We start from the raw sequence: 72,089 nt of genomic DNA on the forward strand, positions 1-72,089 counted from the left end.
AAATTCTTCTAACAATTCTGCATGTGAATCTATAGTTTGAATATAATAACATGTATCATCTGCAGATAGCGGTTGTTGCATTGCTCTATCAACTGAAAAGGTAACACTCTCGTCCTCTATACTTAGGGTCAATTTCTTACCAAACACGTCTATCATTGCTTTAGCCGTATTTAAGAATGGTCTTTCTAATATGAGAGGAACTTGAGAATCTTCTTCCATGTCCAGAACAACAAAATCTACTGGAAATACTAAAGTACCAACTTTAACTAGCATGTTCTCCATTATCCCTCTAGGATATTTTATTGATCGATCGGCTAGTTGTATACTTATTCTTGTTGGTTTCAATTCGCCAAGGTCTAGTATAGCGTATAGTGAATACGGCATTAAATTTATACTAGCACCTAAGTCTGCCAATGCTTCTATTGAACTAAGACTACCCAGAAAACATAGAATTGTGAAACTTCCTGGATCAGATAGTTTTTCTGGTATCTTATTCAACAACACTGCTGAACAATTAGCATTCATAGTAACAGCCGAGAGTTCTTCCATTTTCTTTCTATTTGTGATCAGATCTTTCAAGAATTTAGCATATCTAGGCATTCCTGAAATCACATCAATGAAAGGAAGATTGACATTTATTTGTTTAAACATATCCAAGAATTTGGATTGCTCGGCTTCAAGTTTCTCTTTTTTCATTTTACTTGGGTAAGGAAGTGGTGGTTGGTATGGTTTAACATAAGGTTTAGCCTTAACTATGTTATCTTCATTAACCTTTTCAACTACCGGTTCTTTTTCCTTGTCTTGTTTAGGTTGTGGTTCTTGTGGAGTAGGAATAGCTTCATCAGAATTTACAGGTATTTCAGGTGGTTTAAGTGTTGTACCACTTCTTGTGGTAATAGCTTTAGCTGTTTCATTCCGGGAGTTAGCATTTGTATCACTAGGTAAACTTCCCGGTTTTCTTTCACCTATTAACCTTGCTAGGTTACTTACTTCTTGTTCCAAATTTTGAATAGAAGCTTGTTGATTTCTAAATGCTTGAGCATTTTGTTCATTGGTTTGTTTCTGAGATGTGAAAAACTGCGTTTGAGTTTCAACTAGCTTCGTCATCATATCTTCTAAATTCGACTTTTTATCATCGGTTTGTGGTGGTTTGTTTTGAAAATTAGGTCTTTACTGATTGTAAGCATTATTGGATACTTGTTGATTACTAGGACCTTGTTGGTTGTTGTATGGAACATTTCGGTTATAATTATGGTTTTGATTGTAAATCGGTCTTGGCGGTTGATAATTATTCTGATAATTATTTTCAGGCCTTTGGTTTATGTATGAAATATTCTCTCTTTGTTCCATTGTTAGTTCAATACTGAGACAATCTTTTATCAAATGTGGTCCTCCACACTGCTCACAACTAATTCGTATTGAGTGTATATCTTTAGTCATCTTTTCCATTCGTCTCTCGACAGCATCTATCTTTGTGGAAATGGAATCTAAGTCATGGCTAGAATCGGCTCTAGCTGCTTTAGATGATCTAACGATATCTTTTTCTTGGTGCCACTCATGTGAGTGGGAAGCAATGTTATCAATAATTTTGTAAGCATCAGTTTCGATTTTCTTCATAATAGAACCACCAGCTGCTATATCTATGTCTTTTCTTGTAGTGATGTCGCATCCCTGGTAGAATATTTGTACTATTTGACAGGTGTCTAAACCATGTTGCGGACATCCTCTTAATAACTTTCCAAATCTTGTCCATGCCTCATATAGAGTTTCATTTGGTTTCTGTGTGAACGTAACAATTTCTCCTTGAAGTCTTACGGCTTTAGATGCCGGAAAGAATTGTTTAAGAAATTTTTCAACTAAAACGTCCCATGTATCAATCGCCCCTTCAGGTAACGATTCCAACCAATCTTTGGCTTCTCCCTTTAAAGTCCAGGGAAATAACATGAGATATATCTGTTCATCCTCAACTTCTCTGATTTTAAATAGTGTGCAGATCCTATTAAAGGTACGAAGATGTTCATTTGGATCTTCCTTCGGCGCACCACTAAATTGGCATTGATTAGTTACCATGTGTAGAATTTGTCCTTTGATTTCATAATCTAGCGCATTAATGTCTGGATGAGTAATTGCGTGACCTTGGCCAGTGCGTTTAGCTCTCATTCGGTCTTCCATACTTAAAGGTTCCAGATTTTCCATAATTGAATTTGTTGAATCTGAATCACTAGAGGATTCTGATTTAATGGTTCGTTCCTCAACAATCTCTGTTTGAATGATTGGTGGTTCCGGAGGAAAAATTAATGGTTCAGGATCTATGAATTGTCCCTGAATATTCTCTGGATTCTCAATTGTGAGGTCAGGTTCAAAAAATGGATTATCGGAAATTTGAATTGGAGTACTTGGTTGACTGGATGACGATTCTAAAGAAAAATCAACGGAGGTAATATTTGCTAGATGTCTTGATCTGGTTACAGGTGGTGAACGTACAAAAGGTGGTGAACGTCTTGCTCGGTGCATTCACTGAATATCCTATTAGTTTTTAAAAGGAAAGAAAAAATTATATAAGTTATCCAATTAATAGACTTTTCTGATTTTGCCCACGTTTCGAATAGCCAAAAGATGCAGCAGAGGGGCAGGATTCGTTTGGTCTCAATATAATTGAGTACTGTTTGGCTCCAATAACCCGGTCCACGTACAAATCCAACTATTACTACGAACTAGAAAATTTTGATGTCTATCAATTTAACCACTTAAAATAAATTTTCGTAATTTTCAGAAGTTTAGATAAGAAGTAGAATAAAAATCTATGTCCTAAAAACTAGAATGACGAGAAATAAGAAAGAAAAAGTGCGCGTCGAAAAAGGTCGAAAAAGGGAAGGGTTGAAAAATAAAAGGGGTCGAAAAATAAGAAAAAAAGAAAAATGACTATAAAACTTTAAAACACTCGACTAACACAACCTTATTACTATCACTAACTTAAAATTAAAATTGCAAATTGAGATTACTAATTGGAGTGATAATTGATACATAGGTAAAAGGTGTCGAAAAATAAAAATAAGAAAGTAGCGCGTTAAAACTTAAAAAGGAACTAAAAACTTAAAATTAAAAGTTGCGTCTAAAAATATTAAAGCTTACAAGTAAAACTATATCCCAAATGGCAATAACTTGAAAAGGTACAAAAACTTAAAAAGGCGTCGCAAAATTCTAAAGCACCTAAATCTTAGTCTAAAGAAAAAGCACTTAAGGGATTTTACGGCAAATCCTAAAATTCTAGAAATAAAAATAAGCTACGGCAAAAACTATGGATTAAAACTAAATATGAGCGAAAAAACACAAATATTATGCTAAAACAATTAAAAAGGTACAAAATATAAAAATATACTAAAAGTTGTAAAAAGTACAATTTTTATAAAAATATTATTTTTATATTATTTATTTAATAAAACTATTAATTTTATAAATTAATTAAACAAATTAAACTAAAAATACAAAATAATAATAAAACTAATAAATAATTAAATAAGAAAACCTAATTAGGGTTTTAAATTAAATAATAATTACTCCGTATTTAATGCTGTTTTAGGGCAACAGTGGCGTGTCAGGTGATCTCATGCGATCGCATGAGATATTGTCTTCGGGCTCATGCGATCGCATGAGCTGAGGATTTGGGCCAGGATACGGGCTGCTACAGTAGCAGGCCGAGAATTTTTATTATATTTTTTTTCTGTGTTTATTTTTTCTGTTTTAAAAATATATTTATATAAATTAAATAAAACTTATATTTTTATAAAATAAAGATAAAGAAATTTTTATAGAACTTAAATATTTAACAAATTCTTAAAAATATTTATATTTTTGTTTTTCTTTTTATATTTTTGGATATTTAAAACGTATTTTTACAAAAGCGTATTTTTTATAAAAGTAAACTTAAAAATAAAAATCATTTTTTTTTATATTAGCGTTGTGCTTCCGACGTTTAAGCTAGATTTTAAGTTCCCCGGCAGCGGCGCCAAAAATACTTGATGTTAAAGCTAAGGGGAATAAAATACTATTAAATTTTACAAGGAAATACTATTAAATACGATACAATTTTACACAAGATATTTATTTATTTATAGAATAGATATACCTAAACCTTGCTACAACACTTATAGGCAGTGTACCTAATCGTACAGTAGTGTAGTTTTTAGTAAGTCCGGTTCGTTCCACAGGGAAAAATCTTTAAACAAAGCTTAACGCTATATTAGTTTTATTTTATAAAAATACAAATATATATAAGTAATATTATTGTTATAAAGGGGAGTTTTTACCGTTTAATGACCGGTTTGTCGATTTTAAAAACTTTAGTCGCAGTTAAAATCTAATGTAAAATAATAAAAATAAATATAACTTAATTTAAAGCGTAAAGTAAATAACGATAAGAAAATTGCGATAAATAAAAGTGCGATAAAATAAAATTGCGATAATTAAAAAGTACGATAATTAAAAGTGCAATTAAATACAATGACAATAAATAAAAGTGCGATAATTAGAAGTGCAATTAAATGTAAAATAAAGGAAATTAAATATGAAATAAAAGAATTATGCTTATTTAAACTTCCGTAATCATGATGTTTGATGTGTTGATTTTAGTTTTATGCCCATGGGTTAATTGTCCTTTGTCCTGGATTATTTAATATGTCCGTCTGGTTTTTGTCCATAACAGTCCATCAGTCATAAATATAAAGTGCGAGTATCCTCGTCAAATTATCCTTATACCCGAAGTTAAATATTCCAACTAATTGGGGACTTAAACTGTAACAAGATTTTAATACTTTGTTTAATAATTACACCAGGTTATCGACTGCGTGTAACCCAAGGTTTTAATACTTTGTTAACAATTACACCAAGTGTTCTTGTATATAATTTCACCCCTTTTTTAATAATTCTAGTGGCTATTAATCCATTCCCGTGTCCGATTAAATGAACGATTATTCGTACATATAAATACCCCGCCCATCGTGTCCGATCCAGTGTATATGGTTATTTATAGGGACGCCCAATTGTAAATATTTATATTAAAATTAACAAACTATCATTTAGTTAAACAAATATAAAGCCCATTAATAGCCCATAGTCTAATTTCCATAAGTGTCGTTCTTTTGTCCAAACCCCAATTATGGTACAAAGCCCAATTACCCAATTTTAATATTTTTAGCCCAACATCATGATTACTTCGTTTTAAATAAGCATAATAATAACTTAGTTACGAGACATTAAATTAAAAAGGTTGAACATAACTTACAATGATTAAAAATAGCGTAGCGTTACACGGACAGAATTTCGACTTACACCCTTACAACATTCGCTAACATACCCTTATTATTAGAATTTAAAATTAAAATTAAAATTAAAATATAAATTATATATATATATATTTACGTATATTGAGAGAGAGAGATAGATTATATGTTGAATGATGCACCAAACACTCAATTTTATAGGACTTGTGAACTGGAAAAGATGCTCATGCAATCGCATGGAGTTTCTTCCTCCAGGCCATGCGATCGCATGGCCAGCTGGGGAGGCTCAAAAGTCTTTGTTTTTTTATGCCGACGGTTTTTAAATATAATATAATATATATATATTAATTTTAAGAATTAATTATATATTATATTATATTCATGTGCATAGTTGACTTGTAATTTTTAGTCCGTTGCGTCGAGCGTTGAGAGTTGACTCTGGTCCCGGTTCCGGATTTTCGAACGTCCTTGCGTACAATTTAATATCTTGTACTTTGCATTTTGAATCTTGTACTCTTGTAATTTTGAGACGTTTCTTATCAATAATTGGAACCTCTTTGATTGTATTTTGTACTTTTGAGCTTTTTGGTCGTTTGCGTCTTCAATTCGTCAAATCTGTCTTTTGTCTTTACCTTTTATTATTTAAACGAATATCACTTGTAAATAGGACAACTGCAACTAAAAGATTGTCTTTCTTGAGGGGTAATGCTATGAAATATATGTTCGTTTTTAGCATTATCAATAAACAATGGGTTAACAACATTAAATGAGATCGTTAACTTAAAGGTTTCAAAACAACACTTACATGAAACGACTAACGATGACTTAACGACTCAGTTAAAATGTATATACATGTAGTGTATTTAGATGTATTATTACACTTTTGAAAGACTTCAAGACACATATCAAAGTACTTCTACTTAAAAAATGCTTACAATTGCATTCTCATTCATTTTCATCAATAATTCTACTCGTATGCAACCGTATTCGTACTCGTACAATACCCAGCTCCTAGATGTATATACTATTGGTATATACACATAATAATTTAGCTCTTAGCAGCCCTAGATAGTTAACAAACATGTGGAACCAACAATTAGACAACTAGCATGACTTATGAGCAAGGAAACAAAAACAAGAACTCCTTTTAACCCCACTCACCTTCACCACTCACCACCTACTCCATTTCACTTCCAATTTTCTTCCCAATTCTCTCTCAAAACACACACACTCTTCCATGAACGTCTAAGTTACTATTTTTTTTAGCAAAAATCATCAAATACAAGCTTTGGTTATTACCTATAATCATCATAATAACAATTACTCAAGAACACATCAAGAACACTTCCAAGTTTACAAGTTTACTTCCAAGTTTCCTAATCCATTCCAAGCAATCATCTAAGATCAAGAAACCTTTGTTATTTACAGTAGGTTATCTTTCTAAATCAAGGTAATATTCATATTCAAGCTTTGATTTAATTTCTATAACTATAACTATCTTAATTCGAGTAATAATCTTACTTGAACTTGTTTTTGTGTCATGATTCTATTTCAAGAACTTCCAAGCCATCAAAGATCCTTTGAAGCTCAAGTTATTTTTTCATCATTTCCAGTAGGTTTACCTACTAAACTTGAGGTAGTAATGATGTTCATAACATCATTTGATTCATATATGTATAACTATCTTATTCAAAGATTTGAACATGTAATCACTAGAACATAGTTTACTTAATTCTAAACTTGTTTGCAAACAAAGTTAATCCTTCTAACTTAACTTTTAAAATCAACTAGACACATGTTCTATATCTATATGATATGCTAACTTAATGATTTAAAACCTGAAAACACGAAAAACACCGTAAAACCGGATATACGTCGTCGTAGTAACACCGCGGGCTGTTTTGGGTTAGATAATTAAAAACTATGATAAACTTTGATTTAAAAGTTGTTCTTCTGGGAAAATAATTTTTCTTATGAACATGAAACTATATCCAAAAATCATGGTTAAACTCAAAGTGAAAGTATGTTTTCCAAAATGGTCATCTAGACGTCGTTCTTTCGACTGAAATGACTACCTTTACAAATACGGCTTGTAACCTATATTTCCGAGTATAAACTTATACTTTTTCTATTTAGATTCATAAACTTAAGTTCAATATTAAACCATAGCAACTTGAATTACTCAAAATGGATTTGAAACGAAGAAGTTATGGGTAAAACAAGATTGGATAATTTTTGTTGTTGTAGCTATGTGAAAATTGGTAATAAATCTATATTAATCATATCCTAGCTAACTCATATTGTATTATACATGTATTCTAATATATTATGTAATCTTGGGATACCATAGACACGTATGCAAATGTTTTGACATATCATTTCGACCCATGTACATATATTATTTGGAACAACCATAGACACTCTATATGCAGTATTGTTGGAGTTAGCTATACAGGGTTGAGGTTGATTCCAAAAATATATATACTTTGAGTTGTGATCTAGCCTGAGATGTGTATACACTGGGTCGTGGATTGATTCAAGATATATATATCGATTTATTTCTGTACATCTAACTGTGGACAACTAGTTGTAGGTTACTAACGAGGACAGCTGACTTAATAAACTTAAAACATTAAAATGTATTAAAATGTTGTAATTTTATTTTGAACATACTTTAATATATATGTACATATTTGTTATAGGTTCGTGAATCGACCAGTGGCCAAGTCTTACTTCCCGACGAAGTAAAAATCTGTGAAAGTGAGTTATAGTCCCACTTTTAAAATCTAATATTTTTGGGATGAGAATACATGCAGCTTTATAAATGTTTTACAAAATAGATGCAAGTACATGAAACTACTTTCTATGGTTGAACGATCGAAGCCGAATATGCCCCTTTTTACTTGGTAACCTAAGAATTAGTAAACCAGTCTACTATTGACGCGAATCCTAAAGATAGATCTATTGGGCCCAACAAACCCCATCCGTTGTAGCAGATGCTTTAGTACTTCGATGTTGTTTTATCATGTCCGATGGATGTCCCTGAATGATAGGGGATATTCTTATATGCATCTTGTTAATGTCGGTTACCAGGTGTTCAAACCATATGAATGATTTTTATCTCTATGAATGGGATGTATATTGAAATATGAAATCTTGTGGTCTATTATTACGATTTGATAAATATATAGGTTAAACCTATAACTCACCAACATTTATGTTGACGTTTAAAGCATGTTTATTCTCAGGTGATTATTAAGAGCTTCCGCTGTTGCATGCTAAAATAAGGACAAGATTTGGTGTCAGCATGCTTGTATAATATTGTTTAAAACTGCATTCGAGATTTACTTTGTTGTAACATATTAATATTGTAAACCAATATGTATTGGTAGTGTGTAAGTGTGATATTTTTTAGATTATCATTTCTGGATAATCTAGGTGATGTCCTTTTAACCTTGTCGATAAAATAAAGGTTATGGTTTGTTTTTAAAAACGAATGCAGTCTTTGAAAAACGTCTCATATAGAGGTCAAAACCTCGCAACGAAATCAATTAATATGGAACGTTTATAATCAATATGAACGGGACATTTCAGTTGGTATCCAAGCGTTGGTCTTAGAGAACCAGAAATTTGCATTAGTGTGTCTTATCGAGTTTGTTAGGATACATTAGTGATCTGGACTTCGACCGTGTTTTTCATCAAAAACGATTGCTTAACAATTTTTTTTGTTGGAAACTATATATTATTAACATGTAAATATTATGTGATATATTAATCTCTTAACGTGTTTGATATTGTGTGATAGAAGTCTACCTCTAGTACAAATCACATCGACTCACCTAATAATAATGAAGAGTTGAATATATTTTGGGAAGATTCACAAATTCCCGAAGAAGTACCGGAAGAGGAGGAACCGGAAGAGGAGGAACCGAAAGAAGAAGAGGTTCCGGAGGAAGAAATATTGATACCTACAGTAAATCGATTAAATAAAAAAAAATCCTCAACCAGCGGACCAAAGTTAAAAATGGTCAATGGTGTTTCCGCCGAGGAAGCAAAATATTGGGAAGATTACCAATTTTCCGATGAATCGGATCCCGATGAGGATTCCGATGATGTTATAGAAATTACCTCGACCCAAATTAATAAAGCAAAAGAAAATAATAAGGACAAAGGTATAAAAAAGGAGAAACCTGATTCCAACCCCGATGAACTTTATATGTATCGGCAACATCCGTATTTCCTAAATTGTAACAATAACCCAGGAACCTCTAAACCACCAGGTTTTTCTAAACCATTGTGGAAAATGACGGCTCGTATTAGAGGAACACCATATATCCCTAGAAAATTAGGAAAACGAACCAAGTCCGAAGAAGAAGAAACCAGTGATATAGATTAGAGGGTTGTAATCATGTTGTGTATTATATGTATTGTAGTGTGCTTGTACTTTTATGTTCTATGTAAAAATTACTTGTATTGTTTGTTAATTATCTTTTACGAATCTAATCCTTGTCTATTTTACAGTATAAAAACAAAATGGACGTTAAGGGTAGACAATCGAATATTTTAGAAGACCTACCAGAGGATGTGATTGAGGAAATCTTATCTAGAGTCGGTCAGAATTCATCAGCACATTTAGTTATGGCAAAATTAACTTTTCAAACATTTGAAAGTCTTTCCAGAAATGCCTTAGTTTATAAAAGGCTTTCCTTTGATAGGTGGGGTATATCACATTGGGGAGACCATAAGTTACGCCGTGTTTTCTTTAAAGCGTTAAATGCGGGGAACCCAAATGCAATTTTACGCTACGGGTTGAGAACCTATTTTGACTCAACATATCGTAACATAGGATTTCGTAAGTTAGAAAGAGCTTCTAACATGCAACATAAAGAAGCATGTTATACTTACGGGTTAGTGATGTTCGCTTCTTACCAAAGTGAGAAAAATAACATCGGATTACAACTTTTAAATAAAATCTTCCCACAAGTGACGGATTCAGTAGTTGGGGTGAGAAACAAGGTTTTTAGATTATTACGGGGCTGTTGGACATTACAAAACCCTCATCTTTTTGACGACATTACAACATGCTGCCTAGCAAATGGTCATAACGGTTACTTTCCACAAGATCAAGGATGGGAAGTCGTCTTAGTAAAACCTGAATGCATGACTTGTTTCTGGACTTATGAATTTTAAGTTTAAACAACTTGCGTATTAACTAGAATTGCCTTTATAGCTGCCGAGTAACAAAGTTATTATGTGCTATATTTCATCCTATATATATAATAGCGGTATTGTAAGTTTGTAAAATATTGTATAAGTTTGAACGCGAAATATTATTGTAATAAGTTTTTCATATAGAATCGTAGTAGTTGAATTGTATAATAGCTGCTAAGTATGAACTTAATGGGTAGGTACTACCCGAATTAAAACTATAAAATGCTAATATGAAGAAAAAGCTTTTATAAATAAGTTCATATTATGCTACGAAATACTGTTGACTACTCTTAAATTCTATATGATTAACTCAATTCTTTTGGCTATTTTTGAAGGAAATGGCACCGACGACTCATCAGAACTTGAACATGAGTGAGGAAGTCTTCCGTGTTTTCCTTGCTGCGAACATAGCCGCAGTGCATGCCGCAGTGGAACAAATTCCACAAGAAATCGTGTAGGATGTTTCTACAAAGAATTCACTGCCTGCAAACCTTTGGAATTTGATAGAATCGAGGGTCCAATCGGATTGAAACGGTGGACCGAGAAGGTTGAATCGGTGTTTGCCATAAGTAAATGTACTGAAGAATACAAAGTAAAGTACGCTACGCATACCTTCACAGGTACGGCGTTAACATGGTGGAATACCTATCTCGAGCAGGTAGGACAAGATGTTGCTTACGCACTACCGTGGTCAGCATTCAAGCAATTGATGAACGAGCAGTGTAACGACCCTACTTTTTCCGTTATCTTTTGCCGTTAATTATTTAACGACTGTTAATTATTATTCGTGCCACGTCATTTCTATGACCTATATTATTATTTTTGTAATAATATATTTATTATTATGTGTTATATGAATATTTGTATTCATATTTTAAGTTGTACGTTTCTACGTGTCTCGGATTTCTATCCGGCGAATCTTTTCGGTTTTCAAACCAACGGTCGAGTTTTTGGGATTTTAAGTCCTAAATATTTTAAATATGACATTTTAATGTCATATGATTATATATAGTATTTATAATTATTTTTCGTCGCGTATTTGTTATCTCTCCGAATTTTCAATCGCGTAGTCGTGTTTTCGCGTTTCGGGTTTCGATCGAGCGTTCGGGCCATAAGAAAATTTTCATTTATCAAAGTTGGCCCACTTATGGGGCCCACCCTACCCTATTCGGCCGAAACTCCCTAAGGGGAGTGTTAGCTTTTGTTTTTCCATTTAATTTTTACAAGGTCATTTCCATTCTCTCATTTTAAACCTAATTTCTTTTTTTGTGAAAACTCCTCCTTCTTCCTCCCTTTGTAGCCGTCACCTACACCATCACTATCACCATCATCCTTCATCAATTGCTTCTTGGATCATAAATTAATATACATCAACGCGTTCTACACGATCTCCTATACGCGAATCAATTAATTGTTTCTCGATTAGGGTATAAACCCTAACCCTAGAACTTTTAATATTTCTTTATATTTCTGTTTTTGATGTTTATATTATTAGTATGATGATTACTTGTTGTTGTAAAGGTGTTTGTATGCATAGAATTACTCATAAACACTTGTTTTCGGTTTGATTTGATTGGGACAGCAGATAATTCGTTCAATTATGATATTGTGACTGTTATAAAAGTTAAAATAAAGTAGTTAGATGAGTTCCTCTCATCAAGACATTAATTTTAGACTCCGGATTCATGTCGTTTCGATTTCCGGAGCCCTAGTTATGATCAGATTACTATTTTGTTAAGATTGAAATGTGGAATTGGTATGAACCAGGTTTGGTCCGACTTTGTGACCTTCCTTGGTGTCTTTAGGGTGTGTTAGTGAGTTAGGACTGATGGTGGGATGAACTTTCATGTTCAGGTCACCTAAATCCGAGCCACGAATCACCCGTTGTAGCTAAAACACGTTTTTGATTGAATTGAAGTTCCAAGTGGTGTCATGGCTGATCACCATAACTTGTGGACTGTTCTTGGTGTGTTCTTGAGTGTACCAAAGTGTCGGGTGGTTTGATTAGGCGGAGATATATGTAAGGCTCGCCGAAAACCGACACCCGGGGCTCAAGATACGACCCGATGAACTTTTGATTTAAAATTTATGATTAACTATTAAACTTATGATAAAAATAATGGATTTCATTATCATTTAATTACTTATGATAAAAAAGGTAATTATTATTATTTAAGACTTATGATATATATTTATTATATCATTTAATTATTACTTATGATTTAATTAAAATTTTAATTAAACTTTTAATTAATAATATTTTTATTATTAATGGAAAATACTTATGGTAAGTATTAAACTTATATTATGAGATTATTATAATGAGACTTATAATAAGGATTAAATAATTATTTAATTATTATAAGGCTTAGTTATTAATTAATTATAATTTAATTATTAAATACTTATGATTTAATAATTATAATTAGAAACTTATGATATGATTAATAATTCATTATTAATTAATAATACTTATGATATGATTTAAAATTTATTATTAATTAATAATACTTATATTATGAATAATATTTAATTAATTAATTAAATACTTATGTTATATTAATTATATCATTTAAACTTATATTAACTTTAATAATTCATTTTAATTTAATTAAACTTATGTTATGACATAATTAGACATATTTAACTTTAATAAACATTATAACTTACATTATTATTACAACTTACACTTTTAAAATTAACGTTGACTAGGTTTGACCAAGGTTGACTTTTGAGTTGACTTCCGGTTGACTTTGACTTTCAGTTGACTTTTGTTGGCTTTCTAAATAAAGGAAACTTTCCTAAATTAAAACTTTCCTAAAATAGAAACTTTCCAAAAATAGAAACTTTCCAAAAATAGAAACTTTCCAAAAATGGAAACCTGCTAAAAATAGAAACTTTCTAAAAATAGAAAGTGTGTGTCCGTACGCTGTTCCGATCAAACCGATGCATGTTGAGTATTGTTCTATGACTACTTGCAACATGTACAATAGCTATCATACTAAGATTTGACCTAAGTTAGTTATTTATATCGACCTGCTTTATTTATAGGTCAGCGTTGTGATCATTCTTGATCACTTTACTTCATTTTTTGTTCGCATGTTTGTGTGGTTACTTTGTTTGCTATTAAGGTGAGTTATAGTCCCATCTTTCTATTTTAAATCTTTTGGGATGAGAATACATGCAATTTATTTTATATTTTGTACACATGTGGAAGTTGGTTTAAATTATTCATTGTGAGTTGAACAAAAATATTCCCTAGTCTGGTGACTGTAATCACTGGTTTCTACTGGTGAACGCGAATCCTACGGATAGATCTATCGGGTTTGACAACCCCATTTCGAGCTAGTCGCGCTAGCAATTTATAATCGGAATGTTTAGTACTTCGTATTTTGTTATAGATACACTTGTTCGGTGTATATTATTTATTGTGTTTGGCAAGGGTAAATAAAGGGTTAAGTGGTTACCAGGTGGCTCACGAAAAATGGAATAATGTTTTATTATATGTTTTCTAGTATATAATTTTGTGGTCCAAAAAGGAGTTTTTATGTTTTCAAACATAAATTTTATGGTTTAAATTAAATATTGTTTGTAATATTAAACCTATAATTCACTCAACATTTTTGTTGACAGTTACTCGCATGTTTTATTCTCAGGTTCATGATTGATTGCTTCCGCTGTGCTTAGAGAGTCTGCATATTTATGATGGCAGCTTTTGTTAAACATTAACTTGCATTCTATTTTGATACATTTAAGAGTGGATGTTGTTGACTTTGTTTAGGTCAACTTTTGGTTAAGTAATAGTGTATGGTTTTTCTAAACTTACATATTTTGATAGGTTTCCTTTATAGGAAATTAGTTTTAAATAAAGAATGCAAGGTTATTTATTAAATTCATATAGAGTATTGATCAAGCTGTGGGACCAAGATAACGATGGTCGTCAAGTGTACTTTGACGGGTCGTTAAAGTTGGTATCAGAGCTCTGGTTGTAGGGAATTAGGCTGCATTGATGTCGTTACCCGAGTCAATAGGGTGCATTAGTGAGTCTAGTCTACAGCCCGGCCTATAATATATTATTATATGTGATTATTTGTATCGTATTGGTATGTATATTGTTATCATACATACATCTATATTATGTTCTGAATCCGGGAGGAACTCCCATTCCGATTTAAACGTATTCTCTGACTCATGCGAACTTATCCTTATAAGAACACATCGGGTAGTGAAACCGAGGGGCGTCATTCTTGACTTCTGAAATTCGCGACATTTCTATGTCATCTATTATGGTTATGTATATATAATGTTTGAGTTATCTTACGCGAGATGTCATTCTTGACTTCTAAATGCTCGGCATTTCAATGTCAGCTATTATGTTTAGGTATATAACATTCTTGTTATATTACGTGCCGTTGTGCCTATGTGCTTTGGTTTTTGAATCGGAAAACGTCACTCTTGACTTTTAGAGATTCTTGGTACTTCGAAGATATTTTTATGTCATCGTTACTCCTATTCGTTACTTGTGATGTTGTTGTCTCTTGTGCTATCCTTAGCACATTGTTTAAGAAATTGTTTTAGAGAAATTGTGTGGAAATCCGAGGTTGATCACGTGTCTTGACCTCATGTAGTGCTATTGGAATGGAACTATGAATTAGTGAAATATAATGGCGTCAGGCCAACGTGATTATATTACGTTAATTCATAAAGAAGTCCCAATATTGTGACATGAGGAATAGAAAGCGAGTCAAAGAAAATTTTTACACTTCTCATTCAGAAGTTCCGATGTATTACATAGATAGGGAAAATATTCATTATCTTATTTGTGGATATACGAGAAGCTCGTTTTAACCAGATTATCTATCTCATGCTCTATCCTTTCATAACTCGCTTGTTAGCAACAGCTTCACTCGGGAACAGTTTTGGCCCAAGGACTTATGTCCTGATAATAGTCAAAACAACATTTAACTCATTAGTTTTCATGACCCCGTAACATTTGTTGGTCAAATGTCGCACGGCGATTCAAGTCCTTTACTCGATCTTTCACGATCTTACTTCAACTTGTAACCTCTGAAATACAGATACTCTGTTTATCATCGGGAGTTTTACACATTTGTTTAATTGGACGGTTCTCACGAGATTATGGGCGAATAGAAATAATGAAATATTTTGTCATGTATACAAATTATAAAATCATATATGTACGTATGGATTCAAATGAATAAATTTACCCTTACCTATTTTGGCTAGTATATACTAAATCATACCTTCAAGAATTATTTTAAACCACTCATTTATTGAGCTGTTTGATTAAGTCAAATTGTTTTATATAAAATGGTACACGTTGTACATAATTCTAAATTACTAAGAACTTCGCTCCGTTTATGATGTCGCATCAAACGTTTAAAGCTTTTTCAAAACCCCTTTTGATTGATCTTATCAAATTTTCGCATTACTCTACAGAGTGTTTGGATCACGGTTCTTCTTATTCTCCGTTTAAGGATGAAACTTACCCTTAAGTTCATTGATAGAAACTCTTACACCACTTTGGATTCCGGTTTTATAGAATTTGTTGGAAAGTCTTTGCGCTCATAAAATTTTTCCTCTTATGGTTGAACATGGCCGAAACGCGGACCGATAAATCAATTTTCTGGGGTACACTCGGTGGTCACCCTATTGTAGAAAAGGCGCTAGATGGGTTTCTACCCCAACTGTTGTTATAGTGGGTATCATGGATATATATTACACTAGACCGTTTGAGGAGTTTCTACTCTCAATATTCGCTGTCAACCGCAACACCCTCGTAAACATCAATCCTAGGATTCAATACTTTGAGGTGCACGAAATTATTTTTGGAGATTCATCCCACCTGGAGTCGGCCATTATTTATAACCCATGATTCGCGTTCTTTTCATCCGCACATAAATTTAAGAATATGGATGAATCCTAGATTTTCTCGCTCATTGTACAAGGAAGTACACTCTCGTTGAAATATCACACCTTTCGTACGTCTTCCTTTAGGAAATGTAATGAAAATTTACTTTGAAGTCCATGATCCTCGTTATCTCCTTTGAGAGAATTGCCTTAAATATATATGCCACCGATGTGACTACTCCATATATATTTTCCTTCATTGTTGCAACTATATTTCATTCGTCCCAGTTCGTCCCCTTGGGGAGCTTCTGTTTTGGTTGTTAAGAAGAAAGGTGGTTCGTTCCGATGGTATATTGATTATCGCAAGTTGAACAAGCTTACAGTTAAGAACCGTTAACCTTTTCCGAGAATTGATGATCTGTTCGATCAACTCCAAGGTTCGTCCATTTATTCTAAGATTGACCTTCGTTCCAGTTATCACCAACTGCGGGCTAAAGAAACTGATATTTCGAAAACCGCTTTTCGTACCCGTTATGGTCACTACGAATTTCTTGTTATGCCGCTCGGATTAACCAATGCACCTGCTGTGTTCATGGACCTCATGAACCCCGTGTGTAGCCCATATCTGGATAAATTCATTAACGTTTTCATCGATGATATCCTTATCTATTCCAAGAAGTGATCGAGAGCACGAAGATAAGTGCTTGATTTGTTAAGAAAAGAAGAGCTGTATGCTGAATTTTTCTAAATGGTAGCTCTGGTTGAAAGAAGTTCAATTCCTTGGGCACGTGGTTAATAAACAGGGAATTCAAGTTGATCCTGCTAAGATTGAGGCAATTGGGAAGTGGGAAATTTCTGAAAACTCTTACTCAGATTCGTCAGTTCCTAGGTTTGGCAGGCTATTATAGAAGGTTCATTCAAGATTTTTCACGAGTAGCGAAACCTCAGACTGCTTTAACGCATAAGGTGAAATGTCCCGTTCTTATTGATTAAAAACGTTCCATATTAATTGATTTCGTTGCGAGGTTTTGACCTCTATATGAGACGTTTTTCAAAGACTGCATTCATTTTTAAAACAAACCATAACCTTTATTTCATAAATAAAGGTTTAAAAAGCTTTACGTAGATTATCAAATAATGATAATCTAAAATATCCTGTTTACACACGACCATTACATAATGGTTTTACAATACAAATATGTTACATCGAAATCAGTTTCTTGAATGCAGTTTTTACACAATATCATACAAACATGGACTCCAAATCTTGTCCTTATTTTAGTATGCAACAGCGGAAGCTCTTAATATTCACCTGAGAATAAACATGCTTTAAACGTCAACAAAAATGTTGGTGAGTTATAGGTTTAACCTATATATATCAAATCGTAACAATAGACCACAAGATTTCATATTTCAATACACATCCCATACATAGAGATAAAAATCATTCATATGGTGAACACCTGGTAACCGACATTAACAAGATGCATATATAAGAATATCCCCATCATTCCGGGACACCCTTCGGATATGATATAAATTTCGAAGTACTAAAGCATCCGGTACTTTGGATGGGGTTTGTTAGGCCCAATAGATCTATCTTTAGGATTCGCGTCAATTAGGGTGTCTGTTCCCTAATTCTTAGATTACCAGACTTAATAAAAAGGGGCATATTCGATTTCGATAATTCAACCATAGAATGTAGTTTCACGTACTTGTGTCTATTTTGTAAATCATTTATAAAACCTGCATGTATTCTCATCCCAAAAATATTAGATTTTAAAAGTGGGACTATAACTCACTTTCACAGATTTTTTTACTTCGTCGAGAAGTAAGACTTGGCCACTGTTGATTCACGAACCTATAACAATATATACATGTATATTAAAGTATGTTCAAAATATATTTACAACACTTTTAATATATTTTGATGTTTTAAGTTTATTAAGTCAGCTGTCCTCGTTAGTAACCTACAACTAGTTGTCCACAGTTAGATGTACAGAAATAAATCGATAAATATTATCTTGAATCAATCCACGACCCAGTGTATACGTATCTCAGTATTGATCACAACTCAAACTATATATATTTTGGAATCAACCTCAACCCTGTATAGCTAACTCCAACATTCACATATAGAGTGTCTATGGTTGTTCCGAAATATATATAGATGTGTCGACATGATAGGTTGAAACATTGTATACGTGTCTATGGTATCTCAAGATTACATAATATACAATACAAGTTGATTAAGTTATGGTTGGAATAGATTTGTTACCAATTTTCACGTAGCTAAAATGAGAAAAATTATCCAATCTTGTTTTACCCATAACTTCTTCATTTTAAATCCGTTTTGAGTGAATCAAATTGCTATGGTTTCATATTGAACTCTATTTTATGAATCTAAACAGAAAAAGTATAGGTTTATAGTCGGAAAAATAAGTTACAAGTCGTTTTTGTAAAGGTAGTCATTTCAGTCGAAAGAACGACGTCTAGATGACCATTTTAGAAAACATACTTCCACTTTGAGTTTAACCATAATTTTTGGATATAGTTTCATGTTCATAATAAAAATCATTTTCTCAGAATAACAACTTTTAAATTAAAGTTTATCATAGTTTTTAATTAACTAACCCAAAACAGCCCGCGGTGTTACTACGACGGCGTAAATCCGGTTTTACGGTGTTTTTCGTGTTTCCAGGTTTTAAATCATTAAGTTAGCATATCATATAGATATAGAACATGTGTTTAGTTAATTTTAAAAGTCAAGTTAGAAGGATTAACTTTTGTTTGCGAACAAGTTTAGAATTAACTAAACTATGTTCTAGTGATTACGAGTTTAAACCTTCGAATAAGATAGTTTTATATATATGAATCGAATGATGTTATGAACATCATTACTACCTCAAGTTTAGTAGGTAAACCTACTGGAAGTGACAAGAAATGATTTAGCTTCAAAGGATCTTGGATGGCTTGAAAGTTCTTGAAGTAGGATCATGACACAAAAACAAGAACAAGTTCAAGTAAGATTTTTACTCGAATTAAGATAGTTTATAGTTATAGAAATTGAATCAAAGTTTGAATATGAATATTACCTTGAATAAGAAAGATAACCTACTGTATATAACAAAGGTTTCTTGATCTTAGATGATTACTTGGAATGGATTAGAAAGCTTGGAAGTAAATTAGTAAACTTGAAGGGATTTTTGAAGTGTTCTTGAAGTGTTCTTCCTATGATGATTATAGCTTGATTCTTGAAGTGATTTTTGATGAAGATGATGATTAACTACTGGAAAAATACGTTCATAATAGTGTGGGTGTGTTGAGAGAGAATTAGAAAGAGAATTGGAAGTGAAATGGAGTGAATGATGAGTGGTAATTGGTGAGTGGTGAGTGGGGTTAAAAGGAGTTCTAGTTAGTTGACTAGCTCATGGTAGAAGTTAAAATTGATTAGTCATACATGACATAATCAAGAGTGGAATCCCATGCTAGTTCCTATTAGTATATACCCATAGTAAGTACGTTTTGAAGCTGTGTATAATACGGGTAAGAATACGACTAGAATTCTTGATGAAAGAAAAGAATGGGAAAGTAACTGTAACCATTTTCGTTAAGTATGAGTGTTTTGATATATGTCTTAAAGTCTTCCAAAAGTATTTTAATACATCTAAATACACTACATGTATATACATTTTAACTGAGTCGTTAAGTCATCGTTAGTCGTTACATGTAAGTGTTGTTTTGAAACCTTTAAGTTAACGATATCAGTTAATGTTGTTAACCCATTGTTTATTATATCTAATGAGATGTTAAATTATTATATTATCATGATATTATGATATATTAATATATCTTAATATGATATATATACATTTAAATGTCGTTACAACGATAATCGTTACATATATGTCTCGTTTCGAAATCCTTAAGTTAGTAGTCTTGTTTATATGTATATAACTCATTGTTAATATACTTATGGAGATACTTACTTATCATAATCTCATGTTAACCATATGTATATCCATATATATATCGTCATGTCATTTTTACAAGTTTTAACGTTCGTGAATCGCCGGTCAACTTGGGTGGTCAATTGTCTATATGAAACATATTTCAATTAATCAAGTCTTAACAAGTTTGATTGCTTAACATGTTGGAAACATTTAATCATGTAAATATCAATCTCAATTAATATATATAAACATGGAAAAGTTCAGGTCACTACAGTACCTACCCGTTAAATAAATTTCGTCCCGAAATTTTAAGCTGTTGAAGGTGTTGATGAATCTTCTGGAAATAGATGCGGGTATTTCTTCTTCATCTGATCTTCACGCTCCTAGGTGAACTCGGGTCCTCTACGAGCATTCCATCAAACCTTAACAATTGGTATCTTGTTTTGCTTAAGTCTTTTAACCTCACGATCCATTATTTCGACGGGTTCTTCGATGAATTGAAGTTTTTCTTTGATTTGGATTTCATCTAACGGAATAGTGAGATCTTCTTTAGCAAAACATTTCTTCAAATTCGAGACGTGGAAAGTGTTATGTACAGCCGCGAGTTGTTGAGGTAACTCAAGTCGGTAAGCTACTGGTCCGACACGAACAATAATCTTGAATGGTCCAATATACCTTGGATTTAATTTTCCTCGTTTACCAAATCGAACAACGCCTTTCCAAGGTGCAACTTTAAGCATGACTATCTCTCCAATTTCAAATTCTATATCTTTTCTTTTAATGTCAGCGTAGCTCTTTTGTCGACTTTGGACGGTTTTCAAACGTTGTTGAATTTGGATGATCTTCTCGGTAGTTTCTTGTATAATCTCTGGACCCGTAAACTGTCTATCCCCCAATTCACTCCAACAAATCGGAGACCTGCACTTTCTACCATAAAGTGCTTCAAACGGCGCCATCTCAATGCTTGAATGGTAGCTGTTGTTGTAGGAAAATTCTGCTAACGGTAGATGTCGATCCCAACTGTTTCCGAAATCAATAACACATGCTCGTAGCATGTCTTCAAGCGTTTGTATCATCCTTTTGCTCTGCCCATCAGTTTGTGGATGATAGGCAGTACTCATGTCTAGACGAGTTCCTAATGCTTGCTGTAATTTCTGCCAGAATCTTGAAATAAATCTGACATCCCTATCAGAGATAATAGAGATTGGTATTCCATGTCTGGAGATGACTTCCTTCAAATACAGTCGTGCTAACTTCTCCATCTTGTCATCTTATCTTATTGGCAGGAAGTGTGCTGATTTGGTGAGACGATCAACTATTACCCAAATAGTATCAAAACCACTTGCAGTCCTTGGCAATTTAGTGATGAAATCCATGGTAATGTTTTCCCATTTCCATTCTGGGATTTCGGGTTGTTGAAGTAGACCTGATGGTTTCTGATGCTCAGCTTTGACCTTAGAACACGTCAACCATTCTCCTACGTATTTAGCAACATCGGCTTTCATACCCGGCCACCAAAAATGTTTCTTGAGATCCTTGTACATCTTCCCCGTTCCAGGATGTATTGAGTATCTGGTTTTATGAGCTTCTCTAAGTACCATTTCTCTCATATCTCCAAATTTTGGTACCCAAATCCTTTCAGCCCTATACCGGGTTCTGTCTTCCCGAATATTAAGATGCTTCTCCGATCCTTTGGGTATTTCATCCTTTAAATTTCCCTCTTTTAAAACTCCTTGTTGCGCCTCCTTTATTTGAGTAGTAAGGTTATTATGAATCATTATATTCATAGATTTTACTCGAATGGGTTCTCTGTCCTTCCTGCTCAAGGCATCGGCTACCACATTTGCCTTCCCCGGGTGGTAACGAATCTCAAAGTCGTAATCATTCAATAATTCAATCCACCTACGCTGCCTCATATTCAGTTGTTTCTGATTAAATATGTGTTGAAGACTTTTGTGGTCGGTATATATAATACTTTTGACCCCATATAAGTAGTGCCTCCAAGTCTTTAATACAAAAACAACCGCACCTAATTCCAAATCATGCGTCATATAATTTTGTTCGTGAATCTTCAATTGTCTAGACGCATAAGCAATCACCTTCGTTCGTTGCATTAATACACAACCGAGACCTTGCTTTGATGCATCACAATAAATCACAAAATCATCATTCCCTTCAGGCAATGATAATATAGGTGCCGTAGTTAGCTTTTTCTTCAATAACTAAAATGCTTTCTCTTGTTCATCATTCCATTCAAATTTCTTCCCTTTATGCGTTAATGATGTCAAGGGTTTTGCTATTCTGGAAAAGTCTTGGATGAACCTTCTGTAGTAACCAGCTAGTCCTAAAAATTGGCGTATGTGTTTCGGAGTTTTCGGGGTTTCCCACTTTTCAACAGTTTCTATCTTTGCCAGATCCACCTTAATACCTTCTTTGTTCACTATGTGACCGAGGAATTGAACTTCTTCCAACCAAAATGCACACTTTGAAAATTTAGCGTACAATTCTTCCTTCCTCAATACTTCTAACACCTTTCTCAAATGTTCACCGTGTTCTTGGTCATTCTTTGAGTAAATAAGTATGTCATCAATGAAAACAATGACAAACTTGTCAAGGTATGGTCCACACACTCGGTTCATAAGGTCCATGAACACAGCTGGTGCATTAGTTAAACCAAATGGCATGACCATAAACTCGTAATGACCGTAACGTGTTCTGAAAGCAGTCTTTGGAATATCATCTTCTTTCACCCGCATTTGATGATACCCGGAACGTAAGTCAATCTTTGAATAAACAGACGAGCCTTGTAGTTGATCAAATAAGTCGTCGATTCTCGGTAGTGGGTAGCGGTTCTTGATGGTAAGTTTGTTCAACTCTCGGTAGTCGATACACAACCTGAATGTACCATCTTTCTTCTTGACAAACTAAACAGGAGCTCCCCACGGTGATGTGCTTGGTCGAATGAAACCATGCTCTAAAAGTTCTTGTAATTGGCTTTGCAGTTCTTTCATCTCGCTGGGTACGAGTCTGTAAGGAGCACGAGCTATTGGTGCAGCTCCTGGTACAAGATCTATTTGAAATTCAACGGATCGATGTGGGGGTAATCCCGGAAATTCTTTCGAAAATACATCGGGAAATTCTTTTGCGACGGGAACATCATTGATGCTCTTTTCTTCAGTTTGTACTTTCTCGACGTGTGCTAGAACAGCATAGCAACCTTTTCTTATTAGTTTTTGTGCCTTCAAATTACTAATAAGATGTAGCTTCGTGTTGCCCTTTTCTCTGTACACCATTAAGGGTTTTCCTTTTTCTCGTATAATGCGAATTGCATTTTTGTAACAAACGATCTCTGCTTTCACTTCTTTCAACCAGTCCATACCGATTATCACATCAAAACTCCCTAACTCTACTGGTATCAAGTCAATCTTAAATGTTTCGTTAACCAGTTTAATTTCTCGATTCCGACATATATTATCTGCTGAAATTAATTTACCATTTGCTAATTCGAGTAAAAATTTACTATCCAAAGGCATCAATGGACAACTTAATTTAGCACAAAAATCTCTACTCATATAGCTTCTATCCGCACCCGAATCAAATAAAATGTAAGCAAATTTATTGTCAATAAGAAACGTACCCGTAACAAGCTCCGGGTCTTCTTGTGCCTCTGCCGCATTAATATTGAAAACTCTTCCGCGGCCTTGTCCATTCGTGTTCTCCTGGTTCGGGCAATTTCTAATAATGTGGCCCGGTTTTCCACATTTATAACAAACTACATTGGCATAACTTGCCCCGACACTACTTGCTCCACCATTACTCGTTCCGACACCATTTGTTCCTTTCGTTCTATTAACCCCTGGTCCGTAGACCTCACACTTCGCCGCGCTATGACCATTTCTTTTACACTTGTTGCAAAATTTGGTGCAGAACCCCGAGTGATACTTTTCACACCTTTGGCATAGCTGCTTCTGATTGTTGTTGTTGTTGCGGTTATTATTGTTTTTGGGATGATTGTTGTAGTTGCTGTTGTTGTTGTTGTTGTTGGGCCGTTTGTTGTAGTTGCGATTGATGTTGCGATTGTTGGGATAATTGTTGCGATTATTGTTGTAATTGCTGTTGTTGTATTGGTGATTCTTATCACCGTTTTCCTCCCACTTTCTTTTGACTTGCTTCACATTGGCCTCTTCAGCAGTCTGTTCTTTAATTCTTTCTTCAATCTGGTTCACTAGTTTGTGAGCCATTCTACATGCCTGTTGTATGGAGGCGGGCTCGTGTGAACTTATATCTTCTTGGATTCTTTCCGGTAATCCTTTTACAAACGCGTCGATCTTCTCTTCCTCATCTTCGAATGCTCCTGGACACAATAGGCACAATTCTGTGAATCGTCTTTCGTACGTGGTAATATCAAATCCTTGGGTTCGTAACCCTCTAAGTTCTGTCTTGAGCTTATTGACCTCGGTTCTGGGACGGTACTTCTCGTTCATCAAGTGCTTGAATGCTGACCACGGTAGTGCGTACGCATCGTCTTGTCGCACTTGCTCTAGATAGGTATTCCACCATGTTAACGCAGAACCTATAAAGGTATGCGTAGCGTACTTTACTTTGTCCTCTTCAGTACACTTACTTATGGCAAACACCAATTCGACCTTCTCGGTCCACCGTTTCAATCCGATCAGTCCTTCAGTTCCATCAAATTCCAAAGGTTTGCAAGCAGTGAATTCTTTGTAGGTGCATCCTACATGATTTCCTGTACTGCTAGATCCAAGGTTATTGTTGGTATGTAGCGCAGCCTGTACTGCGGCTATGTTTGAAGCTAGAAAAGTACGAAATTCCTCTTCATTCATATTCACGGTGTGTCGAGTAGTCGGTGCCATTTCCTTCAAAATAGTCAAATGAAACAAGTTAATCATACAGAATATTAAGAGTAGTTAATAGTATTTCGTAGCATAATATGAACTCATTTATAAAAGCTTTTTCTTCATATTAGCATTTTATAAGTTTAAATTCGGGTAGTACCTACCCGTTAAGTTCATACTTAGTAGCTAATATACAATTCAACTACTACAATTCTATATGAAAAACTGATTATAATAATATTTCGCGTTCAAATTTTTATACAATATTTTACAAACTTACAATACCGCTTATTTTACATAAAGCATGAAATATAGCACACAATAACTTTGATACAAGATAGTTGTGAAGATAATTCTAGCTAGTACACAAGTCGTTCAGCAAAGGCAATAAAGACACGTAATTCATACGTCCAGAAACAAGTCATGCATTCTGGTTTTACTAGGACTACTTCCCATCTTTGGTCTTGTGGAACATAACCGTTATGGCCGTTGATAAGACAGCGTGTTGTAACGTCGTCAAAGGGACGAGGGTTACGTAATGTCCAACAGTCCCGTAACAATCTAAAAACCTCATTTCTTACCCCAATTACCGACTCCGTCACTTGTGGGAACATTTTGTTTAATAGTTGTAGCCCGATGTTCTTGTTCTCACTTTGGTGAGAAGCGAACATTACTAATCTGTAAGCATAACATGCTTCTTTATGTTGCATGTTAGCCGCTTTTTTTAAATCACGAAGTCCAATATTCGGATATATTGAGTCAAAATAATTTCTTAACCCATTGCGTAAAATAGCATTTGGGTTCCCCGCAATATATGCGTCAAAGTAAATACATCGTAACTTATGGATTTCCCAATGTGATATCCCCCATCTTTCGAACGAAAGCCTTTTATAAACCAAGACATTCTTGGAACGTTCTTCGAATGTCTTACAAACTGATCTCGCCTTAAATAGTTGTGCCGAAGAATTCTGACCGACTCTAGACAAGATTTCATCAATCATGTCTCCGGGTAGGTCTCTTAAAATATTGGGTTGTCTATCCATTTTGTGTTTTTATACTGTAAAATAGACAAGAGTTAGATTCATAAAAAAAATACTTATTAATACAAGCAATTTTTACATATATCATAAAGCATAAGCACACTATATTACATATATTACACCACACGAATACAACTATCTTATTCTGACTCGCTTGTTTCTTCTTCTTCAGTTTTGGTTCATTTTGCCAAGTTTCTAGGGATATATGATGTTCCCCTAATACGAGCCGTCGTTTTCTACATTGGTTTAGAAAAACCTGGTGGTTTAGAGGTTCCCGGGTCATTGTTACAACTTAAGGACTTCGGGGGTTGACGATACATATAAAGTTCATCGGGGTTGGAATTAGATTTCTCTATTTTTATGCCCTTTCCCTTATTATTTTCTTTTGCCTTTTTAAATTCAGTTGGGGTAATTTCTATAACATCATCGGAATTCTCGTCAGAATCCGATTCATCGGAGAATTGGCAATCCTCCCAATATTTTGCTTCCTTAGCGGAAACACCATTGACCATAATTAACCTTGGTCGGTTGGTTGAGGATTTTCTTTTACTTAACCATTTTATTATTTCCCCCACCGGTTCTATTTCTTCATCCGGTTCCGATTCTTCTTCCGGTTCCGATTCTTCTTCTGGTTCCGACTCTTCTTCCGGTTCCTCTTCGGGAACTTGTGAATCAGTCCACGAATCATTCCAATTTATATTTGACTCTTCATTATTATTAGGTGAGTCAATGGGACTTGTTCTAGAGGTAGACATCTATCACATAATATCAAACGCGTTAAGAGATTAATATATCACATAATATTAACATGTTAAAAATATATAGTTTCCAACAAAATTTGTTAAGCAATCATTTTTCAAGTAAACACGGTCGAAGTCCAGACTCACTAATGCATCCTAACAAAATCGATAAGACACACTAATGCAAAATTCTGGTTCTCTAAGACCAACGCTCGGATACCAACTGAAATGTCCCGTTCTTATTGATTAAAAACGTTCCATATTAATTGATTTCGTTGCGAGGTTTTGACCTCTATATGAGACGTTTTTCAAAGACTGCATTCATTTTTAAAACAAACCATAACCTTTATTTCATAAATAAAGGTTTAAAAAGCTTTACGTAGATTATCAAATAATGATAATCTAAAATATCCTGTTTACACACGACCATTACATAATGGTTTTACAATACAAATATGTTACATCGAAATCAGTTTCTTGAATGCAGTTTTTACACAATATCATACAAACATGGACTCCAAATTTTGTCCTTATTTTAGTATGCAACAGCGGAAGCTCTTAATATTCACCTGAGAATAAACATGCTTTAAACGTCAACAAAAATGTTGGTGAGTTATAGGTTTAACCTATATATATCAAATCGTAACAATAGACCACAAGATTTCATATTTCAATACACATCCCATACATAGAGATAAAAATCATTCATATGGTGAACACCTGGTAACCGACATTAACAAGATGCATATTTAAGAATATCCCCATCATTCCGAGACACCCTTCGGATATGATATAAATTTCGAAGTACTAAAGCATCCGGTACTTTGGATGGGGTTTGTTAGGCCCAATAGATCTATCTTTAGGATTCGCGTCAATTAGGGTGTCTGTTCCCTAATTCTTAGATTACCAGACTTAATAAAAAGGGGCATATTCGATTTCGATAATTCAACCATAGAATGTAGTTTCACGTACTTGTGTCTATTTTGTAAATCATTTATAAAACCTGCATGTATTCTCATCCCAAAAATATTAGATTTTAAAAGTGGGACTGTAACTCACTTTCACAGATTTTTTTACTTCGTCGAGAAGTAAGACTTGGCCACTGTTGATTCACGAACCTATAACAATATATACATGTATATTAAAGTATGTTCAAAATATATTTACAACACTTTTAATATATTTTGATGTTTTAAGTTTATTAAGTCAGCTGTCCTCGTTAGTAACCTACAACTAGTTGTCCACAGTTAGATGTACAGAAATAAATCGATAAATATTATATTGAATCAATCCACGACCCAGTGTATACATATCTCAGTATTGATCACAACTCAAACTATATATATTTTAGAATCAACCTCAACCCTGTATAGCTAACTCCAACATTCACATATAGAGTGTCTATGGTTGTTCCGAAATATATATAGATGTGTCGACATGATAGGTCAAAACATTGTATACGTGTCTATGGTATCTCAAGATTACATAATATACAATACAAGTTGATTAAGTTATGGTTGGAATAGATTTGTTACCAATTTTCACGTAGCTAAAATGAGAAAAATTATCCAATCTTGTTTTACCCATAACTTCTTCATTTTAAATCCGTTTTGAGTGAATAAAATTGCTATGGTTTCATATTGAACTCTATTTTATGAATCTAAACAGAAAAAGTATAGGTTTATAGTCGGAAAAATAAGTTACAAGTCGTTTTTGTAAAGGTAGTCATTTCAGTCGAAAGAACGACGTCTAGATGACCATTTTAGAAAACATACTTCCACTTTGAGTTTAACCATAATTTTTGGATATAGTTTCATGTTCATAATAAAAATCATTTTCTCAGAATAACAACTTTTAAATCAAAGTTTATCATAGTTTTTAATTAACTAACCCAAAACAGCCCGCGGTGTTACTACGACGGCGTAAATCCGGTTTTACGGTGTTTTTCGTGTTTCCAGGTTTTAAATCATTAAGTTAGCATATCATATAGATATAGAACATGTGTTTAGTTAATTTTAAAAGTCTAGTTAGAAGGATTAACTTTTGTTTGCGAACAAGTTTAGAATTAACTAAACTATGTTCTAGTGATTACGAGTTTAAACCTTCGAATAAGATAGTTTTATATATATGAATCGAATGATGTTATGAACATCATTACTACCTCAAGTTTAGTAGGTAAACCTACTGGAAGTGACAAGAAATGATCTAGCTTCAAAGGATCTTGGATGGCTTGAAAGTTCTTGAAGTAGGATCATGACACAAAAACAAGTTCAAGTAAGATTTTTACTCGAATTAAGATAGTTTATAGTTATAGAAATTGAATCAAAGTTTGAATATGAATATTACCTTGAATAAGAAAGATAACCTACTGTATATAACAAAGGTTTCTTGATCTTAGATGATTACTTGGAATGGATTAGAAAGCTTGGAAGTAAATTAGTAAACTTGAAGGGATTTTTGAAGTGTTCTTGAAGTGTTCTTCCTATGATGATTATAGCTTGATTCTTGAAGTGATTTTTGATGAAGATGATGATTAACTACTGGAAAAATACGTTCATAATAGTGTGGGTGTGTTGAGAGAGAATTAGAAAGAGAATTGGAAGTGAAATGGAGTGAATGATGAGTGGTAATTGGTGAGTGGTGAGTGGGGTTAAAAGGAGTTCTAGTTAGTTGACTAGCTCATGGTAGAAGTTAAAATTGATTAGTCATACATGACATAATCAAGAGTGGAATCCCATGCTAGTTCCTATTGGTATATACCCATAGTAAGTACGTTTTGAAGCTGTGTATAATACGGGTAAGAATACGACTAGAATTCTTGATGAAAGAAAAGAATGGGAAAGTAACTGTAACCATTTTCGTTAAGTATGAGTGTTTTGATATATGTCTTAAAGTCTTCCAAAAGTATTTTAATACATCTAAATACACTACATGTATATACATTTTAACTGATTCGTTAAGTCATCGTTAGTCGTTACATGTAAGTGTTGTTTTGAAACCTTTAAGTTAACGATCTCAATTAATGTTGTTAACCCATTGTTTATTATATCTAATGAGATGTTAAATTATTATATTATCATGATATTATGATATATTAATATATCTTAATATGATATATATACATTTAAATGTCGTTACAACGATAATCGTTACATATATGTCTCGTTTCGAAATCCTTAAGTTAGTAGTCTTGTTTATATGTATATAACTCATTGTTAATATACTTATGGAGATACTTACTTATCATAATCTCATGTTAACCATATGTATATCCATATATATATCGTCATGTCGTTTTTACAAGTTTTAACGTTCGTGAATCGCCGGTCAACTTGGGTGGTCAATTGTCTATATGAAACATATTTCAATTAATCAAGTCTTAACAAGTTTGATTGCTTAACATGTTGGAAACATTTAATCATGTAAATATCAATCTCAATTAATATATATAAACATGGAAAAGTTCAGGTCACTACATAAGGGGAAGAAGTACGAGTGGAAGAGTGAACAAGAGTCTGCTTTCCAAACTCTGAAGAAGAAGTTAACTTCTGCACTGATATTATCACTACCTGAGGGTAATGATGATTTTGTTATCTATTGTGATGCTTCGTGTCAAGACTTTGGTTGTGTTTTGATGCAACGAAAGAAAGTCATTGCTTACGCATCGCGTCAGTTGAAGATTCATGAACATAATTATACAACCCATAATTTAGAATTGGGAGCTGTTATGTTCGCACTCAATAATTGGAGCCATTACTTATATGGGGTCAAATGTACAGTGTACAGTGATCACAAAAGTCTTCAACATATCTTTGATCAAAGAAAGTGGAATATGAGGTAGCGAAGATGGGTTGAATTGTTGAACGATTATGATTGTGAACTCCTTTAGCCATTCCGGGAAAAAAACCAATGTCGTGGCTGATGCTTTGAGTCATAAGAGAGAGTTGAACCTCGTAGGTTTAGGGCCTTGAATATGACCATTTGAACAAACCTCGCAAGGCAGATTCTTGCAGCTCAACAAGAAGCCTTGAAGGAGAAGAATTTTTTAACGGGAAGGTCCGAGGCTTGAGTAAATAGTTAGAGGTATGAACTGATGGTACTCGGTATTTTGCGAGACGTCTTTGGGTTCTGAAATTTTGTGATTTGCGACAACTTATTTTAGATGAAGCTCATAAGTCTGGGTACTCTATTCATCCTGGTTCAGGAAAGATGTATCATGATCCTAAGGAGCTGTATTGGTGGCCTAATTTGAAAGCTGATGTGGCTACGTATGTGGCTAAGTGTTTGATCTGTGCTAAGGTTAAAGCTGAACATCAGAAACCGTCTGGACTTTTGGTACAACCTGATATTCCCGAGTGGAAGTGGGAAGGTATTACAACGGATTTTATTACGAAGTTACTGAGAGTTGTGGGTGGTTATGATACCATTTGGGTGATTGTTGACCGACTCACAAAATCAGCTCATTTCTTACCGATTAAGGAAATAGATTCGAAGGAGAAGCTCACTCGTTTGTATTTGAAGGAGATTGTTTCTAGACATGGTGTTCCCGTATCTATTATTTCGGACCGAGACAGTCGATTTACATCGAGGTTTTGGCAGTCCTTACAAGATGCTCTGGGCACTAAATTGGATATGAGCACCGCTTATCACCCACAGTCGGATGGTTAGAATGAAAGGACCATTCAAACATTGGAAGACATGTTACGAGCATGCATCATTGATTTTGGTAGTGGTTGGGATAAGTACTTGCCACTGGCTGAATTTTCTTATAATAATCGCTATCATGCAAGTATTAAGTCGCACCTTTTGAAGCGCTGTATGGTGAAAAGTGTAGGTCTCCTGTCTACTGGAATGAGGTTGGGGATGCTCAACTCATAGGTCCAGGAATTATTCATGAGACTACCGAGAAGATCGTACAGATTAAGGAAAGTTTGAGAACCGCCAGAAGCAGGCAAAAGAGCTATGCTAATAAGAGAATGAACGATATTGAATTTCAGGTTGGTGATCATGTAATGTTGAAGGTATCACCTTGGAAGGGCGTGATACGTTTTGGTAAAAGGGGAAAGTTGAGTCCTCATTTTGTTGGACCGTTTGAGATTATTGAGAGAGTTAGACCTGTGGCTTATCGTTTGAAATTGCCACAAGAACTCAGTGCTGTTCATAACGTTTTTCATGTATCGAACTTAAAGAAGTGTTTGGTCGAGGCAGATAAGACTATTCCTCTGGAGGAGCTTCATGTTGTTAAGCAACTACATTTTATTGAGGAACCTGTTGAAATTATGGGTCGAGATGTTAAGACTCTCAAGCAGAACAGAATTCCTATTGTTCGAGTTAGATAGAATGCCAGACGCTGTCCCGGGTTCACTTGGGAGCGTGAAGATCAGATGAGGCAGAAGTACTCGCATTTGTTCTCAGATGCCAAGTCAACCCCTGCACCTGCTTAAATTTCGGGACGAAATTTCCGTAACGGGAAGGTACTGTAACGACCCTACTTTTTCCGTTATCTTTTGCCGTTAATTATTTAACGACCGTTAATTATTATTCGTGCCACGTCATTTCTATGAACTATATTATTATTTTTGTAATAATATATTTATTATTATGTGTTATATGAATATTTGTATTCATATTTTAAGTTGTACGTTTCTACGTGTCGCGGATTTCTATCCGGCGAATCTTTTCAGTTTTCAAACCAACGGTCGAGTTTTTGGGATTTTAAGTCCTAAATATTTTAAATATGATATTTTAATGTCATATGATTATATATAGTATTTATAATTATTTTTCGTCGCGTATTTGTTATCTCTCCGAATTTTCAATCGCGTAGTCGTGTTTTCGCGTTTCGGGTTTCGATCGAGTGTTCGGGCCATAAGAAAATTTTCATTTATCAAAGTTGGCCCACTTTTGGGGCCCACCCTACCCCATTCGGCCAAAACTCCCTAAGGGGAGTGTTAGCTTTTGCTTTTCCATTTAATTTTTACAAGGTCATTTCCATTCTCTCATTTTAAACCTAATTTCTTTTTTTGTGAAAACTCCTCCTTCTTCCTCCCTTTGTAGCCGTCACCTACACCATCACTATCACCATCATCCTTCATCAATTGCTTGCTTGGATCATAAATTAATATACATTAACGCGTTCTACACGATCTCCTATACGCGAATCAATCACTTGTTTCTCGATTAGGGTATAAACCCTAACCCTAGAACTTTTGATATTTCTTTATATTTCTGTTTTTGATGTTATATTATTAGTATGATGATTACTTGTTGTTGTAATGGTGTTTGTATGCATAGAATTACTCATAAACACTTGTTTTCGGTTTGATTTGATTGGGACAGCAGATAATTCATTAAATTCTGATATTGTGACTGTTATAAAAGTTAAAATAAAGTAGTTAGATGAGTTCCTCTCATCAAGACATTAATTTTAGACTCTGGATTCATGTCGTTTCGATTTCCGGAGCCCTAGTTATGATCAGATTACTATTTTGTTAAGATTGAAATGTGGAATTGGTATGAACCAGGTTTGGTCCGACTTTGTGACCTTCCTTGGTGTCTTTAGGGTGTGTTAGTGAGTTAAGACTGATGGTGGGATGAACTTTCATGTTCGGGTCACCTAAATCCGAGCCACGAATCACCCGTTGTAGTTAAAACACATTTTTGATTGAATTGAAGTTCCAAGTGGTGTCATGGCTGATCACCACCACTTGTGGACTGTTCTTGATGTGTTCTTGAGTGTACCAAAGTGTCGGGTTGTTTGATTAGGCGGAGATATATGTAAGGCTCGCCGAAAACCGACACCCGGGGCTCAAGATACGACCCGATGAACTTTTGATTTAAAATTTATGATTAACTATTAAACTTATGATAAAAATAATGGATTTCATTATCATTTAATTACTTATGATAAAAAAAGGTAATTATTATTATTTAAGACTTATGATATATATTTATTATATCATTTAATTATTACTTATGATTTAATTAAAATTTTAATTAAACTTTTAATTAATAATATTTTTATTATTAATGGAAAATACTTATGGTAAGTATTAAACTTATATTATGAGATTATTATAATGAGACTTATAATAAGGATTAAATAATTATTTAATTATTATAAGGCTTAGTTATTAATTAATTATAATTTAATTATTAAATACTTATGATTTAATAATTATAATTAGAAACTTATGATATGATTAATAATTCATTATTAATTAATAATACTTATGATATGATTTAAAATTTATTATTAATTAATAATACTTATATTATGAATAATATTTAATTAATTAATTAAATACTTATGTTATATTAATTATATCATTTAAACTTATATTAACTTTAATAATTCATTTTAATTTAATTAAACTTATGTTATGACATAATTAGACATATTTAACTTTAATAAACATTATAACTTACATTATTATTACAACTTACACTTTTAAAATTAACGTTGACTAGGTTTGACCAAGGTTGACTTTTGAGTTGACTTCCGGTTGACTTTGACTTTCAGTTGACTTTTGTTGACTTTCTAAATAAGGAAACTTTCCTAAATTAAAACTTTCCTAAAATAGAAACTTTCCAAAAATAGAAACTTTCCAAAAATAGAAACTTTCCAAAAATAGAAACTTTCCAAAAATGGAAACCTGCTAAAAATAGAAACTTTCTAAAAATAGAAAGTGTGTGTCCGTACGCTGTTCCGATCAAACCGATGCATGTTGAGTATTGTTCTATGACTACTTGCAACATGTACAATAGCTATCATACTAAGATTTGACCTATGTTAGTTATTTATATCGACCTGCTTTATTTATAGGTCGGCGTTGTGATCATTCCTGATCACTTTACTTCATTTTTTGTTCGCATGTTTGTGTGGTTACTTCGTTTGCTATTAAGGTGAGTTATAGTCCCATCTTTCTATTTTAAATCTTTTGGGATGAGAATACATGCAATTTATTTTATATTTTGGACACATGTGGAAGTTGGTTTAAATTATTCATTGTGAGTTGAACAAAAATATTCCCTAGTCTGGTGACTGTAATCACTGGTTTCTACTGGTGAACGCGAATCCTACGGATAGATCTATCGGGTTTGACAACCCCATTTCGAGCTAGTCGCGCTAGCAATTTATAATCGGAATGTTTAGTACTTCGTATTTTGTTGTAGATACACTTGTTCGGTGTATATTATTTATTGTGTTTGGCAAGGGTAAATAAAGGGTTAAGTGGTTACCAGGTGGCTCACGAAAAATGAAATAATGTTTTATTATATGTTTTCTAGCATATAATTTTGTGGTCCAAAAAGGAGTTTTTATGTTTTCAAACATAAATTTTATGGTTTAAATTAAATATTGTTTGTAATATTAAACCTATAATTCACTCAACATTTTTGTTGACAGTTACTCGCATGTTTTATTCTCAGGTTCATGATTGATTGCTTCCGCTGTGCTTAGAGAGTCTGCATATTTATGATGGCAGCTTTTGTTAAACATTAACTTGCATTCTATTTTGATACATTTAATAGTGGATGTTGTTGACTTTGTTTAGGTCAACTTTTGGTTAAGTAATAGTGTATGGTTTTTCTAAACTTACATATTTTGATAGGTTTCCTTTATAGGAAATCATTTTTAAATAAAGAATGCAAGGTTATTTATTAAATTCATATAGAGTATTGATCAAGCTGTGGGACCAAGATAACGATGGTCTTCAAGTGTACTTTGACGGGTCGTTAAAAGCAGTAACGTCCCAGAAACGAGGTCAGTAAGCTCAAGGTAGAGCTCAGAGGATTACGTACGCAAGGTTTCGATATCACCACGTACGAATGACGATTCACAGAATTATGCCTATTGTGTCCCAGAACATTCGAAGACGAAGAAGAGAAGATCGATGCATTTGTAAAAGGGTTACCGGAAAGGATTCAAGAAGATGTGAGTTCACACGAGCCCGCCTCCATACAAAAGGCAAGTCGAATGACTCACAAATTAGTGAACCAGATTGAAGGAAGGATTAAAGAGCAGGCGACCGAAGAGGCTAACATGAAACAAGTTAAGAGAAAGTGGGAAGAAACCAATGACAAGAGTTACCAATACAACAACAACAATCGCAATAACTATCCCAATAACTGCAACATCAATCGCAACAACAACTTCAACAAACGTCCCAACAACAACTACATTAACCGTCCCAACAACAATAACAACAACAACAACAACAATAACAATCCCAACAACAATCTCAATAACAACAATGGCAACAAAAACCAAAAACAGCCATGCCAAAGATGTGAAGAGCATCACATGGGGTTCTGCACGACATTTTGCAACAAGTGAAAAAGAAATGGTCATAGCGTGAAGAAGTGTCAAATCTATAGACCAATGCATAACAGAACTAAAAGAACAAATAATGTCGGAACAAATAACACCGCCATAGTTTGTTTTGGATGTGGAAAACCGGGCCACTTTAGTAGAAATTGCCCGAATCAGGGGAATACTAATGGGCAGGGTCGTGGAAGAGTTTTCAATATTAATACGGCAGAAGCGCAGGAAGATCCGGAGCTTGTTACGAGTACGTTTCTAATTGACAATAAATCTGCTAATGTTTTATTTGATTCGGGTGCGGATAGAAGCTATATGAGTAGAGATTTTTGTGCTAAACTAAGTTGCTCACCGACGCCCTTGGATAATAAATTTTTACTCGAATTAGCAAACGGTAAATTAATTACAGCAGATAATATATGTCGGAATCGTGAAATTAAACTGGTTAGCGAAACATTTAAGATTGACTTGATACCAGTAGAGTTAAGGAGTTTTGATGTGATAATCGGTGTGGACTGGTTGAAAGAAGTGAAAGTAGAGACCGTTTGTTACAAAAATGCAATTCGCATTATACGAGAAAAAGGAAAACCCTTAATGGTGTACGGAGAAAAGAGCAACGCGAAGTTAAATCTTATTAGTAACCTGAAGGCACAAAAACTAATAAGAAAATGTTGCTATGCTGTGCTAACACACGTCGAGAAAGTCAATTCCAAAGAAAAGAACATCAATGATGTTCCCGTCGCAAAAGAATTTCACGATGTATTTCCGAAAGAATTACCGGGACTACCTCCACACCGATCCATTGAATTTCAAATAGACCTTGTACCGGGAGCTGCACCAATAGCTCGTGCTCCATACAGACTCGCACCCAGCAAAATGAAGGAACTTCAGAGCCAATTACAAGAACTTTTAGAGCGTGGTTTCATTCGACCAAGCACATCACCGTGGGGAGCTCCTGTTGTGTTTGTCAAGAAGAAGGATGGTACATTTAGGTTGTGTATCGACTACCGAGAGTTGAACAAACTTACCATCAAGAACCGCTACCCACTACCGAGAATCGACGACTTATTTGATCAACTACAAGGCTCTTCGGTTTATTTGAAGATTGATTTATGTTCTGGGTATCATCAAATGCGGGTGAAGGAGGATGATATTCCAAAGACTGCTTTTAGAAGGCGTTACGCTCATTACGAGTTTATGGTTATGCCGTTTGGGTTGACTAACGCACCAGCTGTGTTCATGGACCTCATGAACCGAGTGTGTGGACCATACCTTGACAAGTTTGTCATTGTTTTCATCGATGACATACTTATTTACTCAAAGAATGACCAAGAGCACGAAGAACATTTTAGAAAAGTGCTAGACTTGTTAAGGAAAGAAAAACTGTACGCTAAGTTTTCAAAGTGTGCATTTTGGTTAGAAGAAGTTTAATTCCTAGGTCATATAGTGAACAAAGAAGGTATTCAGGTGGATCCATCAAAGATTGAAACTGTTGAAAAGTGGGAAACCCCAAAAACTCCGAAACATATACGCCAATTTTTAGGACTAGCTGGTTACTACAGAAGATTCATCCAAGATTTTTCCAAAATAGCAAAACCCTTGACTGCATTAACGCATAAAGGGAAGAAATTTGAATGGAAAGATGAACAAGAGAAAGCGTTTCAATTGTTAAAGAAAAAGTTAACTACGGCACCTATATTGTCATTACCTGAAGGGAATGATGATTTTGTGATATATTGTGATGCCTCAAAGCAAGGTCTCGGTTGTGTATTAATGCAACGAACGAAAGTAATTGCTTATGCATCTAGACAATTGAAGATTCACGAGCAGAATTATACGACGCATGATTTGGAATTAGGCGCGGTTGTTTTTGCATTAAAGACTTGGAGGCACTACTTATAAGGGGTCAAAAGTATTATATATACCAACCACAAAAGTCTTCAACACATATTTAATCAGAAACAACTGAACATGAGGCAGCGCAGGTGGATTGAATTGTTGAATGATTACGACTTTGAGATTCGTTACCACCCGGGGAAGGTGAATGTGGTAGCCGACGCTTTGAGCAGAAAGGATAGAGAACCCATTCGAGTAAAAGCTATGAATATAATGATTCACAATAACCTTACTACTCAAATAAAGGAGGCGTAACAAGGAGTTTTAAAAGAGGGAAATTTAAAGGATGAAATACCCAAAGGATCGGAGAAACATCTTAATATTCGGGAAGACGGAACTGAAGGTATTTCGTATGCCCGAGAGACATATTAAATTAATGTGGCTAATGTGTTTTGATTAAAGTCAGGTCATACCCAATAACAAACTTACCGACACCTTATACGTATTTAATCTTAACGATTGGATCATTGATTAAATACGCGACACTTGAACTTTAAGAAAAATGGTTTTCTGAAATATTACTTGATGTGTATATACAAATTATGGAATAATTTATATAATAAGAGTTTAATTATTTATAGGTTAAATAATTAATAATGTTTTGTTACATTTTATATAATTGGTTTTATATAAAATGTATTTATATACATATCTAATTATGGAAGTTTATAAAAATGGTTTTATAAAAACTAATACTTTTATAAAACTAATTTTTTATAAACAAGATGGTAGTGGCCTTGGAGTTGAAGTACACATGCTTATGACTTAGATTCCTTGACCATGCTTTCCATTTTTCCATATACTTGTGTCTTGGCTCTTTGAACAAAACACACACATGCAAGTACACATCAAAATAACAAAGAAAAAAATTGCATCTTTCCCTTTCTGGCTGCTGTTTGGCCGTGACATTTAGAGGGAAAAAGAGGGTTCATTTTCTTCTTTGCAAGCTTGTTTTCAAGTGTCAATAAAATCCTAACTAAAGCTAAGGTGTTGGTGCATAAGTTTGGGGTATAACAACTTGAGGTTTCATCCATTTGAAGCTCTATTCTTCATCATCATCTTCATCACTCACTACCAAGCTTGGAGTAGGTATAATCTCTTTACTTGCTTGTAGTTTGTAAGTATATTTCACAACTTGATCCTAATTGGGATTTAACTTTAATTGGTTAAAGATTAACAAGTTTTAATATGGTAATATACTTGCTTCCGCTTTATTTGATTCTTAAAAGGTTTTAAGTATTATGTTACTTGTTAAATCCCTACAATGGTATCTAGAGCTGAAGTTGATGGAATATGCTTCGAGATGATCTATTAAACCCACTATATTTTTGCATTTTATGAACATGCATGAAAGTAATATGCAAAAAATTTCGGGTTTGGGTGGGTTTGCTATTTTGGCCGAATTCTTGGACACCCAAAATAGATTTTGGGTTGTTCCATTTTGGTCATATTTGTTGTATGTCAAAAGTTCACAATCAAGCCTTGACCTTGTGTTTGAATGGTTGCATGTTTGGTTGAATTAATTCATTCATTTGGTATGTAATATTAATTCATTCATTTGGTTTGTAATAATATTATTTTGGTTATGTAATTTATTTTATATTTGGTATGTAAAATAGATTAGGTTGTAATTTCATTTTTTAGAGAAAAATGTATTAGGATATATTTTGTAAAAAAATGATGAAGATGATGAAGACTTGAAGAACACAAGAAGAAGTATTTGGATGCAAGATTAAGTGGGAGATTTAAAATCTCCTACTTTGTGTTATAACCCCTTAACCGGTGGCATTTGTTTTCGGCTAAACAAAAGTCTACCAAATTGGCTTGATTGTGAGCATATTTATTTTGCATGCATGGTTGTTTATTGTGTTTGTATGTTTGGTTGCTACAAGAATATCACAAGTTAACAACAAGATAAATGACAATTTAATTGGTTAAATTTGACATTATTAACGACATGCAAAACGACAATTTAATTGGTTAAATTAGAAGTGGCAAAAGGTCATTAATAAACGGCTATTAAGAACGCTAAATAGATTATAATAATTGGTTATTAAAACACATATAAAGTGGTTTATATCAATGTAATAAAATTGGCTTTATTACATAACATGAAAAATGGATTTTCAAATAAACATACACTAAATGCATGTTGGTGTATGGTATAAATGTTTTCTTAAACTAGAAATTATGAAAACTTAAAATCCCTAAATTAACAAGGTAAACAAGTTAAACGCCATCCTTATTGTGTGACACTTAGGCATATTAGGGGACTCATAATGGGATAAAGGTCACCTAACTATTATGAGCAAACTAATATGATTAAGGTGAATTTCGCACACTTGTGAGATAAAGGTCACCTAACCACTTGTATGTTAAATTTACATGTTTACACAAATAGGACGACTTGATTTGGGAATCATGAACTTAGGGTCACCGAAGCATGAGGAACAAATAGGCGTTGATGGGATAAATATGCCATGCAAAAGGATTGCATGATCCCATAACTTAGAAGTTGCAAAAGGATTGCAATTGTCATATAATGACTACCTAGCTAAATCAAATGACGGGATAAAGGTCACCTAACCGAAATTTGGTTTACCGTTGGATTCTAAAATTTAATAAATATCAATTGGATTTAAGGGTATTGATTATTAAATTAAAATTGATACTTAAACAACTTTGTTAAATTTTGTAGATGGCCGCCAATAACAACAACATTCCAAACGCACCAATCAACTTTAACAACCTATCGTTGAGGTCAATCCTCAAAAAGGAAAAACTCAACCATACGAACTTCATGGATTGGTTTCACAATCTAAGAATTGTCCTCAAACTAGAGGATAGGGTGTATGTGTTGGAAGACCCCATTCCCGATCAACCGGACGAGGATGATACGGAAGGCGTGGCTTATTGGGAGAAATATTGCACCGATTCATTGCAAGTTTCTTGCCTCATGCTTGGGACTATGATACCAGAACTCCAAAAGGATTTCGAGCATCATAGTGCATATGACATGATCACACAGTTGAAGGAGATGTTCCTTCAACAAGCTCGTGTCGAGCGCTTTGAAACGGTCCGAGCGCTTTATGCATGTCGGATGGACGACTCCCAATCCGTTTCATCTTATGTCCTTAAGATGAAAAGCCTAATTGATCGAGCGAACCGTCTAAACTGCAACGTATCTAATGAATTAGCCACGGACATTATCCTTAATTCCTTGTCAAAGAGGTTTGACACATTTATAATGAATTACAATATGAATGGTTGGGATAAGAGCAATGGCGAATTACATGCCATGCTTAAGACGGCTGAAGCAAGCATGGGTAAAAGGGCTTCACCCATGTTTATGATCAATGAAGGCGGGTCCAAAAACAATAACACTTCTAAGCCAAAGGCGGCTAAGAGGAAAGGACCCGCCTACCAAGGTAAGGGCAAGGGAAAAGGGAAGATGGTTACCCCAACCAACAATAACAAGAAGAAAAAGGTTGCCGGTAAAGCTAACCCCAAGGAAGATCCGTGCTTTGGTTGCGATGAAATGGGTCACTGGAAACGCAACTGCCCGGTCTACCTAAAGGAGTTGAAAAAAAAGAGGGATGTAGGGCAAACCTCAGGTAATGTATATATGGTATACATTGAGCTTAGTATTACTTCTTCTAATACATGGGTATTAGACACAGGATGTGGAACTCACATTTGCAATTCTATGCAGGGGTTCAAAAGAAGTAAACAAGAAGTGGGAACGTCAAGTCTCTACATGGGAAATGGAGCTAAGGTGCACGTAGTAGCTCAAGGAGACTTTATTTTAAAGCTTCCAAGTGGTTTGGAACTTATTTTGAAAAATATTTTGTATGCACCTGATTTATCTCGAAACATTATTTCTGTATCCCGTTTGAAACAATGTGGTTTTAATTTTAATTTCATTAATGATGATATCCATGTTTCTTTAGATAATGTGTTCTATTTCAAGGCTTTGCCTGTGAATGGTATTTATGAATTGGTTCATGATGACACATCATACAATAGCTCAATATACCATGCAAACACCAAGAAACTCAAAAGGGATTTGAGTGATTCCTACTTATGGCATTGTCGCCTTGGTCACATAAACAAGAATCGAATGCATACACTTCAAAAGAATGGACTTTTGAAATCAAATGAACTAGACTCGTTTGATGTATATGAATCTTGCTTACAAGGCAAAATGACTAAAGCACCTTTCAAAGGGACCTATGAAAGGGCTAAAGACTTATTGGGATTAATACATTCGGATGTATGTGGACCCTTTAAGCCCATAACTAGAAATGGTGAAAGATACTTCGTCACTTTCATTGATGACTTTAGTCGTTTCGGATATGTCTACTTGTTAAGACATAAGGACGAAACTTTTGAAGCATTCTAGGAATATCAAAACGAAGTACAAAATCAACTCAATAAGACAATCAAGGTACTTCATACCGATAGAGGAGGTGAATACCTAAGCGATGCTTTCCAAGATCATCTTAAAAGTTGTGGGATTATCTCGAAACTCACTCCTCCTGGAACACCCCAACTTAATGGAGTTTCTGAAAGGAGGAACCGAACCCTAATGGATATGGTTCGATCTATGATGGCTAGAAGCTCATTACCTCTATCATTTTGGGGTTATTGTCTATGCTCCGCGGCTCGTATTCTAAATATGGCCCCAACCAAGAAAGTGGAACGAACTCCTCATGAGATGTGGTTTGGAAAACCTCCATCTCTGTCATACTTAAAGGTATGGGGATGTGAAGCTTATCCTAAGCGTTACGTCCCTAATAAGTTGAATGCTCGATCCACGAAGTGTATCTTAATAGGATATCCCAAGGATGATATGGGATATTATTTATATGATCCATCCAAGCAAAATGTATTTGTTGCTCGAAAGGCTAAATTCCTTGAAACTAAGTTCCTAATGGAAGGAAATAGTGGGAGGAAGATAGATCTTAAAGAGATTCAAAATCAAGTAGATGATACACAATTGGTTGACACTAGCACTCAACATGAAAATGTTGAGAGTGATCAAATGGATGATCAAAATACACAAGACGTTCGCAGATCTGGTAGGATTAGTAATCCTCCTGAGAGATATGGGTTTCTCATGGATGGTTGCTATGTGATTGATTTGGATGAACCAACAAACTACCAAGATGCTTTATCAAGGAATGATAAGGATAAATGGCAGGAAGCCATGAACGCTGAGATGCAATCCATGTACGACAACCAAGTTTGGGAACTTGTTGCACAACCTACTAGCTCAAGGCTAGTTGATTGTAAATGGCTTTTCAAAATGAAAACTGACATACATGGAAACTTGGATACATATAAAGCTAGACTTGTAGCAAAAGGTTTCACTCAAACTCAAGGGGTTGACTATGATGAAACTTTTTCGCCCATGGCAATGCTAAAGTCTATTAGGATATTACTTGCCATTGCTGCTCGTTATGATTATGAAATATGGCAAATGGATGTCAAGACCGCTTTCCTAAATGGACATCTTGAGGAAGATGTCTATATGGTTCAGCCCGAAGGTTTTGTTAATCCGAAATATCCTAAAAAGGTATGCAAGTTAAAGAAATCAATCTACGGATTGAAACAAGCATCTAGAATGTGGATTCATCATTTTAATGAGGAGGCCAAGAAATTTGGCTTCATTAAAAATGGTGATGAAGCTTGTGTATACAAGAAAGCTAGTGGGAGCACAATCATGTTCCTTGTACTATATGTGGATGATATATTGTTATTTGGAAATGATATTCCGGCAATGTAAGGTGTTAAAACTTGGCAAAGTAAATGCTTCTCCATTAAGGATCTTGGAGAAGCACAATACATTTTGGGGATTGGGATCTACAGGGATAGATCCAAGAAACTGATAGGTTTGAATCAAAGTGCATACATTGAAAAGATCTTGAAAAGGTTCAAGATGGACAACTCTAAGAAAGGTTTGGTACATATTCAAAGAGGAACGCTTCTCTGTTCATCTCAGTGCCCTACCACGAAAGATGAACAAGAGAGAATGAAGAAAGTCCCGTACGCATCTACTATTGGGTCAATCATGTATGCAATGATATGCACTAGACCGGATGTGTCATGCGCTCTTAGCCTGACAAGTAGATACCAGAATAACCCAGGAAATAGTCATTGGATTGCTGTTAAAAGTATATTGAAATACCTTACGAGGACTAAAGATATGTTTCTAATATATGGTTCTGGTGAGGAGGAACTCGCAGTAAAGGGTTACGTGGACGCGAGTTTCCAAACTGATCGAGATGATTCTCGATCACAATTCGGTTATGTCTTCACATTAAATGGAGGTGCGGTCACTTGGAAGAGTTCAAAACAGGATGTTGTTGCATTATCCACTACAGAGTCAGAGTACATTTCCGCCTCATTGGCAGCTCAGGAAGCTGCATGGATGAAGAAATTCATAGACGACTTAGGAGTAGTCCCTTCCATTCAGGACCCTCTTGAGATCTTTTGTGACAACGAGGGTGCGATTGATCAAACCAAGGAACCTCGTGCTCTCCAAAAGACCCGTCACATTGAGCAGAGATTCAACTACATAAGGGATGAAGTTGAAAAGGGAAAGATATGTATTCGCAAAGTTCACACAGATCTTAATATAGCGGATCCACGCACGAAACTCTTACATGGTGCAAAACATCAAGGGCATGTTAGTGCATTAGGGCTTCGATATTTTAGTGATTGGTTGTGATCTGTTTTAAGTATTGTAACGAAATGAAATTGTTCAAACTCATTAATATAATTATGTTATTAATTTATTTTGAGTCAAGTTCCTATTTTGCATATTTTATCCATGAATAAGTAATTATTCTAAAACTCCGTAGTCGATTACATTTGTGGGAACAAGTGTGAGGTTTAGACTATTATGAACTTGAATTGGTATACATTCACGGGATGAATGTGGGGTAAGGTTGCAACCAAGGTTCATAGATATTTGTGGGATACAAATATTGGAAGACCCGCCCTCAAGATTTACTAAATGGAGCCTTTGTGGTTGATCACATGTAATCTTGAGTAAAGGCGAATATCATTGTATCCTCTGACCTGAGATACATATTGGGTTCGGATATTCACTAAGTATTGTGCCTTGATTCTTTCCTTCGCTATTCTGAAATATGGTAGTTCATAAGGAAGAGCTCAGGTGTGATACAAAGTGTATATCTAGGACGTATGTAGTCAAGATGGGATTTGTCCCTCTTATTAGTTGAGAGTCAGATGTCTAAGGCCTGATAAAGTTAAATCTAAAAGAGAGTGATCACTCTGTATCTCTTGGATTTAACATGACATCTAGGACGAAAGGATGTGATGAAAGATTCACCTATTCATATTCGAGATGGGAACTCAAAAGGGGTGATGTTATTGAATGGCACTAAGTCATAACATATTGGGGGTGATGGACGGTCGTTATGTGGTATCCATCACTTGCATTAATTTCTTATGTTTCTCGTGCAAGTGGGAGATTGAAGGTGTTTCGTATGCCCGAGAGACATATTAAATTAATGTGGCTAATATGTTTTGATCCAAGTCGGGTCATACCCAATAACAAACTTACCAACACCTTATACGTATTTAATCTTAACGATTGGATCATTGATTAAATACGCGACACTTGAACTTTAAGAAAAATGGTTTTCTGAAATATTACTTGATGTGTATATATAAATTATGGAATCATTTATATAATAAGAGTTTAATTATTTATAGGTTAAATAATTAATAATGTTTTGTTACATTTTATATAATTGGTTTTATATAAAATGTATTTATATACATATCTAATTATGGAAGTTTATAAAAATGGTTTTATAAAAACTAATACTTTTATAAAACTAATTTTTTATAAACAAGATGGTAGTGGCCTTGGAGTTGAAGTACACATGCTTATGACTTAGATTCCTTGACCATGCTTTCCATTTTTCCATATACTTGTGTCTTGGATCTTTGAACAAAACACACACATGCAAGTACACATCAAAATAACAAAGAAAAAAACTGCATCTTTCCCTTTCTGGCTGCTGTTTGGCCGTGACATTTAGAGGGAAAAAGAGGGTTCATTTTCTTCTTTGCAAGCTTGTTTTCAAGTGTCAATAAAATCCTAACTAAAGCTAAGGTGTTGGTGCATAAGTTTGGGGTATAACAACTTGAGGTTTCATCCATTTGAAGCTCTATTCTTCATCATCATCTTCATCACTCACTACCAAGCTTGGAGTAGGTATAATCTCTTTACTTGCTTGTAGTTTGTAAGTATATTTCACAACTTGATCCTAATTGGGATTTAACTTTAATTGGTTAAAGATTAACAAGTTTTAATATGGTAATATACTTGCTTCCGCTTTATTTGATTCTTAAAAGGTTTTAAGTATTATGTTACTTGTTAAATCCCTACAGGAACCCGGTATAGGGCTGAAAGAATTTGGGTACCAAAATTTGGAGATATGAGAGAAATAGTACTTAGAGAAGCTCATAAAGCCAGATACTCAATACATCATGGAACGGGGAAGATGTACAAGGATCTCAAGAAACATTTTTGGTGGCCGGGTATGAAAGCCGATGTTGCTAAATATGTAGGAGAATGTTTGACGTGTTCTAAGGTCAAAGCAGAGCATCAGAAACCATCAGGTCTACTTCAACAACCCGAAATCCCGGAATGGAAATGGGAAAATATTACCATGGATTTCATCACTAAATTGCCAAGGACTACAAGTGGTTTTGATACTATTTGGGTAATAGTTGATCGTCTCACCAAATCAGCACACTTCCTGCCAATAAGAGAAGATGACAAGATGGAGAAGTTAGCACGATTGTATTTGAAGGAAGTCGTCTCCAGACATGGAATACCAATCTCTATTAACTCTGATAGGGATGGCAGATTTATTTCAAGATTCTGGCAGACATTACAGCAAGCATTAGGAACTCGTCTAGACATGAGTACTGCTTATCATCCACAAACTGATGGGCAGAGCGAAAGGACGATACAAACGCTTGAAGACATGCTACGAGCATATGTTATTGATTTCGGAAACAGTTGGGATCGACACCTTCTGTTAGCAGAATTTTCCTACAACAATAGCTACCATTCAAGCATTGAGATGGCGCCATTTGAAGCACTCTATGGTAGAAAGTGCAGGTCTCCGATTTGTTGGAGTGAAGTGGGGGATAGACAGATTACGGGTCCGGAGATAATACAAGAAACTACCGAGAAGATCATCCAAATTCAACAACGGTTGAAAACCGTCCAAAGTCGACAAAAGAGCTACGCTGACATTAAAAGAAAAGATATAGAATTCGAAATTGGAGAGATGGTCATGCTTAAAGTTGCACCTTGGAAAGGTGTCATAACCCGTCCTTAACCATAAGAACGCGTTAGATAACGTATGATTTCATTGCGAGGTATTGACCTCTATATGAGACATTTTTGAAAGAAAACTGCATATATTATACATTACAAACCATAACCATTATTTTTGTTACAAACTTAAGACAATAAAAAGAAGATTAACGTTTAGCGATAATCTTCGACTTACAAACTTTACAAATGATGACAACAACACGGTTTCTAGCATATTTTACAGTACAACATCTTGGATATGCAGTTTTATTTTTGACACAAACATGCGTACGCAAGATCCTGGTTAGATCCAACATGATGCAGCGGAAGCTTTAGAAATCACCTGAGAATAGACATGTTTAAAAAGGTCAACATAAAGTTGGTGAGATATAGGTTTAATGCCGGCTGCAATATATATATAGACCACAAGATTTCGTATATAATCAGTTTAATAAAAGTATTCTAAGTGGTTGAGCACTCGGTAACCATACTTAACATTTTCACGTCGCATATTCCCTTTAATATGAAATCTTACTACACCGTACCAAGTGTAGTCACAAAAACGAAGTACTGTGCAACCGTTGAATACTGGTCGTCCAGTCCGGTTGGGGTTGTCAGGCCCGATAGATCTATCAACAGGATTCGCGTTTACAATACCGCTGTAAATATTAGTTACCAAGCTACAGGGAAGTATGCCAGTGGTACAACTCAACGTAGAATATATTTTTCAGTTACTTGTGTCCATATCGTAAAACATAAAATACATGTATTCTCATCCCGAAATATTTAGAGTTTAAAAGTGGGACTATATACTCACTTTTGTCTTGATGATATAAATAATTTGACTCGGTCTTCTGGTTGATATCACGAACCTATCCATATATAATATATCAATATGTTTTCATTTTAAACAAACGTTATATATATACTTGTTATACTTTTAATACTTTGAATATTTCCTTAGTCCGAAGTTAGCAGTCCGAGGTTAGCAATTCAATTTTTAATGGTTCATTTTTTAGATGTTTAATATACCCGCAATGAATAAATACAACCCCCAACGAAATAAATAAAACTCCCGTAAAACCCCATCATAAATGTATTGGTCGAGATTAATCTTGACCCATGGTACCGGTGTTGTCAAATGACGTGTTGCGTACAATCATGGGATCTTATGATTAATCTTCTCGTGTTGCTTACGGGTGATCCTGAACCATATGAAATTGAATTATGAGTACATATATATAAAATATCATGTTATCTTAGAAGTATGTGATTTTATGTAAATTTTTCCAATGAATCCCGAAGTCATTTAAGCCTTGGATAACCAATTTTGTTTCGGTCATAGTTTCTTCGTTACAAGTCCGTTTTCGTTGATTCAACTTGCCATCTCCTTGGATCGAGTCCCTCTTTAAGACTATGAACTGTAAATACCTTAGTTTGTATTCAAAATCACACGGCATAGGTCAAACTTTAGTGAAACTTATGAAGTTAATCATTTTCGTTACAACAAAATCATTTAATGACCATTTTTCTAAAAATACTTATACTTTGAAAAACCAAGTTTTACCTTGTTAAATTAGCATATACATAAGTTATATTACAGGTCTTGAAGTATTTTAAAAGTTAAGTTAGAAGGATCTATTTAGTTTGCAAACAAGTTTGAAAACATTCAAACTATGTTCTTGTTGTTAAACTTGTATACCACAAAATATGATAGCTATATATATATGAATCGAATAAGGTTATGAACATATATTCTACCTCAAGTTCCTTGGATGAAGTTGCTGTAAAAGAGAAGTAAGAAGCTAGAATCAAAAGGGTGATAGAAGTGGATGAAAGATTGGAAGTAAGTTGGTGTTCTTGGAGGGTTTTCTTGAAGTGTTTTTGTATGGTTTTCTTATGGTGTTTTAGTATGGTTTTTGAAGCTAGATCTTTATGGAATTTTGCTGGGTTGTTATGGAGTTTAGAGAGTAAGAAAGAGTGTGTGTTTTAGCTAGGAAATTGAAGTAGTAAATGAAGCAAAATGATCATGTATATATACACCATAAAAACGTGAATGATGATGATGATGGACAAGTTCACATGTTGTATTTTTGTGTAATAATTCATGCATGCATCCAAAATCCAATTACCTTGCTCTAAGGGCAGTAACAAGGGTGGGTTAGGTGGTGATTTGATGTGTATTTACTATTAGTAAATACGTATAGAAGCTTGGTATGATACGAGTACAAATACTCTAGGTATACGTATAGAAATTTTGTGAAAAATGGAATGAGGATTCAAATATAGCTATCTTTTGTGAATACACTTATATGATTTTATGTATTTAAGTCTTTAAAAGTGATTAAATACATTACTTATACAATATATGTATAAACATTATAAGTCTTAAGTATTTATGTCAATTAACGTTACGTATTGTTATCATTTTGAAAACTTAAGTTAGTAGTTTCAAAATATACTTATAACTTGTTGTTATTAATACAAAATGAGATATTAAAACATTTATTAATCATGTTAAATATGTATATATACATATATATACACAAACGTATAATTATTATATATTGTATAGTTCGTGATATCATTGGTCAAACTAGACGGTCAAACGTTGCGTAAAACTCTTTTCGGAAATATAAATCTCGACAATTTGGATTGCTTATCATGTTGGCAAGGTTTAATTTATGTAAATATTAATCTTATAAGTATAGTATGATCGAAAAAATGCGGGTCGTTACATTACCTCCCCGTTAAATAAATTTCGTCCCGAAATTTTAAAATTGTACCTATTTTGCGTCATCAAGAAACAAGTGTGGATACTTTTGCTTCATCTGATCCTCTCGTTCCCAAGTAAACTCGGGACCTCTTCTAGCATTCCAACGAACCTTAACAATCGGTATATTGCTCTGTTTGAGCTGTTTAACTTCACGGTCCATGATTTCGATTGGTTCTTCGACGAATTGTAGTTTCTCGTCGACATGGATTTCTTCGAGAGGAATGGTAAGGTCTTCCTTTGCAAGACACTTCTTAAGGTTTGAGACGTGAAAGGTATTATGTACTCCAGCGAGTTGTTGCGGTAACTCGAGTCGATAAGCTACCGGTCCAATGCGTTCGATGATCTTAAACGGGCCTACGTACCTTGGGTTCAGTTTACCCCTTTTGCCGAAACGTATTACACCTTTCCAAGGTGACACCTTTAGCATAACCATGTCCCCGACCTGAAACTCTAATGGTTTCCTTCGGACATCGGCGTAGCTCTTTTGGCGACTACGGGCTGTTTTCAATCTCTCCTTGATTTGTACTATCTTCTCGGTCGTTTCGTGTATGATCTCGGGACCAGTTAAATACCGATCTCCTACTTCAGTCCAACAGATAGGAGATCTACACTTCCTTCCATACAATGCTTCGAATGGTGCAGCTCCAATGCTCGCATGATAACTATTATTATACGAGAATTCTGCTAACGGTAGATACTTATCCCATCCGTTTCCAAAATCGATCACACATGCCCTGAGCATATCTTCAAGAGTCTGAATTGTTCTTTCACTCTGCCCGTCGGTCTGCGGATGATATGCGGTACTCATATCCAAACGAGTTCCTAGTGCCTCCTGTAGTGATTGCCAAAACTTTGAGGTAAATCTACTATCACGATCGGATATAATGGAAATAGGTATTCCATGCCTTGAAACAACTTCCTTTATATACAATCGTAATAGTTTCTCCATTCTATCCGTTTCCTTTATAGGCAAGAAATGTGCAGACTTGGTGAGACGATCAACAATCACCCAAATGGTGTCGTATCCCCAGGCAGTCTTTGGTAACTTCGTGATGAAATCCATGGTAATACCATCCCATTTCCATTCTGGGATTTCTGGTTGTTGAAGTAACCCTGACGGCTTTTGGTGTTCTGCTTTAACCTTGGAACAAGTTAAACACTCCCCAACATATGTTGCAACGTCTGTTTTTAAATTAGGCCACCAATAACGTGTCTTAAGATCTTGATACATTTTTCCAACTCCAGGATGTATCGAGTATCTTGTCTTATGTGCCTCGTTCAATATCAACTTCCTTAATCCACCCAACTTCGGTACCCAAATACGATTTGCAAAATATCGAATTCCATCTTCCCGCATAACGAGTTGCTTCTCATACTTCTTCATTATTTCATTTCCTATATTTTCTTTAGTAAGTGCTTCTCGTTGAACTTCTTTGATTTGTGAGTTGAGATTCATGCGAATTTTTATGTTCATCGCTCGTACTCGAATTGGTTCTCGTTCCTTTCTGCTTAGTGCATCAGCCACCACATTCGCTTTCCCGGGATGATAACGAATTTCACAATCATAGTCGTTTATTAACTCGACCCACCTACGTTGCCTCATGTTCAATTGTTTCTGATCAAAAATATGTTGAAGGCTTTTATGATCAGTAAACACAGTGAATTTAACCCCATACAAGTAATGTCTCCACATCTTCAATGCAAACACGACTGCTCCTAATTCTAGATCATGCGTCGTATAATTTCGCTCGTGAATCTTCAATTGTCGGGATGCGAATGCAATAACTTTCTTCCGTTGCATAAGAACACAACCAAAACCTTGTCGCGAAGCGTCACAATATATTTCAAAATCATCGTTCCCTTCTGGTAACGATAAAATAGGCGCCGTAGTCAACTTCTTTTTCAGTAATTGAAATGCACTCTCCTGCTCGGAAGTCCATTCATATTTCTTCCCTTTTTGCGTTAACGCTGTCAACGGCTTAGCTATTCGGGAAAAATCTTGAATAAACCTTCTATAATAACCGGCTAAACCCAAAAATTGGCGTATCTGCATTGGTGTCTTAGGAGTCTCCCATTTTTCAATGGCTTCAATTTTTGCTGGATCAACCTGAATTCCTTTGCTACTAACAACGTGGCCAAGAAATTGTACTTCTTTCAACCAGAAAGCACACTTAGAAAATTTAGCATAAAGTTGTTCTTTTCTCAACAACTCCAGTATCAACCTTAAATGCTCTTCATGCTCTTGCTCACTCTTGGAATAGATAAGAATATCATCAATGAAAACGATAACAAACTTATCTAAATACGGACTACAAACTCGATTCATGAGGTCCATGAATACAGCTGGCGCATTCGTCAATCCAAATGGCATAACCAAAAATTCGTAATGACCGTAGCGTGTCCGAAAAGCAGTTTTCGGAATGTCCTCTTCTTTGACGCGTAGTTGATGATAGCCCGATCTTAAGTCGATTTTTGAATAAACACATGATCCTTGCAATTGATCAAATAAGTCATCAATTCTCGGTAGTGGATACCGATTTTTGATAGTTAACTTATTTAATTCACGATAATCTATGCACATCCTAAAAGATCCATCTTTCTTCTTAACAAACAAAATTGGAGCTCCCCACGGTGAAGTACTCGGTCGTATGAATCCACGGTCCAGTAATTCTTTTAACTGACTTTGAAGTTCTTTTAACTCAGACGGTGCAAGTCTATATGGAGCACGAGCCACTGGTGCAGCTCCTGGTACTAAATCTATTTGAAATTCTACCAATCTAAATGGAGGTAATCCCGGCAACTCTTCCGGAAAAACTTCAGGAAAATCTCTTGCCACAGGCACGTCGTTGATGCCCTTTTCTTTCTTTTCGACTTTATTAACATGTGCTAAAATAGCGTAACATCCCTTTTCTAAACACTTCTTGGCTTTCAAACAACTAATGAGTTTTAGCTTTGAATTACCCTTCTCTCCATAAATCATCACTGGCTTTTTATCCTTACCAGGAATACGAATTGCCTTCTTAGCACAAACAACTTCCGCTCCTATTTTGGACATCCAGTCCATGCCGACTATTACATCAAAACCTCCTAATTCTACGGGTATTAAGTCGATTTTAAACGTTTCTCCGGCTAGATTTATTTCACAATCACGACAAATTTTATCGGCTTTAATTAGCTTACCATTAGCTAACTCAATCAAGTACTTAGCATCTAGAGGTAATGATGAACAATTCAATTTAGTGTAAAAATTTATACACACGTAACTTCTATCGGCGCCAGTATCAAATAAAATAGATGCTGATAAGTTATTAATGGTAAACGTACCCGTAACAAGTTCCGGGTCTTCTCGTGCCTCTCTAGCATTAATAACAAACGCTCTTCCACGTGCAGGTCCGCCATTCTGATTCGGGCACTGGCTCTTATAATGACCTTGTTTTCCACACCCAAAACAAGTAATGTTAGCCAAAGCAGTTCTATTTGCGTTGGTGGCAGGAGTCTTGTTACCATTTGCATTTGTAACGAGAGCCTTACAATCTTCAGCAAGATGTCCCTGTCTATTGCATTTGGTGCACAACACACTGCAGTAACCAAAATGATGTTTGTGACAACGGTTGCATAAAGGACTTTGTCCTTTGTAACCAAAGCCTGAACCGCTACCCGCACCTTTCGGGGTTTCTGGTTTCTTAAAAGATTGCTGTTGGTAACCTCGATCATAATTTCCGTTCCACTTCCTTTTGTTACTCGATACCTTCACCTCAGTAGTGAATGCTTTCTTATCCAGAATGACCTGATCCATTAACTCGTTCGCCATGGTTATAGCTTCATGAATTGTCTTAGGTTTCGACGCCGTAACGTTTGCCTTGACCTTCTTGGGCAAACCACCTTTGTACATTTCAATCTTCCGTGCTTCGGTTGGAACCAATTCAGGACATAGTAAAACTAATTCCATGAATCGCTGGTTGTAGTTGGTGATTTCAGTACCAACCACCTTCAAACTTCGTAACTCATCTTCTAACTTAATAACCTCATTCCTTGGACAATACTCGGTGATTATCATCGCTTTGAATTCTTCCCATGGAGTATCATAAGCTACATCTCCTCCTACCGCCTTCACATAATTCTTCCACCATGTGAGTGCACTATCTTGTAAAGTGCACGATGCAAACTTGGTCATGTCTTTTTCATCACAACCACTGATTTTGAACACCGTCTCCATCTTTTCTATCCATCGGGTTAAACCGATCGGTCCTTCCGTTCCACTGAATGATGAGGGCTTGCAAGCTTGAAACGTCTTGTAGGAGCATCCTACACGAGGATTTGGATTAACTGCAGTAGCTCTTGCAGCTTCGACCCATAGCATTCTATCGTTGACTCGCTGGTTGATGAAGTTCTCGACTTCTTGTTCCGTCATTCGGTTCAATCGCGCCATTTCCTAATGAAAGAAAATAATTATTCACATGGATTATTATAGATGTAGTATGTATTTATAGTACATTTATAGCTTGTTAATAATATGAACCAGGTATTATTATAAAAGCCTTTTCTTCTTATTAGCGTTTTATAATTATATCTTGGGTAGTACCTACCCGTTAATGTTCATACTTAATAGCTTAGTACAGAATCAATTACTACAATCTAAATAATACTTAACCATGGAAAATTATTGCATTTCATACTTCGCTATTTTACATATGCTTATCTTACATCAAACTTTAAGCAAACCACACTAATAATATTATACAAAACATTATATGATTCCATGGCTTAATACGGCAGTGCATCGTTCGGTCTATTTTCTAGGGCGTTTAGTTCCAATGAATGGCCTAACGCTTATCCTAGCTGTCTGCCTACGTTTTGGCTGAGGAGCCGAAGAACTAGATGCGGGGATAGCACTAATAGGAATAGCGGGAATAGGGGTGGTAGTGTTGAGTGGAATTGGTGCTACGTCATTCTCACTAAGTTCGGGATTTGAATTTTCTAATTCATTCGCTTTTCGTTTCTTTCCTTGATCGAATTTTTCTTTCGTAATTTCTAGTATTTCTTCCTCGGGTTCACTTTCTTCTTCGGGTTCACTTTCCTCTTCGGGTTCACTTTCCTCCTCGGGTTCACTTTCCGATATTTCTATAGTTGGTTCATCTGGAAATTGTGAGTCTTCCCCAAAAATACCATTTTCGTCATCGGATATGTTAATGACTGAAACACAATCTGAAGATTCTGATTCGGAGTCGCTGAATGTGATAATAAGTTTCGAGCCCGACATCTATCACACAACAACTAACCCATTAGTACTTACATAATATTTACATATGAATTTTTAACCAACAGTGATAAGCAATGGTTTTTTTTTTTTAAAATCAAACCCGGTCAAAGTCCAGACTTACTAATGTATCCTAACGACTTATCGATTTAGACACACTAATGCAAACCTGGTTCGCTAAGACCACCGCTCTGATACCACATGTCATAACCCGTCCTTAACCATAAGAACGCGTTAGATAACGTATGATTTCATTGCGAGGTATTGACCTCTATATGAGACATTTTTGAAAGAAAACTGCATATATTATACATTACAAACCATAACCATTATTTTTGTTACAAACTTAAGACAATAAAAAGAAGATTAACGTTTAGCGATAATCTTCGACTTACAAACTTTACAAATGATGACAACAACACGGTTTCTAGCATATTTTACAGTACAACATCTTGGATATGCAGTTTTATTTTTGACACAAACATGCGTACGCAAGATCCTGGTTAGATCCAACATGATGCAGCGGAAGCTTTAGAAATCACCTGAGAATAGACATGTTTAAAAAGGTCAACATAAAGTTGGTGAGATATAGGTTTAATGCCGGCTGCAATATATATATAGACCACAAGATTTCGTATATAATCAGTTTAATAAAAGTATTCTAAGTGGTTGAGCACTCGGTAACCATACTTAACATTTTCACGTCGCATATTCCCTTTAATATGAAATCTTACTACACCGTACCAAGTGTAGTCACAAAAACGAAGTACTGTGCAACCGTTGAATACTGGTCGTCCAGTCCGGTTGGGGTTGTCAGGCCCGATAGATCTATCAACAGGATTCGCGTTTACAATACCGCTGTAAATATTAGTTACCAAGCTACAGGGAAGTATGCCAGTGGTACAACTCAACGTAGAATATATTTTTCAGTTACTTGTGTCCATATCGTAAAACATAAAATACATGTATTCTCATCCCGAAATATTTAGAGTTTAAAAGTGGGACTATATACTCACTTTTGTCTTGATGATATAAATAATTTGACTCGGTCTTCTGGTTGATATCACGAACCTATCCATATATAATATATCAATATGTTTTCATTTTAAACAAACGTTATATATATACTTGTTATACTTTTAATACTTTGAATATTTCCTTAGTCCGAAGTTAGCAGTCCGAGGTTAGCAATTCAATTTTTAATGGTTCATTTTTTAGATGTTTAATATACCCGCAATGAATAAATACAACCCCCAACGAAATAAATAAAACTCCCGTAAAACCCCATCATAAATGTATTGGTCGAGATTAATCTTGACCCATGGTACCGGTGTTGTCAAATGACGTGTTGCGTACAATCATGGGATCTTATGATTAATCTTCTCGTGTTGCTTACGGGTGATCCTGAACCATATGAAATTGAATTATGAGTACATATATATAAAATATCATGTTATCTTAGAAGTATGTGATTTTATGTAAATTTTTCCAATGAATCCCGAAGTCATTTAAGCCTTGGATAACCAATTTTGTTTCGGTCATAGTTTCTTCGTTACAAGTCCGTTTTCGTTGATTCAACTTGCCATCTCCTTGGATCGAGTCCCTCTTTAAGACTATGAACTGTAAATACCTTAGTTTGTATTCAAAATCACACGGCATAGGTCAAACTTTAGTGAAACTTATGAAGTTAATCATTTTCGTTACAACAAAATCATTTAATGACCATTTTTCTAAAAATACTTATACTTTGAAAAACCAAGTTTTACCTTGTTAAATTAGCATATACATAAGTTATATTACAGGTCTTGAAGTATTTTAAAAGTTAAGTTAGAAGGATCTATTTAGTTTGCAAACAAGTTTGAAAACATTCAAACTATGTTCTTGTTGTTAAACTTGTATACCACAAAATATGATAGCTATATATATATGAATCGAATAAGGTTATGAACATATATTCTACCTCAAGTTCCTTGGATGAAGTTGCTGTAAAAGAGAAGTAAGAAGCTAGAATCAAAAGGGTGATAGAAGTGGATGAAAGATTGGAAGTAAGTTGGTGTTCTTGGAGGGTTTTCTTGAAGTGTTTTTGTATGGTTTTCTTATGGTGTTTTAGTATGGTTTTTGAAGCTAGATCTTTATGGAATTTTGCTGGGTTGTTATGGAGTTTAGAGAGTAAGAAAGAGTGTGTGTTTTAGCTAGGAAATTGAAGTAGTAAATGAAGCAAAATGATCATGTATATATACACCATAAAAACGTGAATGATGATGATGATGGACAAGTTCACATGTTGTATTTTTGTGTAATAATTCATGCATGCATCCAAAATCCAATTACCTTGCTCTAAGGGCAGTAACAAGGGTGGGTTAGGTGGTGATTTGATGTGTATTTACTATTAGTAAATACGTATAGAAGCTTGGTATGATACGAGTACAAATACTCTAGGTATACGTATAGAAATTTTGTGAAAAATGGAATGAGGATTCAAATATAGCTATCTTTTGTGAATACACTTATATGATTTTATGTATTTAAGTCTTTAAAAGTGATTAAATACATTACTTATACAATATATGTATAAACATTATAAGTCTTAAGTATTTATGTCAATTAACGTTACGTATTGTTATCATTTTGAAAACTTAAGTTAGTAGTTTCAAAATATACTTATAACTTGTTGTTATTAATACAAAATGAGATATTAAAACATTTATTAATCATGTTAAATATGTATATATACATATATATACACAAACGTATAATTATTATATATTGTATAGTTCGTGATATCATTGGTCAAACTAGACGGTCAAACGTTGCGTAAAACTCTTTTCGGAAATATAAATCTCGACAATTTGGATTGCTTATCATGTTGGCAAGGTTTAATTTATGTAAATATTAATCTTATAAGTATAGTATGATCGAAAAAATGCGGGTCGTTACAAAAGGTGTTGTTCGATTTGGTAAACGAGGGAAATTAAATCTAAGGTATATTGGACCATTCAAGATTATTGATCGTGTTGGACCAGTAGCTTACCGACTTGAGTTACCTCAACAACTTGCGGCTATACATAACACTTTCCACGTCTCGAATTTGAAGAAATATTTTGCTAAAGAAGATCTCACTATTGGAAAAGACGAAATCCAAATCAACGAAAAACTTCAATTCATTGAAGAACCCGTCAAAATAATGGATCGTGAGGTTAAAAGACTTAAGCAAAATAAGATACCAATTGTTAAGGTTCGATGGAATGCTCGTAGAGGACCTGAGTTCACTTGGGAATGAGAAGATTAGATGAAGAAGAAATACCCGCACCTATTTTCAGAAGATACGTCAACACCTCCAACTGCTTAAAATTTCGGGACGAAATTTATTTAACGGTTAGGTACTGTAGTGATCCGAACTTTTCCTTGTTTATATATATTAAATTAAATTGATATTTACATGATTAAGTGTTTCCAACATGTTAAGCAATCAAACTTGTTAAGACTTGATTATTTGAAATGAGTTTCATGTAGACAATTGACCACCCAAGTTGACCGGCGATTCACGAACGTTAAAACTTGTAAAAACAACATGACGATATATATATGGATATACATATAGTTAACATGAGATTATGATAAGTAAGTATCTCCATAAGTATATTAACAGTGAGTTATACACATAAAAATGAGACTACTAAGTTAAGAAACTCGAAACGATATATATAACGATTATCGTTATTACAACGTCTTACTAAATACATATGTATCATATTAAGATATTGTTACACTATATTTAACATGATAAAATGATAATTATATATATCATTAAGTATGTTAACAATGAACTACATATGTAAAACAAGACTACTAACTTAAGAATTTTGAAACGAGGCATATATATAATGAGTATCGTTGTAACGACATTTTAATGTATATATATCATATTAAGATATATTCATACATCATAATATCATGATAATGTAATAATTTAACATCTCATTAGATATAATAAACAATGGGTTAACAACATTAAATGAGATCGTTAACTTAAAGGTTTCAAAACAACACTTACATGAAACGACTAACGATGACTTAACGACTCAGTTAAAATGTATATACATGTAGTGTATTTAGATGTATTAGTACACTTTTGAAAGACTTCAAGACACATATCAAAGTACTTCTACTTAAAAAATGCTTACAATTGCATTCTCATTCATTTTCATCAACAATTCTACTCGTATGCAACCGTATTCGTACTCGTATAATACCCAGCTCCTAGACGTATATACTATTGGTATATACACATAATAATTCAGCTCTTAGCAGCCCTAGATAGTCAACAAACATGTGGAACCAACAATTAGACAACTAGCATGACTTATGAGCAAGGAAACAAAAATAAGAACTCCTTTTAACCCCACTCACCTTCACCACTCACCACTTACTCCATTTCACTTCCAATTTTCTTCTCAATTCTCTCTCAAAACACACACACTCTTCCATGAATGTCTAAGTTACTATTTTTCCAGCAAAAATCATCAAATACAAGCTTTGATTATTACCTATAATCATCATAATAACAATTACTCAAGAACACATCAAGAACACTTCCAAGTTTACAAGTTTACTTCCAAGTTTCCTAATCCATTCCAAGCAATCATCTAAGATCAAGAAACCTTTGTTATTTATAGTATATTATCTTTCTAAATCAAGTTAATATTCATATTCAAGCTTTGATTCAATTTCTATAACTATAACTATCTTAATTCGAGTAATAATCTTACTTGAACTTGTTTTTGTGTCATGATTCTATTTCAAGAACTTCCAAGCCATCAAAGATCCTTTGAAGCTCAAGTTATTTTTCATCATTTCCAGTAGGTTTACCTACTAAACTTGAGGTAGTAATGATGTTCATAACATCATTCGATTCATATATGTATTACTATCTTATTCGAAGATTTGAACATGTAATCACTAGAACATAGTTTAGTTAATTCTAAACTTGTTCGCAAACAAAGTTAATACTTCTAACTTGACTTTTAAAATCAACTATACACATGTTCTATATCTATATGATATGCTAACTTAATGATTTAAAACCTAAAAACACGAAAAACACCGTAAAACCGGATATACGCCGTCGTAGTAACACCGCGGGCTGTTTTGGGTTAGATAATTAAAAACTATGATAAACTTTGATTTAAAAGTTGTTCTTCTGGGAAAATGATTTTTCTTATGAACATGAAACTATATCCAAAAATCATGGTTAAACTCAAAGTGAAAGTATGTTTTCCAAAATGGTCATCTAGACATCGTTCTTTTGACTGAAATGACTACCTTTACAACTTGTAACCTGTATTTTCGACTATAAACTTATACTTTTTCTGTTTAGATTCATAAACTTAAGTTCAATATAAAACCATAGCAACCTGAATCACTCAATACGGATTTGAAACGAAGAAGTTATGGGTAAAACAAGATTGGATAATTTTTCTTGTTGTAGCTACGTGAAAATTGGTAACAAATCTATATTAATCATATCCTAGCTAACTCATATTGTATTATACATATATTCTAATATATCATGTAATCTTGGGATACCATAGACACATATGCAAATGTTTTGACATATCATATCGACCATGTATATATATTATTTGGAACAACTATAGACACTCTATATGCAGTAATGTTGGAGTTAGCTATACAGGGTTGTGGTTGATTTCAAAAATATATATACTTTGAGTTGTGATCTAGCCTGAGACATGCATACACTTGGTCGTGGATTGATTCAAGATATATATATATATATATATATATATATATATATATATATCAATTTATTTTTGTACATCTAACTGTGGACAACTAGTTGTAGGTTACTAACGAGGACAGCTGACTTAATAAACTTAAAACAATAAAACGTATTAAAAATGTTGTAATTTTATTTTGAACATACTTTGATATATATATACATATTTGTTATAGGTTCGTGAATCGACCAGTGGCCAAGTCTTACTTCCCGACAAAGTAAAAATCTGTGAAAGTGAGTTATAGTCCCACTTTTAAAATCTAATATTTTTGGGATGAGAATACATGCAGATTTATAAATGTTTTAAAAAATAGACACAAGTACATGAAACTACTTTCTATGGTTGAACGATCGAAGCCGAATATGCCCCTTTTTACTTGGTAACCTAAGAATTAGTAAACCGGTCTACTAATTGACGTGAATCCTAAAGATAGATCTATTAGGCCCAACAAACCCCATCCGTTGTAGCGGATGCTTTAGTACTTCGATGTTGTTTTATCATGTTCGATGGATGTCCCGGAATGATAGGGGATATTCTTATATGCATCTTGTTAATGTCGGTTACCAGGTATTCAAACCATATGAATGATTTTTATCTTTATGAATGGGATGTATATTGAAATATGAAATCTTGTGGTCTATTATTACGATTTGATAAATATATAGGTTAAACCTATAACTCACCAATATTTTTGTTGACGTTTAAAGCATGTTTATTCTCAGGTGATTATTAAGAGCTTCCGCTGTTGCATGCTAAAATAAGGACAGGATTTGGTGTCAGCATGCTTGTATAATATTGTTTAAAACTACATTCGAGATTTACTTTATTGTAACATATTAATATTGTAAACCAATATGTATTGGTAGTTTGTAAGTGTGATATTTTTTAGATTATCATTTCTGGATAATCTAGGTGATGTCCTTTTAACCTTGTCGATAAAATAAAAGTTATGGTTTGTTTTTAAAAACGAATGCAGTCTTTGAAAAACGTCTCATATAGAGGTCAAAACCTCGCAATGAAATCAATTAATATGGAACGTTTATAATCAATATGAACGGGACATTTCAATTTGGAGTTTAAGTATGAGAAAATGGAATGGGAAAATGGGGTGAAATCATAAAAACGGGATTACTTGTTATAAAGAAGAAAAAAGATCCTTAAGTTTGTTTTTAGCTCATTAGTCATACAAGTTGTTAAATAATGGTTCCACATGTTTTTGACTCTAAGATGGCTGCTAAGAATGAATGATTAAAGGTGTATATACCAATAGTAAATACATCTAGAAGCTGTGTATTGTACGAGTACGAATAAGGGTACATACGAGTAGAATTGTTGATGAAAATGAATGAGAATGTAATTGTGAGCATTTTTGCTAAGTAGAAGTAATTTGATATGTGTCTCGAAGTCTTAAAAAAGTGTACTAATACATATTAATACAATACATGTATATACATTTTAACTGAGTTGTTAAGTCACCGTTAGTCGTTACATGTAAGCGTTGTTTTGAAACCTTTAAGTTAACGATCTTGTTAAATGTAATTAATCCATTATTATAATACTTAAATAAGATGTTAAATTGTTATGTTATCATAATAACATGGTGTATAAATATATCTTAACATCATATATATATATATATATATATATATATATATATATATATATATATATATATATATATATATATATATATATATATATATTAAAATACTATTACAACGATAATCGTTACATATATGTCTCGTTTCGAAATCCTTAAGTTAGTAGTCTTGTTTTTACATATGTAGTTCATTGTTAACACACTTAATGATTTACTTAATTATCATTTTATCATGTTAAATATAGTGTAACAATATTTTAATATGATACATATGTATTTAGTAAGACGTTGTTATAACGATAATCGTTATATATATCATTTTCGAGTTTCTTAAATCAATAATCTCATTTGTTTGTATATAACTCATTGCTAACATATTTATGGAGATACTTACTTATCATAATCTCATGTTAACCATATATATATCCATTTATATAACATCATGTATTTTTTACAAGTTTTTAACGTTCGTGAATCGCCGGTCAACTTGGGTGGTCAATTGTCTATATGAAACTCATTTCAAATAATCAAGTCTTAACAAGTTTGATTGCTTATCATGTTGGAAACATTTAATCATGTAAATATCAATCTCATTTAATATATATAAACATGGAAAAGTTCGGGTCACTACATCGAAAGACTTCATTTGCTCGTGGGTTAATGCGTGAAGTGTCGCGTGATTCGGGTATAAATCCGAAGTATCAAAAGGAGGTGTAATTAGCAGGTCAGGTTGTTGTTGGATGAAGTCAGGTTAAAGTTGGGTGTTGTTTAACGTCTCTTAGAGTAGGAGATGGTTGATAAGTGCGAAGTCGAATTAAACTGTGACAACCCGGAAATTTCCAACCAAATTTAAACTTTAATCTTTATATGTTTCCGACACGATAAGCAATATTTGTTAAGTTAAATTTCAAGAATTTTAAACTATGTTCATACATTCATTCAACCTCGACCAAGTTCTAACGATTCACGAACCATTAAAAGAATATGATTATATATGTATATGTGTATATATATTATAACTTGAAACGTAAACAAAATATTAGATTAAATACTTTATATGATTGTATCTGTTTCAAAATGTTTATCAATGGAATTAGAAGATAATAGTGTATCCCTGACTAATGCTCGAGTATTTAGGATTATGCATGCTTGTACTTTTGATATTGCCCTTAGACAGGTTAGGTTTAATCTTGAATTAGTTACACTTGCGGTTGAGATAAGGTATAAGATATGCATGTCCTTGGAAAGCTAGCGAAAAATTAAGAACTTTTCCCTTAGATATCGAATGGTTTCGATGAACGGATTAGAAGTTATAATCAATTGAATTTTCGATATTTTTATTAAAAATGATTATTATTATCGTCATTCTAGTTTTATCTTATTATTATCATTATTATTATCTTTATCGATAAAAGGGATTTATCATTAAAAATTGTTATTTTTTTTTATTATTACTATCGTTATTATCGTTAAATTTATAATTAGTATTATTATTATTATCCAATTATTATTATTATTATTATTAGTATTATTATTATTATTATCATTATTAATATATATATCATTATTTAAAAATGGTTATTGTTATTGTTATTATTATTATTACTATATTATCATTAAGATAATTATTAGTATTATCGTTAATAATGTTATAGTAACTATCATTATTAATATTAGTGTAATTAAAACAAATATTTGTAACACCTAATTATTTTGATTACTATTATTATCATTATTATGAACACGATATAAAAGATGATTAAAAGCTATTAAACGAAATGATTAGGAAATAATGAGTAAGAGTATCATGATGAAATTAAAATATTATAAGATATTAATTTAGATAAAATTATCGTTCTTATTATTTTTATCATTACTATTATTATTAAAAGTATCGTTAGTATTAAAACTATCATTTTAACAAAAATTATCATTTTAATAGAAATGTCATTGTTACTATAAAATATTATTATTATTATTATTTTAAATAGAATTATTATTTTAAAGATAATATTAAAAATTATCGTAAATATTAAAGTTATCATAATTAGAATTATCGTTTTATCATAATGTCATCTTAGTAATTATAAATATTGATATTTTTATAATAATAATTATTATTACAAAATAATACAACTTTTACTTACTATCATTATAGATATTATTTTATCAAATAAATATGTGATACAAACATATTTTACTACGTGTAATAACTTACTTTAATAATACCTATCATATTATCTTTATGATATTAAATGAACCTGGCCTATAAATTTTATTACTTAATATATATAAAAGTATATTTTATTATATAAATTTAATATAAAATTTTATTTATTAATAAATAAATTATATTATTTACTCTAATAAATCTTTTAAAAATATAAAACGACGATATTTAAACTATATATTAATCATGTATAGATTTTTGGAAATTATTTTGAGTCAAATTTACTTTTGTTGACTTTTGCATATTAGTCTCGAGCATTAGGATTGTGGTACACTATGACTTGACCTAATTTGTTAGACAAATATTGACCAACACATAAATATATATAATTAATTTAGGTTCGTGAATCCGAGGCCAACCTTGCACTTGTTCAATGACGTTATATGTATTTTTACTACGAAATACAGTATGGTGAGTTTCATTTTCCCTTTTTACTTATTACATTTTTGGCCTGAGAATACATGCAATGTTTTAATAACTGTTTTGCAATATTTATATGTGTGAGTTTCATTATTCCCTTTTTATATATATTTTTGGGCTGAGAATACATGCAAATGCTTTATTAACTGTTTTACAATACTTATATGCGTGAGTTTCATTAATCCCTTTTTAAATGTTTTTGCAATATATATTTTTGGGACTGAGAATACATGCGCTGTTTTTATAACTGTTTTACGAAATAGACACAAGTAATTGAAACTACATTATATGGTTGAATGATCGAAATCGAATACGCCCCTTTTTATTAAGTCTTGTAATCTAAGAATTAGGGAACAGACACCCTAATTGACGCGAACTCTAAAGATAGATCTATTGGGCCTAACAAACCCCATCCAAAGTACCGGATGCTTTAGTACTTCGAAATTTATATCATGTCCGAAGGAGGATCCCGAAATGATAGGGGATATTCTTATATGTATCTAGTTAATGTCGGTTACCAGGTGTTCACCATATGAATGATTATTTTTGTCTCTATGCATGGGACGTATATTTATGAGAACTGGAAATGAAATTCTTGTGGTCTATTAAAATGATGGAAATAAATGATTATGATAAACTAATGAACTCACCAACCTTTTGGTTGACACTTTAAAGCATGTTTATTCTCAGGTGTTAAAGAAATCTTCCGTTGTGTATTTGCTCATTTTAAAGATATTACTTGGAGTCTTTCATAGCATATTTCGAAGAACGTTGCATTCGAGTCATTGAGTTCATCAAAGATTATTATTAAATCAATTTATAGTTGGATAGTGGATATTATGAAATGGTATGCATGCCTATCAATTTTCGATGTAAAGAAAGTTTGTCTTTTAAAAACGAATGCAATGTTTGTAAAATGTATCATATAGAGGTCAAATACCTCGCAATGTAATCAACTATTGTGAATCGTTTATAATGTATATGAACGGGTCCTTTTAGTTGGTATCAGAGCGGTGGTCTTAGCGAACCAGGTCTGCATTAGTGTGTCTAACTGATAAGTCGATAGGATGCATTAGTGAGTCTGGACTTCGACCATGTCTGCATGTCAAAAGTTTTGCTTATCATTTTGTCTCGAAAATTAACTACTTATCATCCTCAGGAAATTACCTGCTTATCATTTTTAGTCTAAGACACGTCTTGCTGCATTGATTGCATGAATAGTGTATAGACAAAAATTCATATCTTAGCATATCTGCTAAATCATATCTTATCATATCTGTTACTTTAAACTTTGCCTGACATATCCATCAAAGTCCTCCGTAATCTACGAAATCTTTTGATCTATATATATATATATATATATATATATATATATATATATATATATATATATATATATATATATATATATATATATATATATATATATATATATATATATATATATATATATATTCTATGTAATTAGAATACCATCCGTTAGCCAAAATCATTTCATATCAAAAAAAAAAAATCCTTTATCCAATCGTACGAAATGGAATTCGTCATCAGTTCAAGTCACTCAGATTCCGAAATGGAATCCCATTCAAGCTCCGAAAGCAGTGTGACCGGAATAGATCAACCAATCAGTCATCACCTATTCTGGATGAATTGGGGATGGGTTCGTAGCCTCCTCAATCATTGGAGACAAGAAGAAGGTGATCCTTTCCATCCACCACATTGCCCTCTTGACGAAGAACCTGAAGCACTTACCGGTGAACCTGTCTGAAACACCATTTTCTCGCTCATTTCCAGAGTATCTCGTCACGATTATATATTACATCAAATTTTAGATTTTATTTATCCGCTCGTCCGAACCGACAATCACCCCGGTGTAATAGAAGAAGTCAACGAGCTTCGCGCTCGGGTAGTGGCTTTGGAGAATATGGTGCAGAGATTACAAACACCAGCAGCAGCATCAGCAGCATAACTAGTACCACCATCATCAACGCCAACAGTACCATTACCACCTCCAACCACAACCGCGTCGTAAACCTCAACTTCACAATCTGTCCCACGAGCATCAACGTCATACGCACCATAGATACCAAGGAGTACCAACAACAATAGCTGACGAAGTATTAATTCATAACTTCATTGGAGAAACATTCCGCGGCGATTATGTAATCTCTAAAGTCTTAGAGATTATCTAATCTAGCCCTAACCATAAATCAGTTAAGCAAATCAAAATGATAGAAGGAAGAGTAGAAACCCTGACAAAAATGGTGTGTGATTAACAAGCTAAACTTGCTTTACCAACAGCATCAACAGTACCGTCAGCGTTACCAGCATCGTCAGTACAGTCAACATCCGAATCAACAACACCGATAACATCACAAACTCCGTCAGTTCAAGAATCACTGTGGACATCATTACGAATCAATAACGTGTATATTGTATCAACGAGTTATGAAGAATTAACTCATTCCCTCTAAATAAATTATATGTATATTATATATATATATATATATATATATATATATATATATATATATATATATATATATATATATATATATATATTGAAATAAATCTTTCCGTGCTAAGCTATTGTGTGTGAATCTTAACTACTCGGTTAATTCATATTACAAATATGCAATAATGTACGTCCTTCGGCCGCAACTTAACCAGCGTTAACTACAATCTCTGTTGCAATTCAACAAATTCCAATTCATAATAAATCAAGTATATATTTGATTTTACACTTTCATCATCGATGTACCCGAAACTTTTCAGATAACATCATTCGTACTTTGCGAAATTCACAAGAATTCCACGAACCGAACATCATACATCAACAAATAACGAAGTATTGATTCATAATTTCAATGTCATTAAAGAAATACTGCGTAAAAGTTATGTACTTTTTAAAGCCTTTAGGGATTATTCAATTCTAGTTTCAACCGTAAATCAAATGAGTTTAATTTAACATTAACTCATTAAATCTATGTTACATCTGAAGAAAATATACATATATATATTTTTATAAAGACTGTAATAAAATTCTTTTGTACAAAATATTAATTGTGAAATTTTTTTTTAACGGGTAGGTAATACCCGAGAGATATATAAATTCACAATTAATATGTTACATTCTTCGAATCTGATTCAGCAAATCATCCATTATACTCCCTACTTTCACAACAATATACATTCTTTTATAGAAATCAAAACAACCATACTCATTCAAAATTTAATTACATATTCTGATTTTGAAATCTCAAAATTCAACTTGAGATATGACCAAAATCATCACTCTTAGATCCTTACATCTTTCACAAGCTATATTTTGACTTCAAAACTGTGTTAGAATATCAAATGTATGTTAACGATTACAATCTGTGTTCAAACCCTTCGAAAATTTTTGAAGACACTTCGAATGATGAGCAATCGAGATGATGATCCAACCACATGTTACCCACAGTTATGTACCCGAAAAACTCTTGAAACCAAAGTAAAAGTTTAAACAACGTATCCGTGTCAGATTCTTTGGCATTTATTAGCAAAAATAACTTTGCGACTCCTATTCAAAGTAGCCAGTTTTGTCACAGCTCCAGCAAGTCAACTTCGACTTTTCAGTCAGACTAACCTTATTATAACCTTGAGATATACACCATCGTTACCAGGAAACCTTTTACATTCCACCACATTATTAGCAGATGTACCAACAACTTCATTACCCTTTGACTTTAGCCTCTCCAAAAAGTCATTATAATTATTCATTGAAACCCCATCATTTACTCTTTCGCATCTTGTAATGAGAATTGCCATACGAATCATTGGGAATTAGCAATCAGTATTTTGAAATCTCGCAGCATGTCTACGCCAACAGTTATATGTGTATATATAACGTCTATCTTCTGGACTTAATTTGAATGTGAAGTTTCTGAAAAACACTCCGAACTACGAATTGGTTCTCCGAAAATGGAAAAAAAAAATGCTGATGAAGCAGCAAAAACTATAAACGACTTTAAATGGTAAAAGCTGGATGATAATGATGAAGTGTACTGGCAAAGCGCAGAAAAAGAGAAGTTTTGGAACTGGAAAACGGATTGAGCAAAGTAGGAAGGAGGCTGTGGACAAATTATAAAGACTGAACCTGACTTCAAAGGATCCAAATGATTCAGTACCTACTGAAGTCATTAATGAATACCTTGCTCCTCACTCTAAACCCCTGCGGACAATATTCTTCATCATCCTCTGATATTAGAAATTCTAAAATATCATCATATCTTTCATTATAAATATCCTCCATATTTCTGAAGATATTTTCTTAATTTTTCTTATTTGAAATCATTTACCTCTTCGCGCTATCTGTATTACATCATAAAAGAAACTATTTTAGTTTCTAAATTCTGAAACATTCAAGTTTAAAATAGGAATATTTTGAAGTAGTGTTGGGAACTGAAGAATGAATTAGTATAATATAATGACACTTGATCAATGTGATTATATTACAGTAAGTCATGCTAAGTTTCTAAATGGAACGTGATGATTCACAGATCATAACATCATCATGTGCCATGTTATATGACTCTTGTATTCTATTTAACCTCTAAAATATCAAGAAAATATTTCTTGATGATTCGGCCTTTTCCAAGGTATTCTAGTAATTTGACAAGTCAAGATCGTGCCATCACAATTTCCTTCCTAGAACATTAACAATGTTCATTCCGAAATTAATATCTGTGAATTCTGGACCATTACAAGCGGTGCTTAATCGCAAGAAGAAGAAACGAAAGGACAAAACTCCGAAATAGAAATTGGGGTATAAATTGCAGCAAATAAAAGAGAGCATTAACTGTGAATAATAATGATTATAGAAGACAGAAGCAGAGACTTTGAAATATAAGGGAACATATAAAGCCCAACGACAACCAGAAATTATAAACCATATATATCGATGCATATAGCAATATAAAGACACGGGAGAACTAGAAACACTATAAACCTAAGAGTATAGTAGAAGTAAATAGATTCTTCCGGCGGTAGATGAAAAAGAAGAATGACCGATATGAAAGTTAGAAGTATATTGAGAATCAGAACTGGATGGAGCATATTGATGAATACTTTAAAATATGAGTTGAGGGGGAAAGAATAGAAGGTGATGAAACATGACTAGAAACTTAGAAATCAATAGATTTAACTCACACAATGGCAGAATAAGTGAATCAAACCCTCTAGTGAATAGGTTAAGTTTTTTTTTTGATTAATTTAGTCAAACCACAACTAAATCAAGTGTGATTAGATCAACACCTAGAGCTATTATTCACCACCTGGGTGATTTGGACTGAGAGAGAGAATCGGAGGAGCTCACTAGATCTGAGTGTGTGTAACAAATGAGAGGCTTAACCTAAAATGAAGAACATAAGACTTTATATACCCCTGCTGTTGACTCACCCATACGATTCATTCATCACACGTACGAGTTGGCTTCATCAGCCGTACGGGTGATCACTCACTCATGTCTTCTCATTTAGGTTGTAATTGTGACTTAGCTCAGCATCAACCGTGCGTATGAGCTTGTCAGCCGTACTAGTGAGGCTTCACTCGTACGTCTAACTAAGTCTAACATAGTCAAACATCTAAATCTCGTTCCTGCAGTTCCTGTAACCACATACAAACACGGATAGGATAAGCAATCATGGTGGCCTGTAAACTGTTGTACCTGCAATGGACGTGGGTAGATGTCTAGGGACTTGCATAAAATGCATCAACAGAAGGTGTGAGTTGTAAGGAAACGAAGGAGGTGAATTTATAAGAAAATCTCCGAAAGAACAATTAAAATGGACGATCACATTTAAAGAGGATCCTAATTCCCTTGAGTACCGGAGAGTCAAATCTTATTAAGAAGATTTTCTTCAAATCCCTTAAAATCTGGGAATCAATCATATCTACGTCAAATGATAAGATGAATCTACACTTACTCATTTCACTCTTCTATGTTAGCTTCATTCGTACTCTTCATATAAATGGATTGTTTATCCAAATTATTCGCTGATGATAAAACTCTAATTTTCAGCCCGTATGCATCATGAAAACATACTTATTATCATTCACGACCTTTCCACTCAAATTTCGGGACGAAATTTCTTTAACGGGTAGGTACTGTGACAACCCGGAAATTTCCAACCAAATTTAAACTTTAATCTTTATATGTTTCCGACACGATAAGCAATATTTGTTAAGTTAAATTTCAAGAATTTTAAACTATGTTCATACATTCATTCAACCTCGACCAAGTTCCAACGATTCACGAACCATTAAACGAATATGATTATATATGTATATGTGTATATATATTATAACTTGAAACGTAAACAAAATATTAGATTAAATACTTTATATGATTGTATATGTTTCAAAATGTTTATCAATGGAATTATAAGATAAGATCAAATGATTGAATTATCAGATATATTGAATTATGA

This window comes from Rutidosis leptorrhynchoides, chromosome 7 (genome assembly GCF_046630445.1).
Source record: "Rutidosis leptorrhynchoides isolate AG116_Rl617_1_P2 chromosome 7, CSIRO_AGI_Rlap_v1, whole genome shotgun sequence".
Taxonomy (NCBI): Eukaryota; Viridiplantae; Streptophyta; class Magnoliopsida; order Asterales; family Asteraceae; genus Rutidosis; species Rutidosis leptorrhynchoides.